Below are 69795 nucleotides of genomic sequence, written 5' to 3'. Positions count from 1 at the left end.
TCCTCTTTTCTGTTATTGTACAGTACAGAGTGTGTTTTGATTTGTGTGTTTGCACATGCCAGGCTGTATCACTGACAGTGACAGAGGCCAGAGCCCATGAAAATTGTGTGTGTGTGTGTGTGTGTGTGTGTGTGTGTGTGTGTGTGTGTGTGTGTGTGTGTGTGTGTGTGTGTGTGTGTTTATAACCATCATTCTGTGCAACTGTGTGTGTCTTTTCACTGTGTATGAATGAAGAGGTGTTGGGTGATGGACTAGATAGAGATGCTGGTATGTGGCAGACAGCAGCAGACTGTTAGTGAGGAGAGAGTGTGTGTGTGTGTGTGTGTGTGTGTGTGTGTGTGTGTGTGTGTGTGTGTGTGTGTGTGTGTGTGTGTCCAAACCAGGCACCAGGAAAACTGTCCCCGTCTCGGCTGCCGCGGAGACTCAATCATTTGGGGTCAGTGACTTACTTTGGCCCTTCTTCCTTGCACACACACACACATACACACACACGCACACACTGAGGCCAGTAGACTCCTGGCTCCAGGAAGAAGACTTCAAATGGAGAAGCAGGAAAACCAAAGAGGCAGAATACCCTGTCCATATGGGCCAACGGAGGGTAGGGGAAAACACACACACACACACACACACACACACACACACACACACACACACACACACACACACACACACACGTCACTCAGTTGTACTCATTGATATTCTTCACTGGCATGCTGTTCTGCAAAGTAAGCATAACGTTTCATCCGGCCTGCATGTGTTCCTGCTGACCTCACCTGTTTTGTCTTGTTTAATCTGATCAGATTGATCATCATGGATCAACACAGGCGATAAAGATAACGACGAAACAGTGCTAATCAATGTGAACTCACTGTCCGTCAAATGGCCTCATGAGGACCTCTGATTACGTCAGACGACTCTCACATTTTTGTCCCTTTCGTATTGTTTATTCATTCAATTTTTCTTGTTTGGCAGTTATTCGTTAAAGCTCGATTGACTTGTCTGCGTGATTGGCTTAGTTCAGTCAGACCTGTGCACATAACACATGATTTAATTTGTTACACTAAAAAAGGTCATTTATTCCATCGTCTGCTGGCTTCCTCAGTAAAATGGAACTTGGCTTATTATCAGCTGTGAATGGGACCAGTCGAGACAACTCTGCTTTCATCTTTGATATATTTTGGTTCACTTTTAGGGGTTTAAACTTAACAAAAAATACTTTGGTTATGTTTTGGGTGAGTCAGATAAATTCAGTTGAATGCAAAAAATACTATAAAGTGTGCATTTATTTTAGGCATTCAGCATTATTTTTCTATAAATGGGTGCGTCTTGAGGGAGCAAGTATGTGAGTGTGTGGATTTGGGTGTTATTCTGAGGTGTTTCTATGTTATACTTGGGGATTAAGAGTGTTTGATCAGGTAAGGTCAGGGAGTCACACAAGGGAGACACCTGGGCTTCAGCAACACAGACCATCTCTCTCTCCTTCTGACTAACACACACACACACACACACACACACACACACACACACACACTAACTTTAACCAAAGTTTTCACCCCCAAATTTAACAATTTGCATTATGGGGACCTAAGTTTTGTCCCCATATGGAGGGTGAGTCCACACAATGTCACTGAGTTAACATATTTATGTCCTTATAATGTGAAAATACATATGCACACGCACACGCACACACACACACACACACACACACACACACACACACACACACACACACACACACACACACACCCTAACCTTAACCCAAGTCTTCACCCCAAAATGTAATGATTTGCATGATGGTGACTTGTATTTTGCCCCCATAAGGAAGGTGAGTCCTCACAAAGTCACTGTGCAAACAGATGTACGCCCTCGCATTGTGAGTAACACACGTATACACACATACGCGCGCACACACACACCATTAACCAGTGTGGGTTTTTTTTGTTTTTTGTTTTTTGAATAAATTATTAACTCCTCAGTTGCAGGTTCCCATATGTGACAGGCTCAAGTTTTTGAATTGGACTCTTGGTTCACAGTGTTTGAAGAGCAGCGCAAACACATCACCCAGCGCTTAATTACCAATGATAAGAATTCAATTATCAAAACTTCTTTTGTTCTGATGGGCTACGCTGATTGTAAAGCTACTTAACCAGCTGAGTCAAACACGCACGTTTGAATATTTCTTTTGATGCTTGAATGCTAATATTTGGAATTCCACTCCCGGGTGTTGCTCCCTTGGAACTCCTGCTATAAAATCAAGAAAAATCTTAAGGAAGTTCTGTGAGTGACTCATTGTAATCATGTGAGTGTTGTGCAGACGGTCCCATGTGCAAAATCCACCACTGACCAATCATACTGGCTGGATATCTGACTGACAGCCTCATAGCAGGGTGCCCTGTGATACCAAGAGAGTGTGTGTGTGCGTGTTTGTGTGTGTGGGAGTTATTGCGAGTGTATTTTTAGCAATGAAGACTCAGGGATCCCAGGACCTCTCCCTGTGATAAGCAGTGGCCAAAGTCCGCAGGCTAGCGAAGGCCTGAAGAGCAAATAGGGAACACACACACATGCAAAGACAGTGTTTAATATGCTGATACTTGGGGCTTAGTTGCAGTGATGTGGCAGGCAGAGGGAAAGCTGTTTGTTTGTACGTGGAGGGGCAAGTTAGGGGTAAGACTCAGGTTAGGTAAAGGTGAGGTGACATCATCAAAACAATGGATTCTGGTGTCTTTGAAGGGTTCATTCAGAGTTCATACAGAGAGGGGTAGAGGTGGCTAAAAGGGTGTAAAAAGATACAGCGTACGATGGAGGAAGAACGAGACAAGTGTGCAAACTTTTCGTCAATGCCAAAAACTTTCTTCTGCTGTCACTCAAATGCAGGCCCCTCCCTCTATCAAAGCACTGTGAGAGAAAACAAAAACACAATGAGGAAGCCAGAGGAGAAAAGGTTCCTCAATCCAGGGACGGTCGTGGCGCACATGCCCCGATAACAGCAGGAATATTTCTGCCTGTGCAAAAAGAGGAGGGGTGCCTTTAACAAATTGGCTGGAAAAAAAAAAAGAAGTTGAAAGTGGACCAAAAAGGAGGGAACGTCAGAGAGAAGGAGAAGGGAGATGCCACCAGACAGGAGGAGCAGTGGAAAACAAAAGAGGCTCCACACTCTGCTCTGTCTTATCTGTCTGAGGGTCTTATCCACCACTGGCTCTGTTAGTGTAACCCCATTCCCTCCCTCCCTCCTTGCTGGCTGCTCTCCCTCCACCTCATCCCTCCATCCACAGCCCCCCCCGCCTTCCTCCCCCTCTCACCCCTCTGCTGCTTGCTGCGGACCCCGTTATCAGGCCAGGGCTGACGTCAGGGGGCCCGCTGGTGCTGGGGGGCCGGAGACGGAGGCTGATAGCGCGGCAGAGGCTGCCTCCACACAGGCTGTGGGAACCGTGGACCCAGCCCACCTCGACCCAGTGGCCCCGCACGTCCACCACGAAAACACACGCAGTGCTGAGGATATGCGGTTAATTTGTTAAAACACACACAGCTTTTGAGAATTTGACAGGTGGTAACCTGGGGAGAATTGCAATTAAAAATTTACACATTGAGGGTATTTTTTAAAGCTGAGGTGAGTATTTTTATACTAAAAATGGTTCATTTGGACTGTTTTAGGCCAACAATAATAAAATGAATATAATATTAATCAGCATTTCTCCACAGGCCTGATCCATGTAGCTGCAGCACACCTTGGTCATCTATAAAAAGGAAACGCATATGAAGCTGTGAGCATATATGTGAAATAAAGAGTCTCATAGACCCTGTCGTCTCTTCCATCCATCCATTATCTATACCGCCTATCCCTTTCGGGGTTGCGGGGGGCTGGAGCCTATCCCAGCTACAATGGGCGAGAGGCGGGGTACACCCTGAACCGGTCGCCAGCCGATTGCAGGGCCACATGAAAGGACAAACAAACATTCACACTCACACTCACACCTACGGACAATTTAGAGTCATCAATCAACCTAATGAGCATGTTTTTGGTCTGTGGGAGGAAGCCGGAGTGCCCGGAGAGAACCCACGCATGCACGGGAAGAACATGCAAACTTCACACAGAAAGGCCCCGCCTGACCCGGGGATCGAACCGGCAACCTTCTTGCTGTGAGGCACGCGCACTACCTGCTGCGCCCCTGTCGTCTCTTTTCAGCCTAAAATAAACTCAAGGATCTCAGCCACAGCAGACACAAACTGTGCAGTTAGTGAGCTGTTTCTTATCGAAATCGCTGAACATCTCGTCTTTTGCATCAAACATGTCCCAAGGTAGCAATATTACTGTAACTGCTTATCTCCAATAAATTTTGTCACAACATTTCCACAGCGACTGACTTCCATTTAATAAAAACAAAGTGCACAAGTTCAGGGAATCACTTAATGTGCCATGAATTACATGCTTTCAGCCTCACTCTCAAGAAATCAATTCCCCTGACACCCTTCAACCTGATAAAACAGTATAAGACAGATATCATGTGGAGAAGGAAACTGTCATTTAGGCTGAAGATAAAGCTGAGGTTACGTGACACTTGTCAGCCCATGTGTCTCCATAAAAGAGCGCGCAGTTGATTATGATGTCAGGGTTGGTATTAGTCCATGAGACACGAATTCATGGGAGGAAAAATCAGGAAATTAATTGCCTGAGACTAGGTTAAGGAGGCACTTAGCCCTGAGTGGTGGAATGGCTATTGTCATGCCAAAAACATCTTTAAAAGGTGTGTGTGTGTGTGTGTGTGTGTGTGTGTGTGTGTGTGTGTGTGTGTGTGTGTGTGTGTGTGTGTGTGTGTGTGTGTGTGTGTGTGTGTGTGTGTGTGTGTGCTTACTGGGATGTTATGGGCCAGTCCCCATGAAGTAAATCATTCCATTTGATGTAGATGAATGCATGTAAATGAATGTAAGTCTATGTAATGTCTCCAAATTGCTGGAAGTACGACTATGTGTGTGTGTGTGTGTGTGTGTGTGTGTGTGTGTGTGTGTGTGTGTGTGTGTGTGTGTGTGTGTGTGTGTGTTGGTACAGGTCAACAGGTGCAAGCTTGATCTGAGGGGAGGGAGCAGAGTGTGGAGGGCTGCAGCAGATGAAGTTGGCGGCTTTCACATCATTAGCTGCAGGTGCAGCACTCCCAAAATGTGCAAACACACACACGCAACTCTTGTCATCTAAACCTTGTTAATTATCATCCCTCGACATCGGTGCATCCACTGAAACCACCAAACTCAACTCTGCTCAACCTCTGGTTTGACTCCTTTACAGTAATGGGAGTGAATGGAAGCATCAATCTGCCAGTTACATCAGTTATATTTCCACATCTTCCTCCGTGTGTCTCAGATGTTTTCGGAGATGGATTTGTCGGATGGGGAGTGGAGACACTCTTATCAGTGTGTTGTCCTCGATAAGGCGGAGAAGATTTGTACTGGTTGCGGTGTGTGCGTCTCTCTCTCTCTCTGTCTCTCTCTCTCACTCTGACCTCTTCTCGCCCGAGCGAGTAGGAGGAAGAAAAGAGTGGCCTTGACAGAGCGAGAGAAGGGGGTGAGGTGTAAAATAAGAATCAGCGAAAGAAGGAGGCCGTTGTTTTCTGAGTGGCTTATTTCTTCCCTTCCACCTCGCTGTCATTTTCTCTCACCCTCTTTGTCAGACACACATTCCCTAAATTTCACCAGTGGCCACAGTGTCCTTGGGTATAAATAACTATAAAACAAGTAAGGAATAAGGAGTAGAGGTGAGTGTGAGCAAGAGGTGGGAAATGAAAGGTGAACTTGACATGCTCTCTGAAAATGTTGGGGAAAAGAATAATTCCAGCTTTATAGCTTGAACTCTCTCTCTCTCCCTCTCTCTCTGCCCTGTGGATTCAACATAAAGAAGTCAGCTGTGATTTGGTTTAATATGGCAGAAGCAAGAAGTGCCCTGACCAAAGATGCAAGTTTCTTAAGACAAACAAATACAGACTAGACTTTGTGAGGAAGCACCGACTCCCTCACAAACTATTTGCTGAGCTCTTTTGGTTAAGAAAGGTGGACATTCTCATTTTCGTTATATCAGTTGACAAAGATTTGTACTCAGCATTAGAGTTGATTGTATTGCTTTAAAATACAGAAAAAGAGATGCTGTAATCAAAGCCACAACCTGTCAGAGTTTGAGTCCTTCATGGAAGAGATCTGCTTCAACAGCAGCAGCTTTAATGTGCTGCAGGTTCTCAGATTTAAGTGGATGTGTGATGAAATGACAGCTACTTAAGATAAATACTGACTGATGTGCAATTCATGTGTTTCTTTTGAGTGTGCAATATTCAAGTTAAAATATTGAAGAATGAATTGCTGGTATGAGCAAGTTAAGAAAACAATGGATGTGTATGGAATCGTATGCTAACCTAATGCATACTGCCAACTAAATTAACGATTGTTTGTCAGTCATGCAACTGCATCACATGACTGTACTGATCATAGCATTACAGCTTCGAGGTCAGACGTCTTGCCAATCTTACACTTTTCACCATAACCTCAATTTGATGATGAATTGTACGTTAGCATGTGATTCCAAACACAGACGATATATATCTGTTGTTAACTTTACCTGATGGGCCAGTCTGAACTAGAAAGGTGGGCGCTCATGAGTGTAAGGGGTGAGAATGAACTGGTTCTTGAAGAGCAGCATCAGTGCTGGCTGCACATAAAATTTGGCCTGTTTTCCCATCATGCCACTGTGATTATTTGTCCTCCTTACATTTCCTCATGCTACCCTGCACCTCACATTACAACAGACTCTTGTGTGTGTCTGCACTATTCTCAATATATACTCTATTACTGGGCCTTAAGAAGGCAAATAAATAGTGAATGTACAATTACAATCCCATGTCAGAGCATGAATGAGCCATAGGTGGCTTTTGTCGTGCAGCTTACAGATTGTATGGACAAGATATGCATGTGCTAAACACCACCTGGGTGCATAACATTGCTCAACATCTGTAAAGCCATGCAGCTGCTGTCTGATGCGTGACGTGCACATGTTAACAAGTGGCAACAGGCTCATCCAATGCATTATGGCAAACTTTTTTCTTAATATACATTAAGAGGCTATTAAAGCTCAAAAAGAGTTACATTCTGACATATTAGCTTGACTGACCAAATTTTGACTGCCCATCTAAAATAGAAGTGGCAGGATAGCAGAGCAACAGCAGACCACTTAAAAACATCTGTGGGTGACGTTACAGATTTGAGAATGGTGTGTTTGAACAGAAGGCTGATTAATAAAGATAGTAAATGAATCAAGTGATCACCTTCCAGCCAGCTATCGTCTCCTCAGCTCTCTTGATGTCTGCCATGCTGCCTGTCTCGGTGCCCCCCTCTCGGCCCCATGGGCGAACATGATAAGCACAGGCCCTCATTAGTCTTTTTAATTGGTCCAAAACAGTTGTAGTGAGCTGGCCTGTGGTCTGGCCACATGCCAGGCTAAAGTAAACCAACCAAATGGAAACACTGTGCAGGCCGACCAACAGATCACAGAGTGCAACATCAGGCCTGACAAAGACAGCGTTTGATTTAGACTAAACCAAATGGGGATTTCATAGTGTACAGGTTTTTTTTTTTTTTAATCTTTAATTAACATGCTAAGGTCATAGCAAATTCAACTGATGCTGAAAGAAATTAAACATCTGACCTTGTGAAATGTTTCTCGTGGACCTGCTTTGTTAGATTTTAAAAAATCACACAAGGAATCCATTTCTAAACACATCTACTCCCTTCGCTTGACAGCTTGTTGGCCTTCACTTGTGCCCTCAAAACTTTGACCAACTTTGTCTCTGTAGCTCTAATTCAAAAGATATTTTTCTTCCCCAGAGCAAAACAGAGCAATGTCTAAATCTCACAATCAGCCATCTGGAGCATCTATTTGTCGATTCATATAAGTGCATGCTCTGTTAAAGGGAAATATTATAATGGATTTTTAATAGCATTTATTGCTAATATTTGGAGTTGGTCTACTTCTTATGTTTTTTTGCTTTTCTGGTTCTGTGCATGTGTGACAGTGTGCACACAAGCATGCATGTGTGAATCTGTGTGTGTGCACCATGGCGTCTATAGCTTGCGGGGAATCCATCAAAGCTTATCATTATAAGTAAACATGACAGAGTGGACAAAATGTCTTGTGCGCCGCCAGCCCTGCTATCTGACCACAAGCCATATCTGTGATGATGGACTGATGTGGCGCTGGCTAGGACTAACCAGAGTCTGAGTGTGAGAGTGGGAGTGGACGTATGAGCGCACACAGACACACATGCACAAGAACACACACATCAAAAGGCGTACACATGTAGACACTCAGACACAGTAAGCACACACTCAAGTTACCCTTATATCTTTTGCCTCTCAAAGGAACACAGCCTTTACAGTACACGAAAAGCTGACTTATCGCAAAATCATAAATAAGCAGACACGGTCATAATTCATATAGGAATTTATAGCTGTTATTTATTGGCCGGTGTTTGCTGGAGTTGATAGTTTTACCTATGATTTGAGCTGAGACTGTGCTTTTTTCTTCTGAAAAGTGATGGTTACTGTACAGGACAAGCCTCTTTTTATGGCAGATGAGATCAGAGGAGAGTTAAGGAGTTACTGAGGGAGATTTATTACTAATGTTGGCTAATAGTTCATGATCTGTACTCATTATCATGGGCTGTCTAAGTGTTAGAATATAGGCTTCCGTTAAACTGGGGTATATCAAGTAAGGTTATTAAAAGCCAGAAAATTATCTATACCATTAGATTTTTGGATCTTTTTTGCATTAGCCCAGAGTGAGGGTTGTTGCATGTGTGCACTGAGGTCAGCCTGTGTGTTCCTCTACTTGTTACAACACCGCCGATAAGCAGGGTAAACAATCATGCACTGTTTGCTCCCCTACCATGGTCATGTGATCAAAAACACTGATGAGAGGGTGTCTGTGTGTTTGTGTGTGTTTGAGAGGCGATATAACGCTAATGTTCATCTCTTCTTCAGGTTTCTGACTCCTGCTCCTTCCTCGAGGTGTGGCTCCTGCACTGTCTGGACATTTAGCTTTAAGAATGAAAACCCCGACATTGATAACCTTTCCCCTGGCGTTCAGTTCCTGGGTCAAAGGTCATGGCTGCAGTGCTTCAGCTGACTTGGCAGATTGACAGTGAGTGTAGTGGCACTAGACGGTATACAGTATGGAGTGTGTTTCAAGCCATGTCTCCATCACTTTCATTCCCCTCTCTGTCTTCATTAATTGACCTGTGCAAGTGGGCAGTGTGTGTGTGTGTGTGTGTGTGTGTGTGTGTGCGTGCGTGCGCGCGCGTGCATGTGAGTAGGAGGCCATTAACCTCATGGTAACCTGGTGATTTTTCAGTTACTCTGGACTCTCACAGACCACCAAGGGAGTAGTAAACGTGTCTCCATCACATCTAAACTGTTGTATCTTGTGATGCGTCATATGCAAGTTTTACAAAACGATATTAAGCAATAAATCTGCCACTATGAAGATACCATCAGCAGCCAGTAGCTAGCTTAGCTTAGCAAGAAACAGCTAACTTGGTTTTGTCAAATGGTAAAATTAAAAAAATTATTATTTCTTTAATCCATAATAAACACTGTGGTTTTGGGTTTTACTTTATACTCAAGTCCTTTAAAACAGAGGGAATATCTTTGCTAACAAACACTTTAATAGGCTAACTTATGTGTAAATTGGTTGCTAGCAAACACCTATTAGCAGCTGATATTTGATCATTCAGTCCAATGTGATTAGCATTTTGTAATTATATTGATATTATTTTGTTTTGTAAAATGTAATTTGAAGATTGCTGTTAATAGGTTGTTTAACCTAAAGCAGGTCATGTTAGCAAGCTAACATTAGCTTTGCTAGTTGATTCAATTGGCTGCATAGTTAGTTACCAAGTGTAAATATGCTAACAGCTAATCTCTACATTTACACAATTAATAGTTTTTGTTATACAACCCAGTTTAATTTAGTAATCAATGAATTGGTGAAACAAGATGAGGTGGAACAAGCCAAATATAAAGGTGAGACAATAAGTGAAATATTTGTACATATGAGCCTCAATGCAAATGCTTATAAATCTGTAACCGTTGCTGGTTTCTGAGTCCCTCAGTCCTGATTTTTTAAACAGTTGTTCTGATTAGCTTCACTAATAACAGCTCAATCTCAAAAAAATCTTGTCTAATTGGTCTGTTGCACAACATATCTGTCAGCATTCTTACGCCTACCCATAAACATACAGATACATAATTTTTTTTTAGGTTTGGTTCATTATAATGAATTATGACTCCCATATTGCCTATCAATTATCATTTGTGTGACATATCCTTTTTCAGTGTTTAGGTTTTGCAGCTTCTTGCTGCCACGGTGTACTTGAAGTTATCAGTGGTTGTAGTCTAAGCTAGAAGTGCATGACGTCTGAGGAAAATGATTTTAAATCCCTCCAAGGCCTATGCTGTGTCAGGCCTTTGTGACTATAACGCTAAAAGACATAAGCAAAATGTTATCTTTGTTTAAACCTACATAGAGACACTGAATAAAATGACAAAGGATTTTAGTTGCTGCAATTGACATTATGACTCTTTAAGTCCCCCATTCAAACACCAGGCAGAGTAAAAATGTGACAATAAAAATCAAGTGAAGATCACATGGCTTATTTTTAAATATTCACTGAATATGATACAATTCACTGGGAAATGCAAGAACCTATATACATCCTCAGTGGCACACATGGAGATACACTGTCCTGAATATGTGCTCCATGTTTTCTTTTGCTCCTCTTCCACGCATCTTCTGCAACATAAATTCCGGTGTCTGTGTGTGTGTGTGTGTGTGTGTGTGTGTGTGTGTGTGTGTGTGTGTGTGTGTGTGTGTGTGTGTGTGTGTGTGTGAGTGTGTAGCAGTAAAAAAAACAACAACCAGAAACTGTAATGCTACCAAGCTGTTTGTGGGGCCTGACTGGAAAGTACCGTAAAAAATTCTAGTATCAGAGGCTGCAATGAGACTACCTGTATGCTGTACAGATCTTATATGACAGGGAGACCGGGGCCGCTATAGATTTGACGGACTTGGACCATTATTATAGCCCTGTCTGTGAGCCACATCTTGAAAACGTTACTCAGTTAAGAGTCAAAAGTTTACTAGAGCTCATCCTTGGCTTTTTTTAGTGCTTAAAGTTCTGTGAAACTGTCGTGCTCTGTCTGCCTCAAAATTTCCTTTTCTACCTTAAGGGAGAAAAATCAAAGAGAGCTTGCATTTCAAAACTTGAGGGAAAATATTAGAAAGGGAAGAAAGAGCAAGAGAGAGCATTTAAAAGAAGGCGACATTTCGGTGGCTGTCCAACTGCTTCGTCCCATGAAATTTCTGATGGTCTTGAAGGGGGACGATGATACCCAGAGCCCTGAGGTCCCTGCCAACACAAACCCCGCTCCCAACCAAACAGTCCCCCACAATCCTTTGCTCCAAGCAGGGTAAGGAAGGGAGGGGGTGCAGAGGGGTTGATGAAAGTCTGAACAGGACGGAGGAGGGACACACCGGCGCCATGGCGATCCCTAAGACAACTTATCTCGTCTCTCACAATGATAGCGCCTGTCAAAATAACTGCCAAGATACATAGCCAGCCAGGAACTGGTTAACTCCTGCCTTGTCCAATCAGAGGGCCTGCAGCCGGGGTCTCTGTCTTTCCCCACCTTACAGGGCTCTCTAAGACCCAAGATCCACAAACACACATTATCAGTGTCTCATTGCCCTCACTGTGAAAGAGGTTTGATTCAACTAGGCGTTAAATGGAAGGAGGGGTGGAAAACCCTCAATACAGTTACATCTGAATGACATCTGAGTGAATTTTGTAAATATTTAGTGAGTATTGGACTTCATGTGCCATGTGCAAGCTGTAGAAAGTACTCAAAACAAATGTTAAAGACACTCAACAGTCTCTCCCTCACCCCTGTCCTCTCAGTATGAAATGTTGCAGTGAAAAGGGCATCTTTACTCTTCAAACACACTGACTCAGAAAAGCAAATTAAACAGCTCATGTAAGTTACAGGGTTCTTATGGTATACACTATTTTAATGTACAATACTTTTCATGTATGGACTGTTCTATATACATGACGCAGGAGGCCCTCTTCCATTGCTTGCAGACCCCCTGTTTCGAGCTGTGTTTTCAATTTGTTGTGAACTGGCGCCACCTAGCGGTACACTTCATTATTAGCATGGGAAGCGATCATGACAAGCGGGTGTATCTGCGGACTCACAGGAGCTCCAGGAGACGCCTACTGGGTGATGTATCCTCGAAACGTTACCGTGTAGGCATCAAAGCTGCTTGGTTATGTTTAGGGAAATATATTGAGGGTTGTGTCGTGTAGTTTACGAGAGTGCAGAAATGACAGTGTCTCGAGGTGGCTTTAAAACGTTTACAGCTAAAGAAAAGGGTGAAGGGATAATGCGAAAAGGATTGTTCCCTGACCGGGAATCGAACCCGGGCCGCGGCGGTGAGAGCGCCGAATCCTAACCACTAGACCACCAGGGACAACGTTACTTCATCACCGATCAGATTTGCTTTTAACTGTGTACCAAGGTATTACTGTGTATTTCTGTTTTCCATATCGTGTGTGTAATATCAACCAACTCAACTCTTCAGCCTACCTGAGCTCACTTTAGCTACGTGGAGATTTATGCCTCCGTTTATACCTCCATAGCACAATTTAGTAGCTGGTAACATTAATCTTATTTGTGTTTTTACAGCGCATAGGACACCAGAGGGCGTCGTGAAGGGAGGCTTCATTTTGATTTTAACATTAACCGCTAGCTCTTTGGGGGATGCACGCAAGGTACGTGGGCAATTTCGCTACCTGTTTTTCTGTCAAATTTAGCATTTCATTGCGTCGTTGAACGTGAGAGTTTGGCGTCAGGGTTCGGCCGCATTGCGTGGATTGGAATACTTTATTTACAGAGAACGGACGAGAGGCTCAGCCGAATAAAATATCCTTACCGTCTCCACCAGGTTGCTATTGTCCTGTAAACAAAGTGGCTAGCTAGCACAGTTAGCATCAGCTGTCAGGTCAGCTGGAAGACTGAACCTTGTTCGCTGTGCCTGTGTTTGCTCAGACCTGTCGGTATTAGCATTAGCATAATTGGATATATTTTTCTCAGTGCTGCACCTTAAGAAGAGGCTGGTCAATGGTTCACAGAGGAAGCTCCAACACAGAGAAAAATGTAGCTAGGTGTGGTAACGTTGCTTCAGATTTAGCGTTTCCTCTCTGATTAGCCATGTACCTGTTATATAATACCTTCAGGCTACACGTGGATGAACTTCAGTTGCCTGGTTTGTGCTCTTTTGTGTGTGTGGTAGACGTGTAACCGCTTGTTTCGTTTTCGTTCATTCCTGTGATTTCACAGCTAGCTGTCCGTGTAGCCCCGGTGGTCTGAATGTTTACATTAACTGGATTCCCGAACTGATGCTGCTCAAAACAGACGCGATGAAGCATAATGACATAATACAACACATGTTTACCGTAGCGGCATTAAATACAAGCAGATGTGAAGACGTTTTCCATCCTGTTGGTCAGCCATTGTCAGCTGAGTGGCCTGACATGCTTATTATAGGATGCTTTCATCGCCCTCCACTCAGCCTGATGAGGCTCCACCATCCGTTATTGGGCTTTTGCATTCATGTGAGTGTCGCTGAGTGAGGAGGCACCCGGCGAGCCTGCTAATCCCCTCACTTATTTCCTCTGCAGGACAAGAGAGAAGTGTGAGAGCACAGCGCGAGAGGTGATCTTCCAGAGTTGTGTCTGCTGGCTGGGACACACTGAGGGGGTGTGTAAGGGTGGGCGCTTGTATGGATGAGTTCGACTGCGTGCAGATTTAGGACCCTGGCCTGATGGAGAAGAGAGACAGGAAGCCGGGATATTTTGCAAGGTAAGAGACTGTTTGTTTTGTGTGCTTCACTTTTAATTCAGGTATTTGTCATGCAGCAAAACTAATGTGAAGTTACAGCATCTCTCTCTCAATAATCTGCATTTTTAGTGCTTGCAGTAACTTGCTTTCACACTGAATGTGTCATCACCTCCTGGATGAGTGTAGATATTTCGGTTTGCATTCATGGTTATTTCCTGAAAATCACAGATGGGGAAACTGTAAACGAAAGTGTAAATATATGTGCAGAATTAGTATCGGACAAGATGTTGAGCAATTTGGAGCGATCACGGTCATCACGGTGACTTATCAGCTGCTCAGAAATTCTGTCATAGTAATTGTTGATACGAGTGAGTCATGACACCCAGCTTACGTCTGCATTAATGTCACAGTACAGTTAGAGTTGGGTTTCCTCCAAATGCTCTCTGAAATGACTTTATTTATTAAATTTCCTATTATTATCATGAAGTTGAATGAACGATGAGCACTGATAGGTCAGGCTTTCTCACCCAAATGTTATTCTAGATCTATATCTATGTATATCTGTATGTGTTGGAAGGAAGTCTTTTGGCTCTTGTAATATCTGCAGGGTAAAGTCCAAAATACATTTTTTCTACCAACAAGTGCCTTGTCTGTCGGGGCTTTTCCATTGTGCTGCGTGGTCGTTTACATGTTGACATTCTGCCGTCAAGGTGCATTATTTAATTCTTTATTCCCACCCTTTTTCTTTATCATGGATCAGCGCTGTTAAGTCACCTGTCTGTGAGCTGCACCCAGCTGATACATATTATCTAAGCCATGCGTCAGACTTCTTTCAGGAATTGGCCCAGTGGGATCCTGCCGACTTTAAAATTGGTTTGTGGCGGCACTGGGAAACATGATAGTAGGAAATGTGTGGAAAGGGGCTCGTCACGGCTACGGTGCATAGAGCGACAGCCGTCGGCTGGTCACGGACGTCAAGCAGCCCTTTCTTTCTGACGTCTGCAGATGAACGTGTTCATTTTGGAGAGCAGAGTGAATGATGTACGCGGGTAGACATGATGAAGGAGTGTACCTCTGTGTCATGTGGCTTGAATGTGTCTAAAAAACCTTAATATAGTCGTTCTGCTTCATTTATCCCACCTTGACTGGCCTTTTCTACATAAACGGGGTATCATAGCATGAAAAACATTTCCATAACTTGTCCGAAACATTTGCTTCTTTAAGGCCCAGAGGCAGAGCGAAAGGCAGCACTCGCCTGGTGAGTGTGCTCGATATCGGAGTTGTTGAGTGTGTACTTCATGTTGTGAGGTAATGCAGTGTAGCCTAATGGCCTTTATTCTTTCGTATAATGTCTCGGGTTACTCCCAGGCTTTCCTGACAGCCTGGTACAAACCAGCATTTTGTCTTGTGTTTTCCTGATTTGATTGGCTTATGTTGGAAATGTCACGTTGCGCAGAGAGAAATTATTTTGCAATGGCGTCGCATTTCAGTCGCTCTCTAATTACTGGGATGCAGGCTTTGAGCTGAATTAGACGTGGTGTTTTGCAGACTAGTCGGGGGTGAGCAGCAAAACAACAGAGATCAATACTGGATCAGACTCCTGCAGACCTCTACTGCTGTAAAGACCGACAGCCATGTTCTGCCCCGATTGAACATGTGAGGATGGAAAAACAGTCTTGTCTTCCAACACAGCTGCTGTAACATGTAGCTCTTCTGCTTGCTGCACCACACGCTGCCTCACTTCCTGACAAAATGGCAAAGGCCAATGCATCAAAGTATTAACTACCATAATGTGACAGGTGATATGTTTCTAGAACTAGCGAATTAAATTGAGACTATATGAAGGTGTGTCAAGTGCTTTTAGGTTAAATATCTGGACGGTTCAGCTGCTGTGCTGCTCCTTCAGTTCACTGAAATGAAAGCGAACTTTGAAGCAGCAAAAACTACTCCAAACAAATATGTGACAAGGTTATGGAGATTTAAAGGCACTGAACATACAGTGAATGCACTAAGATCATGCATAAAAAATGGAGAGATTAGAAATTTGCCAGGGACAGGCGGTGCACAAACCACCAAGAGGCGCAGGGCAGACCCAGAGCACTATGGCTGATACAGCGAGACACTGCAGCAACGCTGCAATTGTTGCCGGTGTTTGCCAGAAGATATGTAGGAGCCTGCCAGTCAGAGTGGGAGAAAGTTCTTTCATCTGATGAGAAGAAAACTCTGATTGTGGCCATGTTTTTGGTGGAAGGTGCACATCAGTGGAAATCCACGTTTTAAATCATGAAGCCTGGTGCGGCATCATGCTTTGGGGATGCCTTTGTGCCACAAGAAAGGGGGTAAAGTGAGCACTGCAATGAAGAAATATCCTGAAGGAAAACCTGCTAGTGTCTGCAAGAGAGCTGCTATTTCACAGATTCATTTTCCAGTGAAGCAACTGTGAAAACAAAGTCAAAGTAAAACAGAAATATCCTAAAAGCAACAATATTAATATTGTGTGGACTGCAGCAGTTTATTTTTCTACTGGGAACCCAATTAGTTGTTGCCTTGGAAACATAGTCAAATGAGGCCGTGTTGGCAGCTCGACTTCATCCAGAAAACAATGAAGTTCCAACGTTAACATTGCATTCAATAATAAAATTCCACCAGTACCATAAATATACAAAATATTGCAAACAATTGAAATGTGCTTGATGGGTAAAAGAAATGAACACAAACAATCACAGTTCATCTAAACATCCATACTGCAAAATACCGAAGGGCGCCTATTTTCCTCATTCATTTTCTCAGTTCAAAGTCAGACTCACACTCTGCAAAATGGCCCAGAGTGAACCAGACGGTGTTGTTTAGAATGGCACTGCAGATTCCTGAGATCACTACCATGTGTGCGTCGCATCAGTTAAAAGTGGGAGAGCGACCTGAGGCTGTAGCAGAGGCCTGAGCTCCATCTGTCTGCAGCCTTATCGACCCACTCTTGCCTTTCCATTAAGGCACTTGAACGCTTAAAACGCTTGTCTTTCATTTTTTCTTTTAGCTCTTCTAAGGCTGTGCAGAGCGGCACCACCCCCATCGCTCCAAACTTCTGATAAATCAATTTGGTCGTATCTTTTCTAAACATACTCATATCCACACTCAGTGTTTCAGTGGGGCAAAGAGCTGGCATTATCCTTAAGTGCACCACTAACCTGAGGTTCCACTGCACTGCAGTGTTCCCCCTTAATGAACCCCAGCAGGGTCTGGAGATGCTGTTACATCATCGCCGTGCCTATCAATGATTAAACGGGGGAAAGGACTGCCTGAGAGGAGAAAACAGCTGACGCAACAAAGCAAAGAGAGAAGAAAAGCTTGATGCAGTAACTTTGAGCACAACAGCAGCACCTGGACAGAAGGTTAGCTTGAAGCAGTGCTATTAGCAGAAGTCAGAATTATCAAATTTCAATCTGACAAGGAATAAGTTGATCAGACGAGTTGGAAATTTTCTACCACTCCACTTGATGTGCAGTGTCACTCCATCAAACCAAGATTTAATGAGAGCCCCAGCCCCGACTGAGCCGCTGTCCAAAAATGCAGAAGATGACCGTCCTGTTAATGATGAACGACAGCAGGAAGTGTCAACTTCCATCAGAAGTTGCATCTCCCACTAAAGCGTATCAACTCTCTCAAGCAAGCGTTAAAACCATTTTGCCAAATCGAGAAAGGTTTTCGTCATTTTGCTGTTTCGGTCAGCCTTTTCCAACGCGATGGCTCAGTGGTTTATCACTTTGAACGCAAACAAAACTCAAGATATGTGTGTAAATTTTAGAAGGAAGTCCAACACTCCCATTCAGTCACTCAGTAAGGGTCAGATCATTGAACAGGTTCAATGGTACAAATATACACGATAATAAGCTAACGTTCAATGACAACAGTCGCAGCCCAGCGTCACCTGCACTTCCTGTGGAAGCTCCCTTGGTTTGTGGTGTGTTTAGTAAACTCCTGACTCTTTTCTACTGGTCTACTGGTCGAGTCTGTCATCACCTTCTCTGTTATTACTTGGTTTGGTAATCCCTCAGTAGATTACAAGAACAGGTTGTAACATGTATTCAAAGTTACCAGTAAGATCACTGGTGTTAAAATGTCTGATCTGTCTCACATTTTACATAAGAGAGCTCTTTCAGAGTCATTCTACAGAGTGCTGTTCATCCTCTGTACGCAGAGTTTGAGCTTCTCCCCTCCGGCAGAGATTTAGACTATCAAAGGAGTTTGTCTGAACATGTTTAATCCCCCCAAAGTCTGTGTGTGTTCTCTGCTTCACCTGGCATCAAAGCAAATCTACCCTTCAACTATATGCCTGTGCACATGATCGTACATACTGTATATTGATCCCAACCTGAAAAAGTTATAATGTGAGTGATCAAATGGCCACTTTTGCACCTGAGCGTTCTTGATTCTACTCGCCGAGTAGATGTGAATAAGTGTGTCTCCACTGGCGTCCCATCAGGCTGAAGAGGCGGAGGCAGCTCAAGCAGAGCCAGTCTGAGAAGAGCGTGAATGAGCAGAGCCCGGCAATCATCTCCTGCCCAGACGTCCCAAATGATAGCGACCACAACAAGAAGCCAGACCTGCAGAGAGTAACGGCAAAGCCACCTGCAGGCTCAGGTAGGACCTGCATGAAATACTCACAGACGTTGCCCTCACATACACATGAATAGCATAAACATAAAGAATAGTATAAATAGGAAAAAAAAACTTCGAAAGTTCATTTACAAATGATTGCATTCTGTTTTTATTCACACAGCTTCTTTGGAATTGGGTTGTGTGACAGGAGACGGTCTCTTGTGTGTTTTCAACCTTTGTCTTCAGTTGTCCGTCTACACAGGAGCAGTTGTGTAAAACGATGGCTCTGATCAGGGAGCGCAGGGCTGCGTGTGAGCGAAAATGATTTCATTCTGTTTTGTTTACGTCCCAGCTGTTTTGGAATCAGGGTTATACTGTCCGCGTCGATTTCTTTTCCCCTGCTCTGTGATTTAAAATGATTACCATCTGGCTGATCTGCAGCACAAGGGTCCTCAGTGCTGGGAACAATCTCAGCAGTTTTAAACAGGAAGTTGCATAACCTTTATCCTGTACTGTTTTACAGTTGATGATGACTTGAAGCCACTGTTTTCACAGTGTGTGTGAGCAATAAGAGCTGGTGCTGGAGTTCAGTCTCAAAGAATGCTATGATGCCTTTGCACAGCTTAAAAATGACATAAAATCTGAGCATCTTTGCCATTACTATGACTTTTTTTGAGGGTTAGGATTTTTTCAAACACAGGAGAAAATGGCTTGTTTCGGGGCCTGTGGTGCTAATTTGTTATCAGCCAGATTGTATCATCAGGCTACTGAACTCAGTGTGCACATTCTTTCAGTGTCAGTGCAAGCTAATTGTCAATGAACTGAAGCTAACCTAGAAAAACTATTACTCCAACGCTACATTATGAGCGTCGCGCACAGGGCCGCCTTAACCTACTGTTAGCCCCCCCCCAACACACACACACACACACACACACACACACACACACACACACACACACACACACACACACACACACACACACACACACACACACAGCACCAGTGACAGAGCATGGCCGGTCAAAGTCATTTCCCCAGAGGCCCGGGTCACTACTAAAAGCGCCGTCTAACTCGTGAATTTCTCTCCCTGTTCTGTTTGTCACGAGCCGATTTTCTTTTGGAAGCACCACTCTCGAACTTTTTTTTGGCCGACATCTTACACCTGTCTCTCTATCAAAGTGGTGAAGCGTGACCAGATTGACACATAGGGGGGCGGGGTTGGGCATGGTGGCAACGGGTTAATTTAGATCAGTCTCAAATTTGCACATAATGTGATTGACAGGAAAACTGACAAGTTACATAACAATTTGACTTTTAATGCTAATTTATCCCAAAAATGACAGGCCCCTAAACTCCATGGGCCCCTGGGCTTCAGCCCAGGTAAGCCCGTGCATTAAGGCGGCCTTGGTTGCGCATCATGCTATCATATCAGGTGAGGCTACCGAGGTGAACACAAATCATCACTAGCTCCTTTATACTGAAAGTGATAACAGCCCCCTGTCATGCGTGCAGTGGGTCATCCAGCTGTGCAAACTCTGCAGTGTGTGTTTTAATAAGACAACAGCATTACCTGCAACACATCAGATCAAATATGCTTTGCAGTTTAACAACTAACATAACTCTTAAGGTTACATACATACACTGTATATTCATATACATACATACATGTACAAGCTCCTTGTCTGATTTTATGTGCATATGAATGAGAAGTGACGGCGGTCTGGTCTTTGATGCTCGGTACAGTAAAGAGCTGCTGGAGTCTAGCTGTCTAATGCTTAGTCATGCCCTCGGTTTCCACGGAGGAGGCAGCAGTGTAATTACGCAGTCAGGGAGTGGTACACTAATAGCTTCTGTGTTCTTGGCAAGAAGAAAGTGCTGACTGTGGACCTTGTCTACTACAAGGGTCAGATTGTTTGCGTGTGTTTTATGATAACTGCTTCAGCACATGTGTGTTTTAAGGCTGGATAATGACAGGGGACAAACAGGCACTGATACGGTCTGAAAAAGTCGTTATAAGGTCATCTCTGTTGCACCCTCACTGGACGGTGCTTTCATTCTTTATGTTTATTTTAGAAACTTTGAGTCACTGAATTATTAAAAATACATATAGAAAATATAATATGACGAGTGTGAAAGAATAATCATGTTTTGTTTAACTTGCCATTGTCTCATTTTCTGTTTCCTCTGTAGATGATGGCTGTAAAAGTAAAAACCAGGCAAAGAGGGAGAAGAGGAAGCCACCGGGGACAGTGGAGTTCATTGTGAGTGAAACTATAGTGATAACACACTTGAAGGTGTAAGATATGGCCAGAGTTTATTAGTAGAAAGGTTTGTTTTATATAGTATTTTGACCTGCGAGCATTTAGAAACACATGATTTGATCTCCTCTACAGGTGGGACCTAATGACTCTCTCAACAGCATCGCGCTCAAGTTCAACATCACCCCAAACAAACTGGTCCAGCTGAACAAGCTCTTCTCTCGCAGTGTCTATCCCGGCCAGGTGAGGCAGTAGCACAGTAACCACCGCTTCACCCCCCTCATTAGTGCTCTGACTGGCTCACCATTGGCGGTCCATCGTTGTTATTACAGAAGCTGTTTGTCCCTGACGTGAGCCAGTCAGGAAGTGACCAGAAGTCTCAGAGTTCCTCCGATCCCTCCTTCACAAATGGCTTATCAGAGAACGCATCACATGTAAGAAGAAAAGGATTCAATATGTTGCAGACGGCAGACATTTGTTAAAAATCAAATCATAGATAACGTATAAATTCAACACGATTGTTATCTAAGACTAAATACAAGCAAAACATTCAGGTCTGAGACGTGTGCTTGTCACTTCCTGCAGGACGGTGTTTCAAACTGCATGTCAGGAAAGTCCCTCCGGCGTGAGCTCTCCCCAAACTCAGAGGACGACAGCCCAGCGGCGGTTAAATTCATCAAGATGAGCTGCAAATATTTCACCGATGGCATGGTAAGAAGCTGGGAGAATATGATAGTCAGGCTCTAATCAAACACTAGTGTCATCTGTCTCTTTGTGTTATAACTGCAGGGAGTGGTGGGAGGCGTGCTGATTGTGACGCCCAACAACATCATGTTCGACCCCCACAAGTCAGACCCCCTGGTGATCGAGCACGGCTGCGAGGAGTACGGCCTGATCTGCCCCATGGAGGAGGTGGTCTCCGTGGCGCTGTACGACGACGTGTCGCGCATGAAGCTCAAAGATGCTCTGCCGTCGTAAGAGCTCCACGCCGTCTCACTTTCTTCATCTCCCTCTTTTGTAACCGCTCCCCTTCCAGTTCTCAGCTCCGATTTCTCCTTTCTTGTTCCTCCTTCCAGTTTCTCTTCTTGTGAAGAGTAAAACTGTTTGTACGAAACCTTTTCGTTTTCCAGGACTTTCACATCGGCCTCTTTACCACATCATGTTAGTTCTGATTGAAAAACGTTTCACATTCTAGTTGTTCTAGTTCTGCAATTGTTCATATTGATTTTTTGATTTGTTCCCCATTAATCGCTACATTTGTTTGAGTCATGTGCTCTTTTGCATCACATTTGTTTTCTTTCATTTTCTATCATTCTGCTCACTCATAATTTTTGTTGGACTTTTTTTTGTTTTTTCCCCTTTTCATTTTTATCCTTCGTTTGCGGCGCGGTTTGTGTGATGCCCCGTGACCCCACAGAGACCTACCCCAGGATTTGTGTCCTGTGTACAGGCCCGGCGAGTGGGAGCAACTGCCGTCAGAGCGGGATCTAAACCCCTTCAGCCGCTATGAAGCTCTCGATTCAAAGCGACCAATCATCTTGGACGACATCGAATCAACCCTCTCAGAAACTGGTAACGTCATGTCATCCACTGTTGATATGCGTTGTGAAACTGACTGACTGAGTCCAAGCCCCAATGTGATCCTCTTCCTAATGAATCAGGTCATCATCATCATGGAAGCAAAAATACCAAAAATTCACTTGTTCCAGCATCTTAGATGTGCATATTTGTGGGTGTTCATAAACTTCTTTGGTAGTAAACTGGATCTGCAAATTAACTGCTGAATAATGAAGATGTCTTTGATGTTATTTTCTCCATACCAGGTAGCACAGAGGGTGAGCAGACAGAGAAGTCTCCGTCAGATGAAGGATTCACAGAATTGGAGCCAACTGTCAATGGGAGCACTGAAGAGGCGGAGGGGACGTCCTCCAAAACGCCCAGCATCGTCAGCAGAGACCACCAGGAAGTAGGACCAAACTGCCTAGGCCGAGGAGACTCCCAGGACAAGTCAACAGTTTGTCAAACTAAAGGGAAGCTGGATGATGAAGAGGACGAGGGCGTAGCCCAGACCAGCTCCATTGAGGATGGAGAGACAGTACAATCCTCTTCAGAGACTGAAAAACAGGGTGGGAAACCCACAAACCAAGAGGTAACTGAAACCAAAGATCTAAAACCGAAAGGGACCAGTGAGCTGCTAAATGGTGCACATGATAAAACAATCAGCGCACCAGTGGACCAAAACAGGACGTTGAGTCTGAAGGACGCTTCGGAGGTTTGTGAGAACTCAAGCCCGAAGAGACAAAGCCCAGACAGGCCAGGAGGTGGAGCTGAACTCAGTGAAGAGGAGAGACAGAGGAAGAGCTATGAGGCAGAGGTGAAGTCCTGGCTGCTGGAGAGGATGCAGGCGCCAATAGAAGGTAGGAATCATAAACTCGACATTAAATCTTGTTGATTTGTCACAGTTAATGCGACCGGATACTAACGTTCGTCCTCTGTTTGAATGTCTACAGACATGCTTTTGTCATCAGAGGAGAAGAGTAAAAACCCGCCTATGTTCCTGTGCTTCAAAGTGGGAAAGCCAATGAGGAAGTCCTTCGCCTCTGGAATGACCTCAAGTCCCGCCCACTCATTTGGGGGGCGGGGCAAACAGCCAGAGTACTGGTTTGCTGTGCCACAAGAAAGGTGAGAATAGCTGTTACATTAATAAATAATACCATGCAGTACACTATCATAGTGGCCTTAATGTGTATGTGTGTGTGTGTGTGTGTGTGTGTGTGTGTGTGTGTGTGTGTGTGTGTGTGTGTGTGTGTGTGTGTGTGTGTGTGTGTGTGTGTCTGTCTGTCTGTCTGTCTTCCAGGGTGGACCATCTGTACGCGTTCTTCGTCCAGTGGTCTCCCGATGTGTACGGGAAGGAGGCTCGGGAGCATGGCTTTGTTGTGGTGGAGAAAGACGAGCTGGACATGATAGACAACTTCTTCAGTGACCCTGCATCTTGCAGCTGGGAGGTGAGCTCAGTACAGACGCAAGTAGCCCACTCGCTTCCCTCCGTTTACATCAGAGAATAAACACTGTCACTGTGTGTTTACTGACGTTTCTATTACAGTCATTACAGGCAGTGTTAATGCCATGTTTTTGCAGCGTAGCTTGAGGCCTCAGACGCTTTGAAATGAGTTCCATTTATGACCTGTTTTGCAGAGAAGGTCTCGTGTCATTGATTTCTCTTTGACTTGCTCGTATGCTTCTTCTGCTCCAAGATCATCACGATTGATGAGGCTAAGCGCAGGCAGAGTTTTGGCAGTTGTGACGGAGACTTGTCTATGGATGCACTGCCCATGCTCAGTGATACCAGTGATCTGCTGCAGGACACACACATCGAGAAGGTACATGCCGCCGGCTGCTAACCACGTGAAGTTACACGCGTGCTAACAAGAAAACAATGAAATTTCAAGGAGCCTCGTCATGATCTGATGATGTGTTTGCCCTCCAGCTCGCCTGTCGCTTGCCAGCCCGTGTGCAGGGTTACCCCTGGAGGCTGACCTACAGCACTGTGAAACATGGGACCAGTCTGAAGACTCTCTACAGGAGCCTGGCAGACGTGGACAGTCCTGTGCTGCTGGTCATCAAAGACATGGACAACCAGGTCCGTACTGTTTTTCCTGTGATAGTAGTGTTTATGGGCTCAATGCACATCGCCAACACATTCCTGATTTGATTTTAATTCTGCAAAAACATGAATGAATGCATTTTTACAGAACACAGTAGATTCTGTGTGTGCTGTTTCTACTAGATAATCAGTGGGAAATTTCTTTTCTTGTGTTTAATCGTCATTTAGATGCATTATGTAACATTAAAAGATGTCTGACTTTGGCGACTCCTTGTGGTGTTATCAAAGAATGCACTATAGTAAAAATGTGTGCTATTAAACACTCACATGGTGGCTTTAACTGTTAGTTTATGATTATTATTTCTAAGCAAACACTCGTTTCATCCTTAAATTGCATCTGATCACAGATATTCGGGGCGTTCTCGACACATCCCTTCAGAGTGAGTGAACACTGCTACGGCACAGGAGAGACATTCCTCTACAGCTTCTGTCCTGAGATCAAGGTTTGTGCCAAGTTGAAGAGCACTTAGCTGTATTCCTCAAATGACGATATCGGACTAATTGTTGGCGCTCTGTTTTCAGGTGTACCGCTGGACGGGGGACAATTCTTACTTTGTGAAAGGCAATACAGATTCTCTGCAGATGGGAGGAGGAGGGTAAGCAGATCTATCAGCTAATCAAAATACAACTCAGATTTCAAAAAATTGGTACTCAGGATAAAACCAAAATGAATACAGAAATTGTTCTTGACTTATATTCAATTGAATATAGTCCAAAGACAAGATATTTAGTGTTCAAACATTTTGTAAATATACACTCATTCTGTATTTAATGCCTGCAACAAGCTGCAGAAAGTTGGCGTGTTTACCTCTGTGTGACATCACCTGTTCTTTTAACAACACTCAGGAAGTGTTTGAGAAGGGAGGACACTAATTGTTGAAGTTTTAAAGTGAAATTCGTTCTCATTCTTGCTTGATATACGACTTCATTTCAACACTCCGAGGTTTGGTCTTCATAATGCACCACACATTTTCAGTGGGAGACAGGTCTGGACTGCAGGCAGGCCGGTCTAGTACCTGCAAGCCTCGCTGTCATAACACGCGCAGAATATGGCCTTATATTGTCTTGCTGGAATAAGCAGGGACATCCCTGAAACAGAAGGATGGGTGGCAGCATATGTTGCTCCAAAACCTGTATGGGAGGCGGGCTACACCCTGGACCGGTCGCCAGCCGATCGCAGGGCATATACACACAACCATTCATACTCACACTCACACCTAGGGGCAATTTAGAGTCACCAGTCAACCTAATGAGCATGTTTTTGGTCTGTGGGAGGAAGTTTTTGGTCTGTGGGAGGAAGCCGGAGTGCCCGCAGAGAACCCACGCATGCACGGGAAGAACATGCAAACTTCACACAGAAAGGCCCGACCCGGGAATCAAACCGGCGACCTTCTTGCTGTGAGGCACGCGCACTACCTGCTGCGCCACCATGCAGCAGAATAAGCACATATTTATAAAAATTGAAGCTGTATGTTTTGGAGAGGTTGAGAAGGATTAGTAAATCATTGCATTCTGCTTTTATTAGTGTTTCACACAGTGGCTCGCCTGCTTTGGAATTTGGTTTGTAATGAGCGCATGTTTTCTGTCCCTTTGTCCCCTCCTCTGCAGAGGTCAACTGGGTCTGTGGCTGGACGCCGAGCTGTACCGAGGCACCACCACCAAATGTGCCACCTTCAACAACCAGCCGCTCTCCGCTCAGCAGGACTTCAACATCCACAGTCTGGAGGTCTGGACCTTTGAGTAGCCTCAACTGCTTCAGCTACATCTACACATTTTCTCTCTGCTCTGAACCCTCAAACACCCCCAAGTCTTTTCTGCACCACTTGGAGGCAACTAGCTGCCCCACAACGACACTAAATGTTCTGTGAGAGGAGACGGAAAGCAGCCTGTGCTGTAAACAGAACGGGAAGTCTTCTGTAGCGTGTTTTATGGTGGGTTTGACCTGCAGGTAGGTTGACCTGTTTTATCCCCGATTCATCCTAGCGTTAAAGCTGTCAGTTCATTGGCTGCCTTAGACATCCGACAATGTCTCCAGCTTTCCCGGCCTTACCTCACCGTAAGCTTATGAGGGGAGAGAAGAGGAAGGCTGCTGGTGTTTCTGTCGAAGTGAGTTTCAAAGAAGTGTCCCATAATGCTGTAGGTTAATCTGTATGGAAATAATGGTTGATGTAATTTGTATGTTTGGTAATGTACAGGATTGTGAACCGAAGACATTTGGAGGGATCTTTTTTTTTTTTTTTTTTTTAACAACGCAATGAAATTGCCAGGGAGATTTTTTTTTTGGATCCTCCACTATTAAATTTACTTTCACAGCGGGGAAATATCTCTAATTGTTTACAATGGAAGTGTTGCACTTCCCCTGAAGGCCATCGTGTTCCCTTATTTTGAGTTTTGGATGAACTGAGTGAGAATGTTCCATTTCCTCTTACCTACATATGATGACTTCATTCCCCCGTACAGACCAAAACATTTACATTTTATATTTTATTTTTACATTGTTTTTTTATCAATAATGTTCAGTTGTTATTTTTAATGGTTGTACTTTTATAGAAACATTATGTTAAATATTTGTTTGTCATTGGACCCAACAAGCACTAAAAATGACATTTGTCAGTATTGAATTCATATCGTGCGCAGACTTATTTTGAAATCTTTCATTTTCATTTGAGTCACAGCCAGTAGAAGTTTATCATGATGTCACTTTGCACTACAGGATTAATCGACAGTCAACGCCGCGTCGTGGCCCTACGTAATTAAGCACTTCTTCAGTGTGAACATGTCAGTGAATGTCGTCTGATCACCACTACAGGAGGGAAGCTTCCTGTTGGACCACAGGTCAGCTTCTGCCTTGCTTAAAAATGGCTGGAAAAAGGGATTTTCTGTTTTTGCACTCTGGTATGCCACTAACTAAAAATTCAGATCTACTAACATGGAAAAGAAATATGTTCACTGATCTCCTGTGTATCTGACACGGGCTTGTAGTGCATGAATATGCAATACCACAAACGTCTGACACCACTGTTATGATACCTGCCATACTATCGACTAATGCCAGTTACCGCTTCATGTGAAAATGAGCTTTGTTGTGTTTAGCTGTTCGGTGTTGTAACTGTGAATGCTCCCTGAGTAATTATTTCTTGTGAATCCAAAACTGCTGTGGTCTGTAATATCACTAAGGATCTATTTATTGTGTTGTTATTGCAACCACATTTAAACCTAAATAAATGTTAAATATATACATATATGAAAACGGGTCGTGTTGTTTATGTCCACATGTTAATTTAGATTTCTTTGCCATTCAGTGGGATTTAATGTCCAGATTATATTAATATAACAGATGTTTCTTGAATATTACCAGAAGCCTCACAGCATCTTCGTATCATAGGTATGGTGACATAAGATTTACTGTAATCAAATTACATTAGGACACTGGATGTAATAGCGGGAAGTTGTTGTCTTGTCTAATATCACAAATTGAGAGGATGAAGAACTCATTAGATTAAAATGGACTCACTTTCAGAATTAATTAGAATTAATTCATTTGAAAGGAACAAAAAGGTGATTAGCTGCAGTGCAGATGATAATGAGGTTTCACTCTACCTCCGTTTTCAGGCACCACGCATTTATCATATTAAAACAAATCTGGCTATAAGTAAGAAATGCACATGTTTCCCTTCTAGATTACATTTCATTCTATTACTCATTTATTTATTAGAGTTTGCGAGGCATACAAGACTATCCTCACATGCCAGTATGCTTTGAAAAGCCAATAAAAGATGCCCATTTGACAGCCTTCATGCCTCCGCCCCCGGTGTTTGATGTGGGGATGCAGAGCACGTAGAAAGACAATCAGTGAACCATCTTCGCGAACACAGACGATCTTTGGCACGCGGGTAACCCGTGAGGCAACACTGTGTTTACAACACTAACGGCGAGTTCAGGAAACAACCAACCGTCCGGTAGAGCATCAAAACATGGCGAGAAAGAAGACTTACGAAGACTCACATAAAGAAATAGATGAAACTTGTATTTTCTGTTTGATAGCCGACGATCGAGACGATGAAACGGAAGTGATTAAAAAGGTAAGCCATGACTGCATGACAGATACAGCAGAGGAAACCTTTGTATCGGCGGGTTTAACAGGTGGGAACAGGGGAAGTTTACCTTGATCCTGCTGATGCAGGGAGGCTTAGTGTTGTTGGATAAACTTCAGAAGTCTGGTTTAACTTCTAACTGAGTGAGAGAAACGCCATTAAACAGTCTGACACACACTCCTCATCACAATCCTCACCTTTACTGTAGTTACAACAAATGCTGCATTCACGGCCCATCGGTTAACGTCCTTTCTATACTTCCTCTAACAGAACGAGGAGTTGGTGTGTTTCAGGGACATCTCCCCTGCTGCTCCTCATCATTACCTGGTTGTACCCAAACAGCACATACACAGCTGCTTCTCGCTGCACTGGGGACACATCGGCCTCAGTAAGTTACAGAGGAGCAGTACTAAATACTGTTAGTACTGCAAATACCACTGAAACACCACTTCTACCCATAGTGCTACTGCTGCTGTACCTACTATTGCTGCTACTAACACTCTTACTACTGTAGCTGCTTGCAGTAGGACACTACTACAAGTGGCACCGCTGCTGCTTAAACTAGCACTATAACAGTACCACTGCTAGTATTACATTTACTAATACTTAGACTTCTGCTTGCCTTGCCACCGTTACTTACAGAACTTCTTCCTCAACTGCTTCAGTTTAATAAGTTGATATTTAAGCCACTTCATGCTGCGTACAAATTTAAATGAGGCAGGTTTTTTTAAAATAAAATAATCAAGGCATTTATCCGACAGTTACACGGATGGCTGAGATGGGAAAAGCTGTACTAAAAGACCAGGGGATCACTGATATGAAGGACATGAGGTAGATGAAGACATGTTGTGTGTGTGTGTGTGTGTGTGTGTGTGTGTGTGTGTGTGTGTGTGTGTGTGTGTGTGTGTGTTTTTCTTCACCTTAAATTTAGAGCTGCAATGATTAATTGATTAGCTGTCAGCTATTAAAATAATTGCCAGCATTTTCTGACATTTTATAGACCAAACTACTTAGCAATTAATCAAATGAAAATAATCTATTTCTGCTTTGATTAACACAAAGTTTAAAGTAATAGTTAAAATAGTAAATATGTTTTATGCACTTGTTGCTGGAGAGTTAGATGAGACACGGATCTCAGATCGGTACGTTAAATATGGAGCCAATATTTTTTTCCCAGGATGGTGAAGGCATTATCCACCCATCTCTGCCTCTGATTGGCTTACCTGATATTCTTACTCTAACCCTGACCAATCCCACTCCTCGTGCCTAAACTCAAGCAACACAACAAACAAAGGCAACAAGTGCTAGCCAGTCAGAGGCTGAGTGGGGCGAGTCATGACTTCGCCATCCTAGGAAAAAAAAGAGCTCAGACACACAAATCACAACATGCTTCAATGGGCTTTACAGTCTGTACAGCAAAAAGTGGTGCTATCAACATTCTCATCTTACTCTCCGCTATAAAAGCAACTTTTGCTTTAAGTAATTAAAAAGCTCCTAATTATTTGAAATGTATGATGCACCTTTAAGCTCAGAGCTAAGCTTAAGTGTTTCATTCCTCCTCTGGAATTCGTAAACATGTACTCTGACTTGCCTGTCAGTGTCCTGATCACAGCACTGATTTGTTTTCTCAAAGGCTGGGGTTCCACCAACCTCCCTACACTTCAGTCGATCACCTCCACCTCCATGTGCTCGCCCCCACCAGCCAAATCTCAGTGCACAAGGAGTATAAGTTCATTCCCCGGACCGACCGTTTTGTAACTGTGAGTGCTGACAACTAGAAATTCCCTTTTCCACTTTTCTTACGCTTTATTTCATAGATTTTTTTATGAATTCTCTCATACAAAGAATATTGTGGTCATTACAAATGATTAAACATCTGATGCTAATACAGAAACTGATACACTGACTTATGTCCTTTCCATACTTCAGTAAAATCCGTGCTTTTCTCTTCGCAGGACGAATGTCTGCTGAAGCGTCTAAAGGATAACGCTCCAGCAGTTAGTCGTTTAGGGAACTGTATGCAGGTCCAGTGAGCCAGCAGCTCGCACACTGAACTTCTGGATTATTGCAGAGTTGCATCAGACATCTGAGACTCTTTGTAAGCAGAGTAAAACACACGGAGAGGATGCTTCAAAAGAACACTGACTGCAAGAGTGATGTTTACCAGTCTGAAACACTACAGAAGCGTCAACATTAAAAACAGACAAATGGAAAGATGAGAAGAGTCAGTAAATGAGACGATAAAGCAGATAAATTCATTGATTTTAAAAGGAAGGACTGCAGAGGTGTGACCACACACATTAACTGAGCTGTTAAGTAATAAGATGCACTGTATGTGTTGTATATGTATATATAAACAGTATAAAGTAACTGAAATTAATTGTATTTTATGGTCAGTGATATAAGAAAACAATTGACACCATTGAACACCATGTTTGTTTAGACATCTCTTAAAATTATTTTTGTGCAGAATTTTGTGCATTTGTGTGTGTACCGGGAGCTTGTCTTTTTGGGAGTGAAGGGAGTTTTCTTTAATACTGATGTACCATGTAGAAGTTTTTGAAGGTGCTTTTCAGAGAGTGCAACATGACTGTATTATTAGTTGTTTTAAATGTGACTTTAAAGGAACAGTCCGATGTTTTTGTAAATACTTATTCACTTTCCTCCCAAGATTCAGATGTAAAAATTGAGAATATTCTTGCGTGAAAGCATGGTGTCAATCTTCTAATGTTTGCACGGCAAAAAAGAAAACACATGAGCGTATTTCCCAAAAATGACAAATTATTCCTTTAATCAATCATTTTAAATGTTTATATGTACATGTATTTAATTGACAGCAAACATGCACCGCAGAGTACAGTGGGCTCACAAATGCCATGTCCGACAGGTCGTATTGAGGATTTAAGTAAATGAAAATGGAATTTACGCGATTCCCCTGAACGCAGCGATGGGCCGACTTCACGTGCTCCTCGGAGTTTCTCAAGTTAGAAAATTGCTACAAGATTTGATCAATTTTAACTTTTCTAAGTAATTTAGGTCACTCTACGTTGACAGCGAGTAAAATATACAGTTTAATGTCAATGCCAGCAGAAAGTTTATAACGTGAATTTATGAAAAGTTTCTTACCATCAACCAAACATTTACCGTACATGACGTCAAAGTCAGCAACTTCTTTCCACTTGAAGGGGCGTTCACGGAATTTTCTCAGTCGGGGGTTAATTTTTCCGATTATTCCCGCATGTCTTCCATGCAGTCTCCGCCTGGTTTCCCGGCTCCTCCTCACCACAAACACGCCCAGAGATGATTCACACTCAACCCGACCAGCTCGTAGGTCTCGCCGGTCCCGGCTTTGACAACGCATAATGGGGACTCAGGACGCTTCTGGGAGCGAAGACTGTCCTTTCTGCCAAATAGCGAACAACCAGACGGACACGGAAGTCCTGCTCAGCGTGAGTACCGGCTGTTCAGTCACGTTAAAGAAGCTGGACATGTCCTGACTCTTGTTCTGTCTGTCCGTGTGTTCAGGACGATGAGCTGGTCTGTTTCCGGGACATACAGCCCGGCGCCTCTCATCATTACCTCGTTGTTACCAGGAGGCACATCGACAACTGCAAAAGTCTCCAGAGGGATGACATCCCGACAGGTGAGGGCGACAGGCCGCGAGCACAGGTAGACGAGTCCGCAGGCTGTCATTGATGACATACTGTTTGACAGGACAGTTGTCCACCAATATCCACATATAACTCTGGAACAACTCAGTGTCCAGTAGTCGGAGTGACTCTGTACATGTACTCAAGTACCGTACTTAAGACCAAATATTAAGATATTTCAGTTGAGTGTTTCCATTTTGTACTACAGCATACTTGTACTCCACTACACTTTGCAGACTCAGATACATACATAAATAAATAATATCAATCAATTAATGCATTATGGTGTATTATTATGGGTTAAGATACCCAAAAAGTAGCTTTGAAAGTCGCTGAAATCCATCTCATCTTTACCTCCTGCAACGTTAGTGATGCTTGCACATTAGTTAATTACTATAATCCAGTTCTACATGGAACTTGAAGTATACTCCAATAATAACGCTTTTAAATGTAGTTTTACTAAAGTAAGGTTTTGAATGCAGGACTTTTACTTAAGTAAGAGATCTGAGTACTGCTTCCACCACTGTCAATATTATTGACTGCGTCTGTGAAAACCAAAGGTAAAAGGTACAAAAACACTGCTGTGTACTGCAGTTTTTAGACCGTGTGATGGGACCATAATGATTGTTTCTTTACAGTGGAGCGGATGGTAGAAATGGGAAGGAGCGTACTGGAGAGGAATAAAGTCAGCGACCTAGCTGACATCAGGTAGGTCACTTTTCTGAGAGCTCTGAGTGTGATACTTCCTTTGCAAAGCTTTGCTCATGTGTTTTTCATTGAATCTGACCAGGATGGGCTTTCACCTGCCTCCATTCTCATCTGTTCCACACCTCCACCTCCACGCTCTGGCTCCAGCCAGTAAAATGAATTTCAAGTCGCAGCTTCACTATGGGCCTCAGTCTCACTGGTTCATCACAGTGAGTGATGATGTCATTATCTACAGAGGCTGCAGTGTGCCAACAAAATAACTGTTTGTTTGATTTTAGCAGTGTATACTGATTGATTAATTATTTGTTATTCATAGCACTTTTAATCACCATCACACTGAACCACCATACTGCTGTCTAACGTCCTAATTCTGCTCTGTTGCAGGTAGACAAAGTGCTCTCTCAGTTGAAGATTCGTGGCAAAGTCAAATGAAGTCTGAATGTGCAACAGTGTGAACACTTCAAGCTATTTATTGGCTCGCTGAATGTAATTTAAACCAGTTTTCTACCTCAGTTTTAAGTTCTTTGTGTCCGTTCAGATGAAAGATGGAGCTTTAGAAACTGGCAGCTAGCTGTTTGTTTCATTAAGGCACCTCAGAGACACTCTTAAATCATGTAAAAATGTCTCTTACAATTATTGGGTGTATTGCCATTTGGTATATAAAGTACATTCATGTTCCCCACAGGATGAATTGTAACAACTGATCCATTAAATTTTCATCTTGGAACATCAAGAGGTCGACTGTTAACGAATTTGTCCAATACTTTGGTTTGTGGCAAATGTTAGCATGCTAACACACTAGCCTTCTAACATTAGCATCGAACGCGCCACTGTGCTCCAGCTAGCTTACATGTAGACTCCGCTTTGTTACTTTTTGTCTTACCTGATTTTTTCGTGTATCTTCCATGAATGAATTCAGAGCGATCCATTTTGAGGTGTAAAACCCTTTCAAATCCAAATCTTGAAATAGCTGCACAAAACAATTCGCCTTCTTAATGGACCAAATCGGCTGTCCAAGCAACAACAGCATGATGTTCAATTATTACTTTGATTTGGACTGAGCTGTCTGATCCATTGTCCTCATTACAGTCCCTCAACATGAGAACCAACATCTATGTAACAAGGCAGCTGCAAACTTCTTCCGCTGTGAAAAGGTCAAACATCTTAGTTTTAGGGATTTTCCACTTCATGAATATACTCCTGTTCATACCGATGAATACAAATGATTCAGTGCACGTTTTTGCTCTGAAGAACATTTGAACCTTGTTTAAATAAAATGCTGTTTTACGTTCAAGTCATCAATTAACAGTGACTCAAGATGCCTTCCTCATCACACTTTTCATAACCATGTCAGTTCTTCTTGGGAGCCACTTGATGTCACTAGTGTAACTTGCAGCTCTGACAGCAGTCAGTGTTTCATGGTGAAGTTAATTTATGTGAGTGTCTCATGGACGCGTTCAGCTTTAGGTGGCTCACTCAAGCAGCTGAGGTAAATATTCTTTAATGCATTTTTAATCATGTTGCATGCTGTTATGTGAAGTCATGAAGCTGCTCATATAGTGTAAACCTATACACGCTGTCTGAAATGGAAAGTGGATTTAGAGGCGCACATCAGTGTAAGAACTTTGTTTATGAAGTCATACAGAAATCTCTGATGTTTGCATATTTAATACCCAAGTTCAAACAAAGCATGTCTTTACAAAAGCTGTTTAAGGAAAACTGATGCATAGAGTATTATTTTACTGCTCTGGACAGTAATGGTGACCACTGTCTGAATGAATCTTGTAGGGCCTGCGTTTCATATGAGGATCAATGCAAGAGGAGACGGGCTGAGAGACATCTCTGGCAGCCAGTTGTCAGACTTGAATGGCTACAGGATGCAGTCATCCCCGCTGACCCAGCTGCTGAAATTAATTTGCACATCAGCCAGCGAATGGAGGAAGACCCCTTCTGGAGGATGATCCCAAAGGTGGTCTCGAGATGCAGTTGATGATGGCGAAGAGGAGAAGAGCACCAAGAGCCTCAGAAGAGAGATGGAGGAGTTTGAGTACAGTGACCCTGACAGCTACGACAGCTCCTCAGACAGTGGTTTTGATGATGTAAGTGAAGATGCTGACATGGAAGAGGAAGAAGATGACAGTAGCAGCAGCAGCAGCAAGTGTGTCAGGTGGTGGTTGGCTGACAGTGAGACTGACAGGGACTTTGAGGCCCCTTAATCATCAAAAAGATAACAATTTCATGTGTAATCTGTCCTCAGTCAAACCCGAACATCTGAAACATACATAAAAAAATGCATTTGAATTGCTTGAGGACTCATTCCTTTTAGAAACCAGTGTACAACTTTGGTAAAATCTTCAAATATCATCACTGAAAGCTGTGCGTTACTACTCTATATGTGTGTGTATTTGTGTAGTATGTACTTTTGTGGTTGTATCAGGCAGCAGTACTCTAACACTCTCACTCTCTCCAGACTGAGGCTTGGCTTGAAGATGTGCAGAACGACCCTGCAGAGCTGATCTGCATCCCCGAGCAGTCTGGACCTGATGCCATCAGGGCCTGTAGCCATCCCCGCCTCCATCTTCCTTAGCTCCTTCCTCACCTGATCTGCTGTAGTGGAGGGGCTGAGAGGGGGCCGGGGGGATAGAATCAAATCTGTTGAAAAGGAGATTCAGTTCTTTGGCCCATTCCCAGTCCCCGGATTCTGGGCCCCTTCAACTGTCTTTATTGTGGCCAGATCGTTTTCAGGCGCCCTTTATCCCACAAAGAAGCAATGATTATTACTGCTTGCACATTATCATTCGCTGTTATTTCCCTCGCAACTTTTCTTTCTTGTCAAATGATATGAAATAAAGGATGTTTGTTGTCCGATAATACAGCGGCCCCCAACCTTTTTTTGCGCCACGGACCGGTTTCACGTAAAGCAATAATTTGCTGGACCGGCATAGAAAACAAATGATTAAAAATACAACTCGCAATTACCCTGAATGTAGTAGTTGTAACTAGTGGGAGCCCTGCGCTTGTTTCTCTTCAACGAAAAGGCTTCATTGTCTCATTTGCGTGCCTGTCGCCACATATTACGCAGAGCGGGCTTGGTGCGCGAGAATCAACTGACAAAAACCCATATTTTAAGTAGGACTGCTGATACTGTCTCTTAAATGCAGCTCTCTTTTTCTTGGAAGTTGTAGGCTCTTCTTCTTCTGTCTCATCATTTGGCCTTTCCCCTTTCCGAAGAAGCTCTCCAAAGACGTTTGTTTTTTACTCACTTTTGCTAGTTTGAGGGCTTACTTTTTTACAATCATATCATGTCACCGAGACGAGCGGTTTGACAGGTGCACAAAGGCACAGGTAATTTTCAAAATAAAACTTCTTTCAGACTCTGATGATCAATAACTTTTTTTTTTTTTTCAGTCTCTCTGTGCGGCCCGGTACGAAATGGCACCGGTGGTTGGGGACCGCTGCTCTAACGCACTATTTACTGCACTGACTTCGTGTAACTGTTATCATTATCAGTGTGTGTATGTCTGTCTGTGTGTGTCCTGGGGACTGATCCGGGACCGGGTGGCTATTATTTATTTATTTATTTATTTATTTATTTATTTATTTATTTATTTATTTATTTATTTATTGTTGTTGCTGTCGTTATTAATATTAGAAATTTTATTAGTGTGTGTTCCGGGTCGGATCTCGGCCGGCTTGTTATTATTATTACTAGTGTGTGCATGTCCATGGTCGGATCCCGGGTATGGCAACAAGTCGCCCCGGCAAAATCCCGGAATTTACACGGGACCGATCCATAAATTTCGCGGGACATTGCCGGTACTGACCCGAAAATTTCCCGGGACATTGCCGGGACCGACCCGGAACTTACTCGGGACCGACCCGGAAATTTCCCTGGACATTGCTGGGACCAACCCGGAAATTTCCCGGGACATTGCCGGACCGACTCGGAACTTACCCGGGACCGACCCGGAAATTTCCCGGGACATTGCCGGGACCGACCCGGAACTTACCCCAGGAAATTACCGGATAAGTTCCGGGACCAATCTGAGAAAGTCCCTAAAAGGTGCCGGGTCGGTCCCGGGTCGGACCCGAATAGGTACCGGGTCGGATCCAGGGTCGATGCTGAAAAACCGATTCATGCCTTTAATTCAAGCTGACTTAACCCAGCTGTTATTATCATTGCTGTTATCATCATGGTGTGTGTTCTGGGTTGTTGACATTATTATTATTGGCAGTAGTGTGTGTGTCCCGGCTCAGATCGGGTTGTTGTTAGTATTATTATCGTTATTATCATTAGTGTGTGTGTGTGTGTGTGTGTGTGTGTGTGTGTGTGTGTGTGTGTGTGTGTGTGTTGTTGTTATTATTATTATTATTATTATTATTATTATTATTATTATTATTATTACTATTATTATGTGTGTGTCGGGTCGGATCCCGGGGCGGCCCCGTGGTTGGGGACCGCTGCGATGGTGGATTCAGAATATATCAGCAAGGCGTCAACGCCATCTATTACACTTAAACGCGGTAAATCGTTCCTATAAACAGCATATAAATATGTGTTAAATTAATTTTAATATAAGCAGTCTTCTGTTTGTTGTCTTACTCAAATCGTGCCAGCCGGAGAAAGATGAAATCATACTGACAAACTGGCAGCCTGGCTGGTGACCATAGATTCTTCACATTCTACGTTGACTTGACGCTCCGGCTGCTGCTGCGTGGCCCCGCCCCTCCTGCCGTCAACAACTGGATTCCAGCTATTTGTATTTTCGTCAACTAGCACTGCTAGCCTGCTAACGATGATTCATTGCGCTCGTAAAAAAACGATTTCGCCAATCTGAAGGGACATTTATTCATTTTTGTTTGCTTGAAACACACTCCATCGATAGCGTGTGCCGATGTGCAGCCAATGTCAGCGAAAGGACCGACGAAAGCGGAGAGATCGCTTTGCATACCGTCCCTTAGCCGCCTCTGAGAGCAGCTAACGCAGCTAGCATCCTACGTTAGCTGGCTGGTTGACAGCTGGTTCGTTTAGCTACGTGCTTTTTGACAGTAGCGTAGCTAAGGTTTACTCCCCGAAACAATGACTTGTCTCTGACATTGGTGAGTATAATTCCTGTGTCGAGACTTGGTATTATCAAATCATTGCACGTCATTTGTTATGACTCGCTTCAGTGTTGCTCTGCGAGCTAACTGACAAGCTAACCATTGGCTTGTTTGTAGCAGCAGCTGCACGGAGCCACGCCTGGACCATTTAAATTAACGCTTGCGTCTGATAACATTGGGTGTTATTTCGGGTGGCCGCTACCTTGCAATGCTCAGTGTTACAGCACTCAGAAGAATTCCACCGTTTTTGTTGACAGAGCGGACAGAGGCCCAGTTGGTTGTCACGTTGGTGTAACCAGAGCCCATAACTCGTTAGGTGGGTCTTGGTTGACTCTCTGGTGGTGCCATCGAAGATAAGTGGGTGAGCCGTAAGTCAACTTGCCGATGGTCCCCTGGTTTTGACCTGCCAGAGCCGCCAATATGATGCCGGTGAGTGCACACAACCCCTGCTTTCTTACCATAAAACATATGTTTGACTCGTGTATTCTTTATAAAAAAAACAGTGCTCTCATAACTAACGGTGGGACTGGCCAGTTTTGCACAAAATCAAACCTGTGTGTAAGGTCCAGAAATCATTAACTCTGTGGTGTTTGCTATTCAGTCACGCGTGAATTCACATTTGTGTCACATTTTGATTCTCTGACCATTGATGCACGCACAAGTTGCAAGTTAAAGCAAGCTTGCTATCTGTCCATTTGCTTTTCCCTCTTCTGCTCAGCTAATCTGTAAGTGAGATCAGTTCCTACACATGAAAAGCTTATCTGTATCCAGATCGGCTTTATCTGTTGTACACGTATTTTACAGCCTGTGTTCAGAGCTGCAGGACTTACAGTTTTCATGTTGATGGTCACAATGATTGAAACGTCAGGAAGAGGAAATGTACACAGAGCTTACCTGAATGAGTGTGATGTGTCTGAGGTATGTGCGCTTTTAGGAATATCATGTTTCCCTCACACGACTGAAGATGATAAACTTTACACAATCTGTTTTCTCTAAAATCAGCATGTACTGTATCCTTCGGGACTGTTTTCATTCTGTTGTTTTCCCGAATGTTATTGTTCAAGATACTCTGCGTTGCAAAGAATAGAATACCTGAATGGTAACCTTATTGGAGTCGTGCTTTGTTGGGACCTCTTTGTTATCTTCAGTGCCGAGAATGCAGTGATGGATTGTGGGAGAAGTGATTGCAGCCATTTGGCCTTCAGGGTGGGGAACATGAACTCCAACGCAGGATAAGTTTACAGTCGGTTCAGTATGGCGTCAACGTCAGTGGAGGTGATTCAGTCTTGGTCAGTAATCTTTTCAAGAGATTGTGCATTAGTTGAAAATACAACATCACAGTGACATTTTGTTTGTCATCATTAAAACAGCTTTTGCAACACAACCTCCGGGAGGCTCGTAAGCTTTCAGGAGTACATGGTAACAGAGAAGTAACTCCATATTCACTGTAGCCTCCGTGGACGTTTGTACCCTGTGGCACCAACAGGCTATCAGAGTCAAAGAGCCAGTCGAGCAGAGAGGCAGCCCTGCACTCGGCTCTCGCGTGACTCCAGCAGCCAATGAGACCTTGGCAGATCTAGGTCTGTGTGGCTGCGTCGACTAATGCTCTGTTGTTAAGGGGAACTTTTGAGCTGAGTAGATTGTCAAGTGGCATTAATCTCACACGGTGGAGCTGGGCAGAGCCTGACTTACAGGAAATGTAAACATTGCGTCTTATTGCCAGTTTTACCATTGTTGCAGGAGTGCAGGTTTAAAATGACATCAACCAAGCCATCACAGTTATAACATAAAGCACTCAAAAGTAAAATGTCATAAGTTTAATGGATGTGAATGTCACCGGTAGACCAATTCCCCAAACTCACTGTGAACAGATGAAAATAGTCAGTTATTGATTTATTTAACAAACCTCACCTATTTAAGACTGTCAGTTCTCTTTTCTTACTGGTTGAAGAGGTGTATATTATTAATTAGACTTCTTATTGCTTTCCTCTTGCATGCATCAGGCAGCTTTTTTCTTTTTTTTTTTAACACCAGGTTAAATCTTGAAGGACCTGATAGGTTGCCATGCCTCTGTCCAACGTTATATTTTCTCGTAGTCTTTTCAAGGTAAAAGCAAATACATTTCCTAATGAGAATATGAAATAATATCAAAGGAATTTGTGCGTGATGGCTGTGTCGTTATAACTTGGCTTATCCAGCTTAATAACAGATGGTCTTAGAACATCTTTTTTAAACTTTCATCCTGAATTTTAAGACATCTTGTGTGCAGCAGTGTCCAAGCGTAAAGGAGGCTAAAGGAAACTCCTTATTTTATGGATGTGTAGTTTTAGCAGTTGTGCTTGCAAGAAATGCGTATTGATTAAGCCATGACTGAGTTTTTTGTGCGCCTGTGTCTGACCAGAAGTAAAATCATTCTTAGCACTGACCATAGTGTGTTTGTTTATCTCGTTGAGTAGATCATTTTGTGAGCTGAATTCAGCCTTGTTTCATTGCAGCGTCTTAAGTCCGTGGCGTTTGTGGAAGGTCCCTTCATGAAGAAAAACGGCTTTTCAGTTTAAGTTTGTGCTCTCGGGAAGCATTTCTGCCACATCTTTCCTCTTCATTGTGGGTAAATGAGTGACAGGATTTGTGAGAGGAAATGACTGTTTGAATCATCCTGCTCGAGAGCAGGCCAGCCAGGCATCGCTCTCTCTCTCAGAAGTTAAATGATAAATGTCCCTTTCTCCAGATGTTGCCCACTGCAGCATTATGTGTGACGAGGGGGATACTGTATGTTTCCAGTCACGTTCAGCCAACGTGCAGCATGAGGAAGATCCCTTTCTTGCCTGGACATGATAGTGCCGTGACCTGCTTGCCGGTCACATCTGTGGCCAAACTGTTTTCATGAGCAGGGAGTTGTTGGTGTTGCAGCCACTGGCACAAACCAGGGACAGTTTCCCAATAGAAGGACTTGTCTGCACCCTCCTCCACCAACCACCCTGTGACTCCCTCTCTCTCTCTCTCTCTCTTTCTCTGTCTGTTTGTTTCACTCTAGCTCCCTCTCTCTCTCTCTCTCTCTCTACCCCCCTCCCACCCTCCCTGAATTACACATACAGTGTTTTTTCCTCCCAAGTCTCCTCTGCAGCACTGTTCCAATGCACGCACCGCTGTCTGTTTCAGAGGTCTGCTCGGGATGGCATAACAATTAAGTCTCATGCCTGCAAAAGCAGCAGCGCTATGATGAAGAGGTTTGTGACTATAGTGTTACGCGGCCTTGTTAGCCTCTCCAAGGAAAACCCCATTTGGGCGAAGGAGCACCACCGGCCACCAAAGAAGGAGATCCGGAGGAAACGGAGGGCGGTCAAAAGAGCCAAGAACATGGGCAGACGCAACTTAGTGAGGGCGGTTGGTATTTCTCCAGTGGTCAGTCAGCTGGATCACTGGAATTTTTGTTTTCTGTGTTGTCGCTCTGTAATTGTATATTCACACGGTTTGATAGTTTCTATGTATGTGAAGGCATGTCTCAGATTTCCGACATTGGCTTTTTGTGATCAGTTTAAATTCGGCCCAAGTTTGCACCTTAGTTCTGTTGTATGATTGATTAGTAGCATGTCGTGATTAAGTTTTTGTTATATGGTTTGAGGGATATTCAGCATGAAGGTCTGTGATGAGCTGATTCGATTGTTGGAGTGTCGATTATGACGGACTGTTTCATTACAACAGTGTTTCATTACATCCTCTAACCTTTCGTGTTTCCACCTCAAGATGTTCAAATAGTGGCATCAGTCTTCTCTCTATTCAGACTGATGTTGCTGGCCTCGCTGGGCTGTTTTGTGTTCACTATTTTTCTCCTTGTACTATGTTGTATCTTATTATGCAGCTGGTAGCACTCCAGTGTCCCTTGGGGATTCGCAAAGTAATTATCTATCAGTAAAATGTGAACATAACTAGTCTCCAGCTTATTTACAGACAGTTTTTTCACTTTCTTTCCCATCTCTTTTTTTCTCTTAATGCTCTTGCACATCAGGTCTCAAAAATGACATCCCTGATTGGTCTATGTGGCCACTGGGTCCTAATGCCAACCTAACGCTGTCAGAAGCAACATGAAATCATAGCTGGAGGGAATGCATGGATGACTGTTGGATTTATGAAATAAGTGTCTCAGCTCCGGTGCTATGGTTTCTGAACTTGCCAAAATATAAGCTGATAATCACTGAGTGAAGTCGCAGAGGCTCCCATGCACAAGTGACCGTATTGTTTCAGTTAGGCTGCCGCAGAAAATGTCAATGAATCACACAGATGCATCATTACAAAGGATGAGTCACTTTGTCTCGGAGAAACTCCTGGAGTCACAATCTATAGGTAGCTCAGTGACTAAACCTTGATATTATATGACCGTTATGACAATTATTGTAGCACGAATGCAGCCCGTGGCCACACGCACAGTTATGCATCAGTGAAACTTTATTGCATGTTGCATTTGAGTACCCTTTAAATTATTAATGTGTCAAAAGCCTGAGCTGCAGATGATACAGTTAATAGTAAACTGTATATTCTGATGTCACCCAAGTAGGAAGACATTGTGAGCCATAAGTAAAGTGTGTTGTAGTTGTTGTGGCCCTTTGATAGTGGAAGTAATTAATTTGAACTAAGTCTTGATATTTGGTTTTCTTGGCTCAAGTCCTCCCTGTTACGACATGTTCAATCAGTGAGGCATGTGCAAAAACTGTAAATGCTGACCAGGTTAAAAGCAAACTATTGAAATATAAAGAATCCAGATTTCCCTTTTCTACTCTGTTTACTGACAGCGAGCTGAACTTGCACTGAACTTGCGCGAAGGCCATGAAACGCTCCGTCTTTTCAAATGCTGCTAACATTTTTACGTCATTTTGAACGCCCCGCCAAACTCTTGGCTTTGTTATTGATATATTCTCCATCACAGTCACAGACAGCCCCGTTTGTCTGTAGCGACACCAAAAAGTGAGGCCTGTCACATGAAACAGGAAGGCACACCTCAACCCCCCAGAGTGCTTTGTGCCACAGAAAATACTAAAAATCTGCCACTGCAGAAGGAAAAACATGTCATGTAGATGTGCTGTGACGGCGAATAAAGTTTATATTAATCAATCTGGCTTGTTCTCACCTGAAAAACTGCTGAAAGTTAATGTGGGCTGGTCGACACTTACAGATGGGAAGCATCTTTAAACATAACATTTGATGATCATGCAGTAGGTATAGAGGACTGGGGAGGACACTGTCCACTGCTCCTCTCTCTTTCTCTCACACAGTATACATATTAATAAGTCTATTAACGAGGGTTGGATATCTTAAAATAGCTTTTTTGACTGCACAGCTATTCTCTGGTTAATAAGATCTCTGCACTGTTTATGTTGACCAAAAGCTGTTTGTTCTAAGAAGAAGCACCACCACTCTAACATTTCAGTGTCCCTGCTGTTGCTGATTTTCTCTCAGTCATCTGATTGATTAGCATTCAGTCATTTGCCCTTGTCTCCAAGCTGAGGGCCCAAACTATGCAGGCAGTGACGTATAGATTGATCCAAAGGTTGTGCACATTGTGGCCACTTTACCTTGACACCTTGCTAGTTGGCTGAGGATGTTTGGACAGGTAGTGTTGCATGGTCTGATGGCTGCAGGTACAGCAGGAGGACTTGAACCCTGAACTCACACTTTCAGAGGATGGCTAGAAGACACTGCATTCAGGATGCTGTTTAATTTTGTCTTCATCCTGTCCTCTGTTTTCTGTCTGCTGACATTTAGCCATTTAATAGCTTGAATCAAGAAAGGTATATTAGAATAGTTTCCTCAGATGTCCATTTACTTCACAGATGCTGAAAGGTATTTCTTGTGAACTTGTGTGGTCTCTGCTTTTACTTCTTTTACTTTTGTGTGAGTACAGACAGAAGCATGTGGGGACTAGTTTTGCTGTGCCTCACCTCCCAGCCTAAACTGTATATCTTCAACGCTATGGCAGGCTCTAATCATAGTAAACAGAAATGTGGCAGGCACAGGCATGAGTCCACCAGCAGCTCAAACAAACAGCCGCAGCTGGTGGACAACGTACTGTAACATCAGCACACCGGGCTTTGTTCAACACGAGAGTGGGCTAAGCTTTGTCCTTAAACCACACTCTGAGACAATTACATTTTTTCTCATTTGTTCTTGATCTCAAATATCTTCACATTTTCATTCATAACACATTTTCATATGATAATTCTGCCTGTGTGATCTTCTACTTTAATGTTTTTCTTTCATAATTTTTACATTTTATTCCCTGTCAATGTGACCATTTAAGCTCCTCCTGACTGTGTTTGTCCCTCTTTCAGATGATATTGACGGTGTACCTCAGCGATGGGGAGCAGGCTGTGACTGAGGTGCCCATCACCCCGGAGACGACGTGCCGGGATGTTGTCGAGTTCTGCAAGGAGCCCGGTGAGAGCGGCTGCCACCTGGCTGAGGTCTGGAGAGGCAACGGTAAGGGCTGCTCGAAACTGTACTGGCTGTTATGGAGCCTCTCAGTGCTCTGCTATGTTAAAGAGGAAGAACAAGTGGGTGTCACCAGTAGTGCATGAAGGTGAAGTAATCTGAAAGTTTGACACTTCACTTACATGCACAAGAATTTAATTTTACGAAGCAGTAGCCTTTAGTCTTCCTCATTAATATAAAACCAACCACTTCATTAAAGAAAGAGAGCCAGGCAGGGCTGCGCATGGCTACCTGAGTGGAGGAAAATCACAGAGAAGCCAAAAAGTTTCACACCCTCTAAGAAAAGAAGCCTTTCTTTTCTTTGATGTATTCGCAAAAATACATGTTTCCATTCCCATCATCTGTTATCGGACTAGAATAATTCACTTAAAGTACAAGGTTGTGGGTCAGACAAGGGTTACACGCTGATACAGTCCACTGCACTGTCACAGCAGATTCCACTGGGTCCGAGCGATTTGCTCTCATCACCACAGCCGTGCTGACATACCCGGTGTTATCAGCATTTTTTGCTGAGGGGCCACTCCCCTGTTGAAAACAGCATCCCAGCCAAGGGCTTTATTAACCCACGTTATGCAATCGTGTTCGGCTGGTGCCTGACAATGCAGCTGTCTGCCCCCGAAACCTCCTAAAACCTCTCTGTCTTTGTCCCTGTCCCTTTGTCTTTTGGCCTCTCACAGAGTGCCATCCTCTTGAAACACACCAGAGTTTTAGCACAATCTCAGTAATCCCAGTAACCCTCTATGCTGCCCAGACATAATCAGACAACAGCAAAAAGTTACTTGGATTACATGTTTTCTTCTGTAGTGTTCTTTACTTTATTAGTTAGTTTTTCAAGCACAGCTGGGCTTTGTATTGGCCTGCAGTGTGACACCTGTACTGTGGGTTAGTTGATGCAAATAACAGGCAGAATGAACTAGAGGCCATCTTGCAGTGGGATCAAACCAGCTGCTATGCCCGTCAACATGATGACTTTCTGACCCATGAGTACTCAATAGTCATTGCTACATTATTACATGAGCACTCCGTACGAACCACACCTTCGTACTAATCTCAACAACACACCTGTAAAGTTTCCTGACTGCATCTTGCTCAGCTGTGACGCAGTCGTGTTGACAGAATCTGACCACAGACATAAACACCTAGCAAAGAACTCAAACCTCCTCTATGGTAGTTCCTGCTACAATAGGTGTCTCCAGGACAACATTTTGCCGCGATGACACACACACATACACGGATTCACAAAAGGAAAACAACACAAGCCACGTAGTCACAGCTCAGAATTAATTACACACATCATCCCTGTCTGAAAGAATTTCTTTCATTCAGCAGACAATTATAGCTTTGCCATGGTTAAATGAAGTATAGTTAATAGCCATTTCCAGTCATTGTGTTAACCTAAGCTAACCGGTTGCTGGCTGGTTAATATTTAATAGACTTGGCAGTGGTTTCAATATAACTCTTGGCAGAAATTAACTAAGCTTTTATCTGGCAACACAAAACTTTGCTTTTGACTTACTGGATGCATACTAGAAAACTGAATGAGATGAGTTTTTTTTTTTTTTTTTTTTCATGAGACGAATGATTTTAACTAATCCATCTTCTGTCTCTGTAGAGCGTGCCATCCCCTTCGAGCACATGATGTATGAACATCTGCAGAAATGGGGGCCACGGAAACAAGAAGTCAAGTTCTTCCTCCGGCATGAAGATTCACCAACTGAAAGCAGCGATCAAGGTGCGTTTGGTCATGATCTCCTCTGTCTGGAGGTCTGTGTCGTCTCTACCTGAAGGAGCCTGGAGGGTGGAGGGTGGAGTCGAGGGCTGTCAGGGAATTCCAGACACCTGTTCTGCTTGGCTGCTCAGCTATGGATGCTGGTGCCAGCTGATGGTTCTCTCGCTTCCTTTCTCACACTGGTATCTTAAGTCTTTTGGGGTTTAGGTGTGTTTGATTCCTTTCCTTTGTTGCACCTTCAAGCACATTTTATCTTTGCTCATCCGCCTCACACACCAAAGATGCTGCTGATGGACACACCTATGAGCTTTCTGATATCAGCTTTCCTAGGTGAGGATAAAATCAGGTTGTTATGCAACACAAATCCTTTTATATTAAAAGTTTGAAAGGCTGTGTAAGATAAAAAAAATCTTAGTTTAATTGATGCTTGATGGAGCGTGACAAAGGAATAAATCATTGCTCCGTTTTCACGTACACGTACACACACACACACACACACACACACACACACTTTCTGCATTAACATTCAACTTTTTGGATTGTTTGTATTGTCACATGTAAAGCCGGGTGTAAAACGCACCCAAGCTTCAAATTAATCCGAGAAACAAGTTCTGCAAAAGTTCAGCAAGTCACATTAAATCCACTGGAATTTCATTGAAGTCAGTGTTCATGTGTAGACATGTGAAGGAATTCATTCATTGAGAACCCATTGAGATGCCCTGATCTGATTCATGTTTGCCAAATAGACTCAGAAAGTGTGTTTTAGCAGCGAAGATACCGTCTGGATATCTGGGAATTTTTAGAAGTCCAGCAGAAGTTTTCTCTCTTTTTTTTTTCCATCCAGCCTTTCTTATAAAAAACATTGGAGTGAGGTGGCTGCAGTCAGCAGTGCTTGCCCCAGTCCTTAAATCCCTCTGTCATGTGCAGTCATGTCAGTGAATTTTCAGACCATCCCTGACAATGGTTGTAGCCACTGAATCTGCAGCTGTGTGCGTGCGTGTGTGCGTGCGTGCATGCGTGCTCATCTGTGCACGCTCGTGTGTCTCTGGCCTGCCTGCGTTTGTGATGGTGACTGTTTCTTTTTTGCAGGGAGTCAGCAGTCTCAGGATCAGACCAGCCGCAGAAGTGGAAACACTGGAGAGAAGCACAATGAGAATGGGGTGAGACTTCATTAGCATTATATCAATGATTTTAAAGTAGAAATGTACCTGCAGTAACTTACTGCAATTTGGTGCCTTTTTCACACATCGATTAGGGCTATAATGAAAGTTATATACAGCATAAGTGTGTTACACATATATATAGTTAGAGACCAAAAGGAAAAAGAATATGAATAACTAAATAGATTTAAAATTGACTGGAAAAATTCTTTATAAGATCTCTTTTGCAGGCTTCCAGATATTGGCAAATAGTCAGATTGTCTAAGTAGTAGTCATGTGACTCTTTACTACATTTAACATTTGAGAGGATCCATCGTGCTGCCAGGCTAACAAGACAGGCTAACTACGTTTCCCATGGAGTGTGCAAGCTTCTGTGTGAAACAAGGAAGCTAGTTACCCTAGCTTGTTAACAGTAGCACTGACTCCTCCAGACATTCGTTTTCAGTCATGTTACTTTAACAGCTGCAAAGCATTACGTAGATTTCTTTGCATCATCTACAAGATGAGCTCAGATGAAACTGAGCTGCAGGTTGACTGTGTGGCAGCATTTTTCAGGTTTTCATTGTGTGGCACAATAATGACAAAACTCCAGTCTCTGTGAGGTAAAAGGATCAATATCTGTGGAAGGAGTGTGATACTAAAGCCAGAGTTTGAGAGCAGCATCACAGGGCTGTTCCATATTCACACTCAGCCAGTATTTCCCTGTCAGGTGAACCCATTGTTCTGCATGTTGAGTTCTAGCTTCAGGAAGTCTGTATGCTCGGAGACGTGAAAGACTCTGATAAGAGCAGCCTCCGGCGTGGCATCCTTTCTCTCTCAGACCGTCTGTCCCAGATTTCACAATAGGAAAGTGTTGCAGTCAAGGAATCGTAACTAATTCAACCTTAAGGGTGGAGGGAAGAACCCAGCGCAGCAGGAGATGGAGGGATTGTGGTGTTTGTTTTCAAAAGAGATTGTAGCACAAGAGCACCCAGAAGCCATTCCTTTTATGAGCCTGAAAATCCACTTTTGACTCGGTGTGGAGGAAGTATCATGAGGTAATATGTATTTTTATGGATGTAGAAATCGGTTATTGATTGACTCTGTTTATTGTGGCAGCATGCAAATAAGAGCGGATGTGTCACCGCTATTCGTTCTCTCAGAGAGGAAAGTTGCATGGCCGCCTGCACTTAACCTCCCAAGTGCCGAGTCTCATTTTTGTCCGAGTTTCTTCCTAATATCTGATCTAGAGGATTATATCAGTCAGCCTGCTGGATGATATAACGGGCCCTAAGAGGATCATTGCTTTGGCTTTTCCACGGGCTGCTGCCCAAACCACAGGGCTTTCTCTCCACCGAGTGCAGCCAATCACCCTCGAAGAGCGACGCTGCCTCGTAAAGAGCAGAGGTGCCTCAAGGGAACGCTGTAGTGATCACGCACATGATCAATTTAGTTCTTAAATATCACAATTTTAGCTTAATGGCAGTGTTGAAACATGTCATTTGCCAAAAGCTGAAACGATTAGTCAGTGAACTAAAACAGATGAATTGTCTACTGTCTGATAATCAACCAATCGTTTCAGTGGAATATTCCGTTTCCACTTCCTCAAATGTAAAGATTTCCTGCTTTTCTTCACCCTTCATCATAGTTAATTGAATGTGTTTTAGTTCTGGAATTGCATTTGGCTTCGCTTTTTGATTCTGCACACAGATCAATGAATTGAGAAAATAATCAGTCATGAAAATGATCAATAGCGGCAGCCCTACATATGTAAATTTGCCCACGTCAATAATCCCTAGGCCTGCAACTAACGATGACTTGCATTCTCTGTTAGTCTGCAATTTATTTTCTAGATGAATTGATTCGTCATTGTCCATAAAATGTCAGATATGAGTGAAAAATGCTGATAACAGTTTCCTTCAGCCTTCCTTCATGAAACATCATTTCATGAGTGATAGTCATGAATAACTGGGCTCTTAACTGGGCTCTTTTATTGTGAAACATTCTCACGATATTGTAATGCTGATAATGTGTTAATGTTATCCATAATCATGGCTCGCCGTCCTTTTCCGATAAGTATGAATCTGTACATTTGTTGGAGGGAGTAATGCAGCCTCCCAGCAGGACGACGTCTCTCATCAGTGAGGCTGTGCCTGCTCTCTCTTCCTTCCTCGTCTGCTCAGTCGGGTGTTTCACCAACTCCCTCTTCATCACTGTCTGAGGGTGTGTGTGTGTGTGTGTGTGTGTGTGTGTTTGTGTGTGTGTCTTGTTCTCCCTCGGGTGAATTGCCACTGATGCAGTGTTGCCTGAGTGCATTTGAGCATGGCTGTATGTGTGCCAGTGGCTTCCCCCGCTCCCCCCATCTCGTCTTCGGTTGAGTCACCTCCACGCCCCCCCCCCCCCCCAGTCTTCCCACACATTGTCTATGTCTAAATGCTTTAATGAATGTCAGGTAGGAGAACGCCGTCTGCGCCATGTAGATGCAGTATCCGTGCTGATGTCGTCGGCGATCAGATGATGTGCGACGTCTTGTCTCACTTCACAACACCATAAAAGTCAAATTCTTCCCAAAAAGAGCCATGTTTTATTCAGACAGGATGAGTCACAAAACTGCCACTTCTAATCAAATAGAAGCAGTTTAGAACAATATTTTTGTCTTCTGCATGTCATGTGTATTTCACCTGGACTTTATATTCTGTCTCCAGCTTTGGACATGCATGTTTCATAGCACGCAAACTGCAAAGCACCTATCAAACTAGTATAATTCAGCTTTTCATGGCACCATCCTCTCTATGCCTCTTGCTAACCCAATCACGTTTAAGAGAGTGCTCTCTCCGAGCTAGTATTCTCCATTTCTCAGTCTGGTATCGGAATGAAAAACAGCCCGCCGTGACATTCCCTGCATCATCTCCTCCCTCTTTGAACACGCTTCCTAAAGGCAAAGTCTAGGAGCGCTTGAGCATCTCGGCACCGCTCCGGTTGTCGTTCAAGGGGACTGTATTCACCGCTCACTCAGTGTGCTGTTTCATTGAAGAGCAGCCAGCCAGTGTGTTGACTGTAGAAAGTGCTTTGAGGAAATTCAGAAGTCTGTCTGGGGGAAAAACACAATTGAATGTGATAGCCAGTCTTCCTTTATTCTGTGAGCTCTTGAACAACATCTGGGTGCTGATTTCTGGCTCAAGAGGAGGACTTCATTGAAAATGTTTATGGAGGTGAACTGTTTTTTTATCTTGCTGTAGTTACACCTGTAATGATTAATTGTTAAAGTCATTTTTCTAAGTCAAATGCCAAACTTTCCTTCCCTTTTTTCTGTGTGATCGTTAGAAAGTTCTTTCTCTTTCGTTGTTGGTAAACCTGATTTCATACAAGCATTTACAAGTGTTGAGGAATGCTACTGCATATGTGGAAAAAAAGGTGTATAAAGCCTCAGAGGGAGCTGTTTGAAATCTCATAAATTACCTCAAGTGATGTCACTTGAGTCAGTGTTAGGTGGGACTGAAAACTAGAAGAAGTGAGCTTACCAGACCTCTGTAGCCAGCTCCTTATCTCTGCTTGAGGCTAGAAGCTTGATGCTACATTGCCACATTAGCTGCTACTAGCATGACACGTCTGAATCTTGAATTGCATTGTGGGTAGTGGTTGTTTTGATGAGGAATGAAATAAAAAAAGACGATGTCTCTGCAATTGATCGTGAGTCTGACAGTGTTATGGGGCTGCAATGTGAAGCCGGCGCTCCGTGAAGTTTTGGACTTTTGGTTGTGCACAAAAAGCCATTTAATGACATCATCCTAGAAAACCGCAGTTTTGTTTTTACAGTTTTCCGATCAAGAGAATAATCCACAGATTAATCAATAATAAAAATAATCGTTAATTGAGTTATTAACAAAACCATCAAGGGGATCGGTGAAGCTGCATCAATACATTAGAATGTAGCATGTGATACAAACTCTACAGGGATCCAATTCAGCCATTAAACCAAAAATGTGTAGTTCTTATTACAAATGCCAAATAGCACGTTCTCCTCAGAGCCTCACTAACTGAGTCTCATCACAGCGAGTGTCCCATCATAATGACGTTGGGAGGCTCTCAGGAAGCAGTTTCGACTCTCACTGCTGTTAAGTCTGCTGCTGTTTGACCCTCTGGCTGCAGAAGTCCGACATCTTTTGCAAACATTTCTGCAAATGGTTTTTTGCGTAACATGTTTCTTTGTACTTTTTTCTTTTGTTTTTGTGTTTTTATTCTTATGCAACACTTTTCGCTTATGTAACTTTCATGCCGGATGTATTTTTCTGCACTCACTCGCGTCTTTGTCTTAAAAGTGCTATTATGTCAAACATTCACCCGGTTCTTGACACTGCACGGGCTCTCACAGTTGAGTCCTTCAAACTACAATTTAGATGTTCTAGGTATTACTCAAAGAGCTGAACTTTTCACCTTCTAGCTTTTACTCACACTGTTGTTGTTTCGGCTGCGGGAAGAGTCATGTATCCCTTTAAGTGTGTCATGGTACTCACAGCAGCCCCCATAGGGCAAAACAATAAATGTTGGGTCATGCCCTGGTTTGAACCAAACAGCTTTTAGTATGCGGGAGATGGGGTTTATTGCACAACACTGTTATTTTATATTTATTTTTCTCCTAATGACCTAGGGACAGCCACCAGTAAGTACACCCTCACTGTTTGAAATGTTTAGAAATCCTCATTTATCATCAGCCTCAGTTTCAGTGGGTGTCAGCATCGGGACCACTCTGCTCAGATTTCAGCGTGTTGACCGGTTTTCATGTGTATGTGTGTTTAGGTGGGGAATCAGCGTGTGGAGCTCACGCTGTCAGAGCTACAGGAGATGGCCACACGGCAGCAGCAGCAAATCGAGGCTCAGCAGCAGATGCTCGTTGCAAAGGTACGCAGAAAGAGGAAACTAGATTCTGAAAGCATCCAACTGAAAAATCCCATCCCATTCCCTCCCCTCAGGCCCCCCTCCAGAGCCACACTCCAGAGCACTGGGGAGAGGAGCAGTGATGAGAAGACCGGCTCTTTTAATAAATACATGAATAAACAGCTATAACCATAATCATATAAAAATAAGCAAAATGCCTGAACAAACATACCCTTCAGCCTTTCAGTCTGAACTGGCTCCACTGCTCACAGTTACTACTCACTGCTGTGTGTGTGTGTGTGTGTGTGTGTGTGTGTGTGTGTGTGTGTGTGTGTGTGTGTGTGTGTGTGTGTGTGTGTGTGTGTGTGTGTGTGTGTGTGTGTGTGTGTGTGTGTGTGTGTGTGTGTGTGTGTGTGTGCTGGAGCGCAGCCCTTCGTTGTCATCTCCAACTGTATCCAATTACCTCATGTTTCATTCGCATGGAAGAAAACACCGAACATCATAATGAACATAAACATCGAACATGGGCACTGTGAGTGTGTTGGTGTTATATTATAATGGTCTTTCCTTCAAAATGTGCTTCCTACTAACAAAATAGCATGCTGCAGTAATGTGGCATACGTGGACGGCTGAGCTGTTCTAGGTTAGTGCTGAGGAACAGGAGGAGGTTCAGAGAGGCTCACCACAAGCTGACAAGTCTGACATATTTAAATCTCTCTGGTCATAATATCTCAGACATCCGCTGTCTCACTTACTCCTCTACTGATTTGAAAGGTTTTATTTCAACCAGTCCCGAGTTAGCGGTGATTGTTGGAGTTTTATTTTGTTTTTGTCGCGTTTGAATGAAGTGTGTTTTACGAGGATAAAATGACTGTTTCTGTAAATGGAGTCTGGTGGCTTTGGCAAGAGGAGTAGAAAAACTGTTTCTGGTTAAACCAAACGGATCTTTCTCTTTAACAAAAAGGTATCTTCGTCAGGATCCTTTCCATTATGTTGTCAGTCACTCAGAACAACAATCTGAGTCTGTCAGGGGCAAAAATAAACACTTTCAGTGAATGTACTTGTAGGGAGGAATTACATGGCAGCCTGTTCGGTGACTGCTGGCTGCAGCACTCCCGCTAAATACTGGAAAAACTCCAAAAAGCGTTGTCTGCATTTGTCTCGTTATACTGGTTTGCCCTCTTATGAACATAATGTGCAAAAATGGATATTCTTATGGTTTGAACCTTGTTTTGTTTTGTTTTTTCTGGAGTGAATAATCAAAGGTCATTTTGGCGAGTTTTAACAGCCCCACCCTGTAGTCTGATCCAACAGACCGGGCAGAAGTTCAAGGCCTCAACAGGCCAAGTAAGTTCAGGAGATAATTGACTAGTGTTGAACTGCTTTCATCCAAAGAGTCCCATCATGACTTGAAACACGGGCAGACAGTTATGTAACAAATGAGATGGGAGGCAGTGTGAGTCACAGTGCTAGTATTGTCCAGTCTGTCACAACTCATAGTTCAGTCATACAGGAACCAGTGTTTACTCAAGCATGGAAATTATTCATGATTTTGAACACTAAGGATTTCTACCTTTCTCAGACCTTCTCTACTCATAAGAGACTTTATCTTGTAATGGAAGGAATACGAGTTCGTTGGCAAACCTCCACACGACCCGTCTACCGCGTCAGTCTCTGTTGCTTTTCAGCGCACTAACTAAGTCTGACCTCCGTGCTCGTGGTGTGCCGATCAGTCATGCAGGATGAAGCCCACTGTAGACCCGCAGATAGAAAAAAGTATTCATTGCCTTTGTCGTGGCGTCTGAAAAGTAGGCCCCACTCGAAGCCCTGCAGCCATTTGGAAACCCGGGCCTGTCATTTCCTATTTTAGGACCATAACTGGAGCAGTTCTCAGTTGGGTAGAGAGAGTCATCTGACCCTTTCTTGAGACTTCAGATAGTCTTGACATGGCACAGCATTTCATTTAGTGCATACAGTAGAAAGATTTAGCCTAGTTTCACGGTGTCTGCCACAGAGATATTCTGCAAGCCTTGGCATGGAGCCTTGCTGGTTTTATATCCATCGAACTGTTTTGATTTTTGACTTATAAGCATACGATAACCGTTTGTCTTTAGTATTTCCTCCCAAACTTGGAAAAAAAAAGCAGGTAGTGTTGAGACTGTCTGTGCTGTTGGATGCGGTTTGACATCATTTTCTACCTTGTGTTTGCCTGTTTCTCCACAAAATGTCAACCTCCGTCTCACTCTCTGAAGGAGCAACGTTTGCGTTACCTGAAGCAGCAGGAGCGGCGTCAGCAGCAAGCCGTTTCCGAGAGCGAGAAGCTGCAGAGGTTGAAGGATCGCGTGGAGAGCCAGGAAGCAAAGCTCAAGAAGATTCGGGCAATGAGAGGCCAGGTGGACTACAGCAAAGTCATCAATGGCAACCTGTGTATGTATACTTTCCACAATCATGCAGCCATATTTCGAAAGTTGTGTTTGCAACAAAACAGATTGAGCTAGCTTGCTAGGAGAAGTCACCCTACATGTACATTATGAATGAGCTGCTGTGATTCTTCCATTCCTCACACCCAGCGGCAGAGATCGAGCAAGTTAGCAGCTTGTTCCAAGAGAAGCAGGCAGAGCTACAGTCTGCAGTGTTGAGGGTGGAGCAGCTCAGCCTGCAATTGGAGGACCTGAGGAGGGGAAAGCTCAACGGCATACAGACTGCCCTGGGTGGCCAAGTCACCGGCGCTGCAGCCCTAGAGCTCCGTAAACTCTACCAGGAGCTTCAGGTACTGCGTAGCACAAATAAGTGCAACATGGATTGAATGCTTTTATAGCTTCCACTGTGTTTATGTTTACTGCAGCGAGGGCAGTATCTATTGTTCCAGTGAATCTGTACGTGTGTTTGCATCCGCACTTCATCCGCAGATCCGGAACAAGTTGAACCAGGAGCAAAACAGTAAGCTGCAGCAGCAGAAGGAGCTTCTTAACAAACGCAACATGGAAGTGACGCTCATGGACAAGCGCATCAGCGAGCTGCGGGAACGCCTCTACAAGAAAAAAGCTGAGGCACGTCAAAAAGAGAACCTTCCTGTAAGACTGAGAGTCGCTTAACATACCAACTCATTAAGAATCTATTTGTTGAAATGCTTCTGACAATAGTCTCCCACCTCAGGGAGAAGTCAGTCTAGACTCTCCAGGTGTGCAATGTTATGTGAAATACAAACTTCTTTTTGCTTTTCAAGTCCACCATCTTCTCATTTCTGGTGACTGAAACTCCTCATAAATTGATGAAAATATTAAAAGGAGTTCATTTCCTTTCCCTGTCAACACGTCCAGCATTTGAAATTTCTCTGTCTGTCTCCTCTTACAGCTGAACAGAGCCAACGGGCCTCCCTCTCCCCAGCCAGCTCCCGGCACTCTGGGCCGCGTCGCTGCTGTCGGACCGTACATCCAAGTCCCCGTACCGGGCCGACAGGAAGGAGGCTACACCATACCACCCGACCCACTGAAGCCTCAGACTCTCGGTGTAAATAACCAAGCCAACCAGGGCCGTGCCAAGTCAGGTTGGTTAAAGCCAATAAAATCACATTTGCAGTGCGTCTTCTTTCACAAAATGCGAGTGGCTGTAGAATACAAAAGCACTGACTTCAGGTTAAGCTTTGAGGTGAATTTCTTGTCTTTCTTTCCTCATTACAAAAGCATGGACAGTTAGTCAGAGAAGGAAAAAAAGCACGAGAAGATGATTCAGTTACAGAGCGGCTTGGATACATGTATTTCCCAGAGGCGGAAGTCTCACACCACTACACATTTAACACATCTTGCATGAAAAACTTGTGACTGTAATTCCCTCCCGGCCCACCGCTGTTACTCTTCCTACCTGACTTCTCGGTTAATTCTCCGCCTGGGCTTGATTCCTGTGATTTTTTTCCCCTTCCTCTCTAACCTTCTTCTCTCCTTGTGTTGCGTATGCTGTGATTCTCTTCCTTTTCTCTCCTCCTCTCTCATGTGTCTGTGCTGTCCTGTCTGTGTGATGTCTCTGTATCACTGGGTGTGGGGTTGGGGGCAACTCTTCCTGGGGCAGACGGTGTGCGAAAGCCTCCCGGCCCTTGGAAGGTGTCTGATTTAGACATCGTTGTGGACCCGGTAACCCCGTCCCTTCCAGAATCACACCCGGGCACCGGAGCCTCCACTGGCTCTGACGGCACGTCCCGTGAGTGCACAGTGCTGCAGAAGCAGAGGGGTGGCGCTCCCTGAACCTTCTCGACTGTAGCACAGGATCCTCAGCAAACACCTCCATAAAGCATCCTTATCTCTTAAATATCATCGCCAGTTTGATTAGTGATTAGTGGGGAATTTAAGAATATTATGGCTGTGTTCTGCCCAGTCATGCCTTGAGTCACTAAATAATGTTTTAATGCTCAAAAAAACATCTCCACCAGATAAATGAATGCGCAGCTGTGGAATCTGCGTAGGAGCTGAATGTTACTGCCTTTTCAACTTGAACAATGGCTGACTGATGGAGGCATCCTTGTTTGGCATCATTAAGCTCTCCTGGCCGTGCAGCATTGAGCCAGTTTTTGTGTTGACATTTCATCTGGAGTGTTTCCTCTGTGGATTGGCTGATGACGTCAAAGTGGTGGCGGTGCCATCTTGAAACACTTTGCTGCCATCTGCAGACATTTTACGCTCTTAATCACAGCTGACATCATGCCGCATGTGAAGAAAGTGTCACTGAAGCGCTGCTGATCCTGTGTGTGTGTGTGTTTGTACATGTCTGAGAAGGTTCAAAGAGTTGAGTACCTGTATGTCTACACATGCAAACCAGTCCATAATATTTGGGCTTTGTTGTAATTTCATAACATTCTCGGCCTGCCTAACCTAAACTTTCACACCATGTTCTCAGGCAAGCCAAGAAAATCACCTTTTAGTTGCCAAACACGAAACATGCACAAGCAAAATGAACTTGTACATGTTAAAATGTTGTCAAATTTATTTTGCAGCTGTCACTCCTGATAATCTGTAAAGACACAGAACTACTTCCTTTTAGATTTAGTTACTGCTGTTAGTATTAAACTGTCACAATTCTACAACCCCACGTTTCAGCCCCAGAAAAGTTGAGATGCTGTTAAAACATAAATAAAAACAGAATGTTGGCATTTGCAAACATTTCATGAAGTATGCCCGACCCCATGTAGTCATATCCTGATGAGGTCATTTATTATATATTGCCTTCATGCTGTTTTACATTATACTGTATACATCAAGAAGGATTAGCAGATTAACAAATTGCTTCATTTATGTTTCACACAGCGTCCAAACTTTGGTACCTTTAAAGACGCTTTAAAGGAAAGATTGGCAGCTGCTTTATTTCAAGTTACCATGGGTATTAAGTAGCACTCTGTGGCTTTATTTACCACAACTCTTGCCGTTGTTGTGTTGTGTCTTCCTTTTTCCATCCTCTCTCTTTTCACCCTGTCCTCGTTGTCTAAAGGTACATTTTTTATCACCCACGTACATTTTTAAACTCATCAGTTTAGTCTTGGAAACAAACAGCACTGACATTAGTAGCATCTTCTGCTAAATCACAGCTTAGTTGCTATTTAGCAAATGTAACTTCATTAAAACACTCCATGACTAGATAAAGTACACAGTAGCAAGATACTGATGCAGCCATGTTCATTGCAATCATTACTATGATTTGAAGGCTCAGGATTTTTGTCCTATTGATCAACAGCCAAACATTTAGTCTGCAGTGTTTTTGATACATTTTACTTTAAGAAGAAAATGCCCTCTAATACAGAAATGTTATGATGCGTCAGGCCTTTTGAGAAAGTGCATCCCTGAAAAGATAATGTAAGCTCTCTGTCTATTGCAAGAACAGCCTAGGGGAAAAGGTGTTATCCCTGTATTTTTGCCGGTGTTAAGGAAATTTCTCCATTAAGCTGTTTCTATGAAAAACCATTGGCTTTGCTTCCACGACCTGGGGCAGTGTATGTAATAGAGCTATTTGCTTGAATTTGTGATTGTTACAGAGCTGCTTTGATTATCTTTGCTTGTACGTGTGGAAAACACTGAATTCACATTGACTAAAAGGCAACAGGGATTCTGGTTGAACGTCTCTTAATGGTGTCTGGTTAATAGGAAAGGCTTCTCAAAATCCTGAACCGTCCATTAAATACCAATCCTAGGTCAAAATGGTACAGCTAAATTTGTTCTGTGTGTATAAAATGTTCCACACACTCATGTTATTGAGTCAACAATATTCTACTTGATGTGCTTAATCACTAAAAGTGATATGTTTCAAGTAGAATAAATAAGAAAATGGTACCATTTGGACCTAGCTCTGGTGGACATGCTTTGTCACCACGCTGAGTTGTTCATGAGGGTTATGCTTCTCATGCCACCTCAATCATTGGGTCTTTTTTCTCCTTTGCGTCACACTGACTGTGTCCTGTCTGTGCTCTAGCTAATGATACTGGTTGGCCTACTGTAGGCAAGACCAGCACATCTCTAAAGCCTCCTGAGAGACGAGACTCAGGGACTGATACCCAGGGCAAGAGCCCTCCCTCAGGCTCCCCCGTTGCTCCAAGTGCAGAAAAGGTTAGTCCTGTTTTGAAATGTATGATGTAATGTCACATCTGTCACATTGTTTGTGCTAGAGATAAACTGTCATGAAGTCTTGATTAAATATAAAATTAGTACAAGAATTCAGGATTTAGGCCTCTTTCTCCGGATTAAAATCCTGTTCTTAATGGTGAATGTTTGTGTGTGATCTCATGCTTCTTCACAGGTGCTAGACTCCAAAATGGCCGTGTCCTCCCCTGCCATATCCAAGCCACAGCCTCCCCCCTACGGCTCGCACCTCACCTCCGCAAGCTCTCTCAGCTCCTTGGAGCGCCGTAAGGATGCGCCTCCTCCGCGCCCACTCCCAAACCCACCAGCTCCTGCTTGGCCCCACGTCTCCCCCTCCACAGGCTCATCCTCCCAGCAGATCCAGCAGCGAATCTCAGTGCCGCCAAGCCCCACCTTCCAGCCTAATGCGCCGCTTTTCCCCCCTGGGCTGAGCGAGCGACTGGATCCTCCACCAGCTGTGGCAGTTCGCCCCTTCATCCCAGACAGAGGATCACGGCCGCAGTCGCCCCGAAAGGGCCCACCGACCATGAACTCCAGCTCCATCTATCACATGTACCTCCAGCAGGCAGCGCCAAAGAGCCAGTCACTCAAGCCTGCTGCTCTCAAAGCAGGTAAGGTCGCTTCAAAGAGATGGTCCAACATGTGAGGCCTTACTGTAAAATTCCATCAGAGAAAATGTGTTTTCGTGATTGGGTAGTCAAAATAATGTTGATGTCTTCCAGTATAATCCCACACTGTCTTTTTTGTCTATAGTATATGGGAAGCCAGTTCTCCCCCCCAGTTCGACTCCCCCCTCGCCCCTGCCTTTCATCCAGTTGGGAGGGGCCTTCCCTTTGCTCCAAGGCCAACCCAGTGGTGAGGACACTTTTGACGGAGAATTTGATGATCACGAGTGCTTCCAGCACCCAGAGCCTTCAGCGCCCCCTCCCAGCGTAGAGAACATCCCCCGACCACTCAGCCCGACAAAGCTGACACCCATGGTACACTCCCCCCTGCGCTACCAAAGTGACGCCGATCTTGAGATTCTCCGTAAAAAGCTGGCCAACGCTCCGAGACCACTCAAGAAGCGCAGCTCCATCACAGAACCAGAGGGTCCCAGCGGACCCAACATCCAGAAACTGCTCTACCAGAGATTCAACACTCTAGCAGGAGGCATAGAGGGAAATGTAGTCAGTGGATCAGCAGGTGGAAACGGTGCAGGTAATGGAACACCGTTTTATCAGCCGGCTAATCCTCCTGGATATCTGGGAGGCGACTCTGTGGCTGATACAGACAATGGCAACCTCCCCTCTGAGACGGCGCTACCTCCACCGCCAGGGGTGGAGGAGCCGGGCTCCGAGGCTCCACCTCCATCTACTGACGCCAATGACAACGAGCCACTGCCCTCGCCACCAGAAGGGCTGGGGGATCCCGCTGAAGCAGAGGGACCAGAGGGAGACGACAACAACAACAACATGGGAAGCTCTGAGGCGTCGCTGCCCAGCCCAGTGCTGGAGGTCACCACTCCAGAAGAGAGCGGCACGGCGGTCTCACAGCCGCTGGTCAGAGACACACCGACACATCGACACTTGACACAAGAGTTGCATTTTCAACAAATAAAGTTGTAACTCATGCATCCTTTCTTTATCACTACAGGAGAAGCGCACAAACCTGAAGAAGCCAAACTCTGAGCGCACTGGCCACGGCTTCAGGGTGAAGTTCAACCCTCTGGCCCTCCTGCTGGATGCCTCGTTGGAGGGAGAGTTTGACCTCGTCCAGAGGATCATCTACGAGGTATGTCCTGACAGTGTGAGTATACTCTTAATTAAATTGTATTTGCATGTAGAATACCCACTCATCCTTTCATCCGGGTCTATCTTTTGTTTTCCAGGTGGAGAATCCCAGCACGCCCAACGATGAAGGCATCACACCCCTGCACAATGCCGTGTGCGCAGGACATCACCACATAGTCAAGTTCCTGCTGGATTTTGGTGTGAACGTCAACGCTGCAGACAGTGATGGATGGTGAGATGATGACGCAAGTTTGGCTTAGCTTGATCTGCTGTTGTATCCGTCTCCATTTCTGATTATTCATGTGTGTCTTTCTGTGTTGCGTTTGCCGGGGCAGGACTCCGCTTCACTGCGCCGCCTCCTGCAACAGTGTCCATCTCTGCAAGTTGTTGGTTGAGTCGGGGGCCGCCATCTTTGCCAGCACCATTAGTGATGTGGAGACTGCTGCAGATAAATGTGAAGAAATGGAGGAGGGCTACATCCAGTGCTCACAGTTTCTATACGGTGAGAAACAAGGATTCAAAAGTAGAATATTGTCATTGTCCCTCCAGCTCAGTCAGTCCAAACTTCATCAGCTCTGGTTCTGTAAGGTAACTTGGTCGAAGGTATATTGACTGAAGAGATTTGTAATATTGACAGTCTGTTTGGGATTCTCTTATGCAGGCGTTCAGGAGAAATTGGGTGTCATGAACAAAGGGACGGTGTACGCTCTGTGGGATTATAAAGCTCAGAACCAGGACGAGCTGGCGTTCAGCGAGGGGGACGCCATCACTATCTTGCGACGACAGGACGACAGTGAGACAGAGTGGTGGTGGGCGCGACTTGAAGACAACGAGGGCTACGTGCCCCGCAACCTGCTGGGGGTAAGAACTAAATCTGTTTATCTCATCTCAGCATGATCAGGGTAGGGCTAGACAATTAATCAGTGACTGGCATGTACTCCATGACTGGTTTATTTTTCATCTCCAGTCATGGAGGATGTATTTTCAGTAAGGAGGAGAGATACATAATGCATAATGCACCAATGACGTCAGCACGTCTTTTCATCATTTCTCTTCCTTCTCTTTGCAGCTCTATCCAAGGATCAAGCCTCGTCAGCGCTCCCTGGCATAGTGTCTCACACCGCTGACCTCTGGCTAACAGCTGGACTAGTGTCAAAACCCAGAGCAGAGAACAAAAGAGCCTGGTGCTCTGTCCTCTCCCCCCGTGGCCATAACCTCCCCCGGCCTCGTGCTTCTCACTAAATCCTTTTCTCTGAAGCAGTGGGCACCAAACTCTGACACACACATTTACATCTGCACACACGTAGACACAGTGAAACACAAGCACTCCAAATGCGAAAATCTCTTAAACCACTCCATCCTGACGCCCCTCCAACACACACACACACACACACACACACACACACACACACACACACACACACACACACACACACACACACACACACACACACACACACACACACACACACACACACACACACACACACACACACCTTTCAACCCATTGCTCTGTCATTGCCCCGACTTGATTTCCCCCTGATTCAGTGTCATCTCTGTATTAGACATCGACTTGAAGAATAAAACACTAACCCTCGTCTCAGTATTTCTTGCAGTGTTCACACTTCTTCAGCCATCTCCCTTATGCATTCTATGGTGGTTCTACTGGTTTACATGGTGACTGGAAAATCATCTCCAATGGTGAGAAGTTGCTGATTTCTGTCAGTGAAATGTAATTTGAGTTATAAGACATTACCTGTGTTTTGTATTTCGCCGAGTTTGCCCCTTGCACGAAAAAACTCTAATGCAGAAAAATGTGCTCTGTGTTCAATTATGCTGTAGTCTAACCACCAAAGATGAATATAGATTTAACAATTTTAATTCTATTCCTCCAGAAGACCTTGCAGAAGTGTCGTGGAACGAGATAATCAATTGATTTGCTGCTATCAGTACTGATTAACAGCTGCCAGGAGTTGATTAATAGTCCTTCTAGATAATCTCCTGCAGCAGAAAATAGAAAATGTTGTAGGTCATCAGTATTAACGACAGAGGCCAGTCAGAACAAATCCAACTTATTAAAGCAAAGATGAAAACAGATTGACAGCTCACAAATTGTCACGAATCGCATTTCATGAACATCACTGCAAGATGTGTCTCTTCATTCAGTGTCAGAATGTGGATGCAAGACTGCTCTGGATGTGTTGCAAGAACATTAATAAACTTTAAGCTGCCTGCCAATCATAACCGAGGCTTCTGAAGATGAGATTTTGAGATGCGTCAGTGTGGATTTCTGGTAGTCTGATTAGCCCTGAAATGAACAGCTCACATGCTGCAAAAGATAAACAGTATGTTGGTTTTAGCAAAAACAAAAAGTTGCCAAATTGAGAAGCTACACATCTGTAGGGTGCGCGTAAAAAGTCACAAAGATCTGCAACCTGAGGCAGGAATTAGGATTAGGAAATAGTTTGTTTTTTAGCCTTTAATTCCTCAGCGGTGAGGCGGCGAGGATCAGCTCCACAAAGACAAAGTTCTTGATGTGATCGTGTCAGTTTTGTTTTCTTTTATATCGATTGTCATTCACATTATGTCTACCATTGTTAATTAGTCGATGCATTTACAATAACTTGGACCTCACATCAGGTATCCATTGTGACTTTCTGGCACCTGATAAGATCTTTGCTTTTGTTGAGGTTAAACTCGACAACATGACAAGAAGCAGTATCTCCACATGAAACTCCCAAATACATTCATGTATTAGTAAAGGAAACCAGACGCTGCACCTCAAAGAAAAACACTGAAATCATTACCCAGATCATCTTAAGATCTTTGTTTACCACACTAGACAAAGTTATCACTCATTTTCAATAACTTCTACTTCTTATTTTTTGATAGAAGCTGCTAAGTAAGTCTCTGGTCATCGAACGTCGCAGTTTTTTGTCTGTGACAAACTCCACTTGAAATACTTTATCTCAGGACCAACATGGTGCTGCTGACACTGTTCCACCACTAAACTAGTGAACATCTATTTTCACTCTCAGCAAACATCACCTCCATTGGAGCAGCGAACCAAACGTAAGACAGTCCAAAATTAAAAAAAAAAAAAAAAAAAAAAGTCAGCCGTGGGCTTAAATTGTTGATGGGTGAAGAGACGGTTATTGTGTCTGAAATGTAAATGTTAGCATTCAGACTTCAAATTCGCTTCAGACAATCCTGAATTTGCCCAGTTCTCTTCCTCCGGCCGTCCCTTTTCAGGTATTCACCATTCCAGCAACACAAACGTGTTACCTGTCACATTACTGAACATCTGCAGTCCATCGACTCGTTATGAACCTAGAGTGACTGAGTGTTATGCCGAGTGTGCTCGTGGCCCAGGCGTTATCATGGCTTAACCTGTACATAGTGTGAGGAGATGTGTTATATGTCTGTTTGCTGTATGGACAACTGGGCTTTCTGTATAAACGCTGTACTCACACATTCAATTCTGTAAATGTCAACAATAAAACAGAAGCTCTGGCATGACCAATGTCTTTCCGTGTCGTACCAGCAAAACAATGAAGCAGGACCAGGAATGATCTCAGGGTTTAATGAGGGGCTGTGGTAACTTGGGAAGTTATGGATATTGAGAAAGTGGTGAAAGTATGAATGTGAAGCATGGGGTCCGCTCAGTCATAGCTACCCCCCAGCAGAACCTTCACATGCAGAATTCTGCAGATACATGTCACACATGCACAGAAACACCAAAAAAATGCATGTGGAAAGGAATTATGTAGATACTCACTGATAATAATTGCTCAAAACAGCACTGAAGCACCTTAAATCCAGGCTCCCTCCATCCCAGAGCCCCCCAAACCCAAGAGCTGAGCCCAGAAGAGTCCCCTGTGTCAGCCTGGTGCTGAGGCTAACTTGCATGTCAGATTTCCCACTTCTCCTCACTTTACTTGCTTCACATTTTGCCTGTAAAATAAGCCCACAGAAATACTCGTTCAAGTGTTTCTGCTTCCCTTTTATGAATCCATTACCAGGAAACCTTCATTCCTTATACATAAATTGAAAGTAGCCATTGAGTGAATATATGGCTCTGGCCCAGATGGCTGCATCTGATATGAATCCATTCTAATCTAAGTCTTAGATGAGCCATTATTTTCCTTTCATGGTCCCATATGGCTGCCTCTCTGTTACTCTCTCTCTCTCTCTCTCTCTATGGATGCTCTCTCTGGCAACTACAACAGGGAAACAGAATAAACCGAACAAATGGTGAGAAGCAATGTGAGTTTCTTTTCCGGTATTTGCGTTGTATCTGTAACACCTTCATCACTTTCCAAAGAATACATTTCATTTATCTTTTTATGTATTATTTCAAATATTCATCCAATTACTGGACGTGTTACATGCTCTGCGCGTAAACGTCTCATGATGGGTTAGTACTTACATCAAATTACCACTAGGGTGCACTGTTGAACTGGAGTAAAGCTCTGGATGACACGCTGCAGGATTTCATGTGAATAAATATGGTGATACAGTAGATGAGGATATGTTAGTTGAGTGATTGTCTTCACAATAAATCTGATAAATTTAGGCTTTTGTCTCAGTTGTCCTCCTTCTCACCATTAAACCCATCTGCCAGCAATGATGGAAGTATTCAGATCCTTTACTTTTACTGCAGTGTAAAAATACTCTCAAAATACTTTCAAAGTCCTACTCAAGCACAAATATAAGAATGGACCCTATCTGAATATTATTATTTAGATCATATGATTGGATTGTTATGGCTGACGTATAAATGTGCAAGAAATATTCAAAATACTTTATGTACTGTTGGGTAGTTTATACATTGCATCAAATTTTGGAAACAAATCGCTTATTTTGTAGCTGACTGACAAAAACAGCTGTCAGATAAATTTAAAAAAAAAGTACATTTTACCTCAGAAATGTGGTGGAAATCCTCAAATAGAATAAAGGTAGCTAAAAGTGAGTAAATATATTCAGTTACGCTCCCCTGCTGCAACCTGTCCCACGCACTGACACCCAGCCGTTGTCCTAAGATAAAATCGTGGTTGCCGTTTTAGGATTTGTTCAGTGCAAACAAACCTGACTGTTCAAAGTCTGAAAACTTTCTGTCTTGACTTTGCCATTAATCTGTGATAAATATTACTGATTAAAGCTCAGCATCTTTAAAAAAAGGATAATAAAGACAGTAAAATGAGGGCTTGTTGACAGTTTATTGGGATACACATATTCACAAGAGAGTGAAACTGTAGAGAAGAGAAATGGCTTTTTGTCTTTCAAGCGTCTTCTCTGAGTGGATCCTCCCTGTGAGAAATGCAGAAGTAATCCTGTGTGAGTTGCTCAGCAGCTCGTTGTCATTCCAGTCACAATGGACATGAAAGTGTTTGTGGCGAAGCTGGGATTGAGCAGAAGCTGCTCCAGCATCTCTCTGCCTTTCTCTCTCGTGGCCACAGAACACATGGCTTGTCTCCACAGACGCACCAACGTCCCACCTGGTAGATGACATGATCATCATTAAAAGCTCACCCATTGAGTAAAAAGGTTATATTATGATACTTGTGTGTGTGTGTGTGTGTGTGTGTGTGTGTGTGTGTGTGTGTGTGTGTGTGTGTGTGTGTGTGTGTGTGTGTGTGTGTGTGTGTGTGTGTGTGTGTCTGTCCTACTCAGCAGTGTGTTAATGTTGGTCATCCAGGAGAAGATGGACAGTGTGTGGTTCTCCTCCTGACTCATATCGGCAATGTAAGGTGCAGTGTCGTCCTCCTGGATGAACAGGTGTGACAGAACAACAATGAGACATTTACACAGGCTGTGAAACTAGAAAATGAAATGAGTGGACTGGAAGAGTTGCAGGTACGTGCCTGTAAAATTCGGCCAGGCAGCGGAGTCATGAACATGGCAGATTTGTCCATGTTGGAATGGAAATGTGCTGCTGAAACGTACTCTGCGGAGTTCAGCCAGCTGTTGGCAAATGACACCTCTTTGGAGGAGTAGTGGCTCTGCCTGAAGGACGGGAGAAGCGGAGACGAGACACGTTAAAGGAATAGTTCAACATTCAGCAGCTGCTCCATATTTACTGTCTGCCATTCGATTCATGAGTGTGTACATTTATCCACTCATAGTGCCCTCATAAATTCTATACTGGGTCAAAAAAGAAATGTCCATGCACACTACTTTGCGCTAACAATCCCACAATGCAGTGCTCTACATTTAGATGCAAAAATTACCATTGGGCAGCCAACAGTGATGACGCGAAATGATGATGTGAGTGAGCTTTAGAGGTGCTGGTAGGCATATTTCATAGATAGACAGATAGATAGATTACCTGCTGTTGCATGCAGCAGAGGCATAAGTTGAAGCCATTTGGGCGCCCCAGTAGAGACCGAGGAGAGCGTCTTTCTTCTCATTTTCAGGGAGGGGAGACTCAACTGCAGACTTCAGACCCTTAATTAGCACATAATAGAACATTACAGAAGTATTTCAGCGATTTGCTATGCACCTCCAAACTGTTGCAGTAGAGACAGATTAAAATAGACAGACAGAAGCTGAGACATCTTGACTTCCAGACCCCCATTTTCAAAACTCTGAACCCCGAGATTATAACAAACGCTTATTCAAAAGGGTTAATATATGAAAGATTGTGGTTGATACATAAACAGTGGTTTATTGCTATATTAAAATCAGTAATGTGTATGTGGATTTGTTTGTGTGTGTAAACTGCACGTACCTGAAAGAAGGCATCCCACTTAGACATGGCTTCCGGGTAGCTAGCTGCACAGTCAGCATATGTGGTGCAATAGTCCGCTACGCCTTCAGGCACCTGCATCTGGACCTAATAATCATACCAATAATCATTACAGTCATGCTCATCAGCACCAAACCATAACAGTTAACAGGCTTCACATTTGTTAGTTTGTCAGCATGTTGTTGCACTGTGAGCATTTAGCGTGTGGATGTTAACGTTTATGCCTGTAAGTGCAGCCTCACAGGCTGCGAGCATGCCTGTCTTGTCTTTCACCCGTCTCACTTTCAGGTTGAGATGTCCAAATGCACGAGTACCTGAACGTCTGCTCCCATGAAGCCTTGTTGTGCGGCAGACAGGAAGGGCAGCACAGAGACGAAGTAGTTCTCACCTGGGGAAGAAGTGGGTTTGATAGTGCTTTATTGTTCAGAGTTCTCTTTGTATTTGTGTGTGTGTGAGAGTGTGTGTGTGTTTACTTACAGGCCCACCAACTCTGAGTAGAAATGCACGTGGGGTCTCCTGTTTGCAGGCCACAGACTGTGGCACCGGTTGGGTCAGCGAGACGACCTGCAGAATCAACACCTTGTACTTAACGCCATCGGCCTGTGTCTCAATTGTTTAGTAACTGGTGGCCTTATAATATTATAAGGTAACTGGATTCACTATAAACTTTTGCAAGGTTACAAATGTGAAGCATCTTACCTGAAGTTAGCATCCATCCGAGTTGCAGTGGCATTCCCCACATAGGACTATCTGTGGCATTTGTCCCCATGGAGCCCATAAAAGGGTCTGTAGCAGTTATCATCAGGCGGTAAAGACTCATGCGGTGAAGGAAGTGCCAGGGGTTGGGAGTCAGGATGCCATTCTGTATCGGCAGGTCAGTCACTTGTGCGGCCGTTTGCGCCCACAGGATGGGTGCGCCATTTTCTAGAATGACTGCAGAGCTGCTGAGAGACACTGCACAAGCCAAGAGGAGGCCGAGGACCGTGGGACGCAGCATGACTGAGGAGCCGGGACTGCAGAGTGAGATGGAGTCAAGAGCGCCTGCACTGGACTGAGAGTCGTCACTTAAAAGCAAGGCTTATGTGTGTCTCTGTTTACATTGATACCTTCTGACCCATACAAACAAACACTGACACACACCCACCATGTGACCCTCCGGTGGACCCTCAGTCACAGACAGATAAGATAGTGTGTGTTGATAGAGCTCAACACCGGACAGATATACAGAAACATAGAGAACTTATGTATAAAACAGCAATCAGTCGACTTAACTAGCAGACTTTCACCATGATTCAGTGGCTGACATTTAGTTTTATCACGACTGAATCAACAAATAAAGTTCAATGCTCTATCAATGGCACTTCAGATTTAATGTAAAAGTGAATAGATGAGAGCTATGTCCTGTCAGTCAACAGCGATGAATACATATCTGCAGATATAAATGGTAGTTTAGGCCAGCAGTATCTGATAGAGGTGTGCAGATTTTTATGCTCCCGCATTTAATAGACCAAGATAAGGATCTGGCATCACGTTGAACCTGGAAACTCACGGCAGGGCGAGTGCAGCCAGTTCACAATCACAAGTGCCATGTGAATTTCATCATCGTATGCTCTAGTTAACACAAACGTTTGAGCCGCGTGCAGGCAAGCTGATAGGCTTCAGTGACAGGTAATGTGGTAGTGGTAAAAGTACAATAAGTACTGTACTTAACTACAATTTTGCCATAATTGTAATTTTGTGCTACTTTATAATTCCATTCCTTCCACTCATTTCAGTGGAAAATATTGTACTTTTTACTCCACTACATTTTTATAACAGTTGTACTTTTACATAACAGAATATATGCTTGTACCAGTGTTTCCCAAGCTTTTTGAGCCACGGCACGCATTTTACATTAGAAAAATCACAAGGCACGCCACCAAACAAAAATGTCACAAAAAGTATATTTATTGAAATATAATGAAAATATAGTCTCAATTCACTTACTCAGTGTGAAACCTGGGCCTGTTTAGTTGAACACAAAGATGATATTCTTGCAGGAATTGAAGAAAGACACAAAGGAAGATTTCACCTGATTGGTGCTTTAAGCCTTAGAGCACCAATCAGGTGAAACTGAATAATCTTCCACAGCACACGTGATGATTTCTTGCACAGTGGTTGGGAAACACTGGCTTATATGATATGATGTAGTACTACCAATCTACCCAGTAGTTCATAAAATATAGAAAATTGGCTCCGTATTGAAGAACTACAACATTAAAGTGTTTCTACATGTATTTGTTAGTGATAAAAATAGAATAATGTAATATTTTCTGATAATACAACATTATAAAAGGGGTCAGTCTGTATAATGACTTGTGATACATTAAGCACATTTTGCTTCGAATTTTTACTTGTAATGGAGTATTTTTAGACTATGTCTACTCACAC

At 43.7% G+C, this 69795-nt stretch overlaps 5 protein-coding genes and 1 non-coding gene across 11 annotated transcripts; 4 read left to right on the top strand and 2 right to left on the bottom strand.

Annotated features, from left to right (window-relative positions):
* Positions 1–12487: 12487 nt before the first annotated feature.
* trnae-cuc (transfer RNA glutamic acid (anticodon CUC)) lies at positions 12488–12559 on the bottom strand. Its single transcript has one exon. It is a non-coding gene; the product is annotated as a tRNA-Glu (tRNA).
* A 58-nt stretch (positions 12560–12617) lies between these two features.
* ncoa7b (nuclear receptor coactivator 7b) lies at positions 12618–27697 on the top strand. Of its 2 annotated transcripts, none has more exons than XM_070987216.1 (17): positions 12618–12860; positions 13770–13950; positions 18410–18567; positions 20716–20786; positions 20919–21026; positions 21116–21217; positions 21369–21494; positions 21573–21757; positions 22234–22355; positions 22607–23200; positions 23294–23465; positions 23641–23788; positions 24038–24163; positions 24271–24423; positions 24795–24890; positions 24970–25043; positions 26056–27697. In XM_070987216.1, the coding sequence occupies exons 2-17, from the start codon at positions 13913–13915 to the stop codon at positions 26189–26191; spliced, it is 2409 nt and encodes an 802-aa protein (XP_070843317.1). In that variant the 5' UTR covers positions 12618–12860; positions 13770–13912; the 3' UTR covers positions 26192–27697. The 2 variants fall into 2 exon arrangements, with proteins under 2 accessions (XP_070843317.1, XP_070843316.1); XM_070987215.1 differs by having other exon boundaries at positions 12797–12860; positions 22201–22355.
* A 671-nt stretch (positions 27698–28368) lies between these two features.
* On the top strand, positions 28369–30887 carry LOC139347610 (adenosine 5'-monophosphoramidase HINT3-like). The gene is made up of 5 exons (XM_070987326.1): positions 28369–28529; positions 28812–28929; positions 29303–29372; positions 30175–30301; positions 30497–30887. The coding sequence occupies exons 1-5, from the start codon at positions 28422–28424 to the stop codon at positions 30572–30574; spliced, it is 501 nt and encodes a 166-aa protein (XP_070843427.1). The 5' UTR covers positions 28369–28421; the 3' UTR covers positions 30575–30887.
* Positions 30888–31733: 846 nt separating this feature from the next.
* On the top strand, positions 31734–33630 carry LOC139347612 (adenosine 5'-monophosphoramidase HINT3-like). Of its 2 annotated transcripts, XM_070987329.1 has the most exons (5): positions 31734–31990; positions 32067–32184; positions 32830–32899; positions 32982–33108; positions 33284–33630. In XM_070987329.1, exons 1-5 carry the CDS (start codon positions 31904–31906, stop codon positions 33329–33331), a joined length of 450 nt encoding a protein of 149 aa, XP_070843430.1. In that variant the 5' UTR covers positions 31734–31903; the 3' UTR covers positions 33332–33630. The 2 variants fall into 2 exon arrangements, with proteins under 2 accessions (XP_070843430.1, XP_070843429.1); XM_070987328.1 differs by having other exon boundaries at positions 32982–33353.
* Positions 33631–37629: 3999 nt separating this feature from the next.
* On the top strand, positions 37630–64136 carry ppp1r13bb (protein phosphatase 1, regulatory subunit 13Bb). Of its 4 annotated transcripts, XM_070987041.1 has the most exons (19): positions 37630–37999; positions 38260–38431; positions 44326–44473; positions 46098–46217; positions 47304–47374; positions 52151–52252; positions 54481–54655; positions 54799–54998; positions 55138–55302; positions 55583–55775; positions 56294–56422; positions 58679–58812; positions 59003–59456; positions 59599–60386; positions 60481–60618; positions 60716–60849; positions 60953–61119; positions 61279–61478; positions 61687–64136. In XM_070987041.1, the coding sequence occupies exons 2-19, from the start codon at positions 38423–38425 to the stop codon at positions 61726–61728; spliced, it is 3369 nt and encodes a 1122-aa protein (XP_070843142.1). In that variant the 5' UTR covers positions 37630–37999; positions 38260–38422; the 3' UTR covers positions 61729–64136. The 4 variants fall into 4 exon arrangements, with proteins under 4 accessions (XP_070843142.1, XP_070843140.1, XP_070843139.1 ...); XM_070987039.1 differs by lacking the exons at positions 37630–37999; positions 38260–38431 and adding an exon at positions 41207–41386 and having other exon boundaries at positions 55138–55278; XM_070987038.1 differs by lacking the exons at positions 37630–37999; positions 38260–38431 and adding an exon at positions 41207–41386.
* Positions 64137–65830: 1694 nt separating this feature from the next.
* On the bottom strand, positions 65831–68954 carry LOC139348124 (protein LEG1 homolog). The gene is made up of 9 exons (XM_070988072.1): positions 68915–68954; positions 68065–68442; positions 67843–67929; positions 67680–67753; positions 67348–67452; positions 66946–67064; positions 66482–66623; positions 66287–66383; positions 65831–66115 (listed from the first exon to the last, which is right to left on the bottom strand). Exons 1-9 carry the CDS (start codon positions 68952–68954, stop codon positions 65964–65966), a joined length of 1194 nt encoding a protein of 397 aa, XP_070844173.1. The 3' UTR covers positions 65831–65963.
* Between the last annotated feature and the right edge of the window lie 841 nt (positions 68955–69795).

Source organism: Chaetodon trifascialis, chromosome 19, assembly GCF_039877785.1.
Source record: "Chaetodon trifascialis isolate fChaTrf1 chromosome 19, fChaTrf1.hap1, whole genome shotgun sequence".
Lineage (NCBI taxonomy): Eukaryota > Metazoa > Chordata > Actinopteri > Chaetodontiformes > Chaetodontidae > Chaetodon > Chaetodon trifascialis.
Note: the sequence above shows the minus strand (reverse complement) of the source record. Positions and strands in the feature narration are given on the sequence as shown.

Coding starts and splice junctions, on each gene's coding strand:
- ncoa7b (XM_070987215.1), top strand. CDS start 13,913: ATGGAGAAGAGAGACAGGAAGCCGGGATATTTTGCAAG. Junction 13,951..18,409: donor AAGCCGGGATATTTTGCAAG/GTAAGAGACTGT, acceptor GCGTCCCATCAG/GCTGAAGAGGCGGAGGCAGC. Junction 24,891..24,969: donor GCTTCTGTCCTGAGATCAAG/GTTTGTGCCAAG, acceptor CTCTGTTTTCAG/GTGTACCGCTGGACGGGGGA.
- LOC139347610 (XM_070987326.1), top strand. CDS start 28,422: ATGGCGAGAAAGAAGACTTACGAAGACTCACATAAAGAAATAGATGAA. Junction 28,530..28,811: donor AAACGGAAGTGATTAAAAAG/GTAAGCCATGAC, acceptor TTCCTCTAACAG/AACGAGGAGTTGGTGTGTTT. Junction 28,930..29,302: donor CTGGGGACACATCGGCCTCA/GTAAGTTACAGA, acceptor TTTATCCGACAG/TTACACGGATGGCTGAGATG.
- LOC139347612 (XM_070987328.1), top strand. CDS start 31,904: ATGGGGACTCAGGACGCTTCTGGGAGCGAAGACTGTCCTTTCTGCCAA. Junction 31,991..32,066: donor ACACGGAAGTCCTGCTCAGC/GTGAGTACCGGC, acceptor CCGTGTGTTCAG/GACGATGAGCTGGTCTGTTT. Junction 32,185..32,829: donor GAGGGATGACATCCCGACAG/GTGAGGGCGACA, acceptor GTTTCTTTACAG/TGGAGCGGATGGTAGAAATG.
- ppp1r13bb (XM_070987038.1), top strand. CDS start 41,219: ATGATGAAGAGGTTTGTGACTATAGTGTTACGCGGCCTTGTTAGCCTC. Junction 41,387..44,325: donor GACGCAACTTAGTGAGGGCG/GTTGGTATTTCT, acceptor TCCCTCTTTCAG/ATGATATTGACGGTGTACCT. Junction 54,999..55,137: donor AACTCTACCAGGAGCTTCAG/GTACTGCGTAGC, acceptor CTTCATCCGCAG/ATCCGGAACAAGTTGAACCA.
- LOC139348124 (XM_070988072.1), bottom strand. CDS start 68,954: ATGGCACTTGTGATTGTGAACTGGCTGCACTCGCCCTGCC. Junction 67,065..67,347: donor AGTGGGATGCCTTCTTTCAG/GTACGTGCAGTT, acceptor GTGCTAATTAAG/GGTCTGAAGTCTGCAGTTGA. Junction 66,116..66,286: donor CAACATTAACACACTGCTGA/GTAGGACAGACA, acceptor GTCATCTACCAG/GTGGGACGTTGGTGCGTCTG.